The 72089-nt window shown below is 42.7% G+C and overlaps 1 protein-coding gene across 7 annotated transcripts; it reads left to right on the top strand.

Moving 5' to 3' along the window:
- The first annotated feature begins 28162 nt into the window (after positions 1-28162).
- On the top strand, positions 28163-56717 carry LOC308293397 (NACHT, LRR and PYD domains-containing protein 3-like). Of its 7 annotated transcripts, none has more exons than XM_080735888.1 (16): positions 28163-28272; positions 30902-31058; positions 31891-31995; positions 32754-32858; positions 33508-33612; positions 34578-34682; positions 35328-35429; positions 36396-36500; positions 37962-38062; positions 38444-40310; positions 41499-41675; positions 42746-42907; positions 45525-45701; positions 46230-46358; positions 48316-48365; positions 54378-56717. In XM_080735888.1, exons 2-16 carry the CDS (start codon positions 30919-30921, stop codon positions 54923-54925), a joined length of 3978 nt encoding a protein of 1325 aa, XP_080592014.1. In that variant the 5' UTR covers positions 28163-28272; positions 30902-30918; the 3' UTR covers positions 54926-56717. The 7 variants fall into 7 exon arrangements, with proteins under 7 accessions (XP_080592014.1, XP_080592010.1, XP_080592015.1 ...); XM_080735884.1 differs by having other exon boundaries at positions 35325-35429; XM_080735886.1 differs by lacking the exon at positions 28163-28272 and adding an exon at positions 28576-28644 and having other exon boundaries at positions 35325-35429.
- Positions 56718-72089: the final 15372 nt, after the last annotated feature.

Genomic DNA, 72089 nt, shown 5'->3' with positions numbered 1-72089 from the left:
TCAACATTCAATGCTAGTCAGTCCAACACAAGTATCGCACTGCCATGCCAACACAGCAATAGTACTCAATACTACCAACACAACCCAATAGTGCAGGGCCAAACAATAATGTCCATAGTCAGTGCAAATAAATCAAGATTTATTTTTTTTAAAGCAAGAAAGGGTGACACAGCAAGATGCCACAAGCAACCCTCCCTGGAAAAGTACTTAGAGAGGTCAGAGTCAGTACAACTATTGTTCCGGTTGAGTTAGGTAACAGTTATCCAAGGTTATTCTAGTTGGTCTTGGCAAGCGACTGTTGTGTGTCTCGTTTTGTTTATAGCTTGAGAGCAGCCGACACAAAGGACTTTCCTAGTCTCTCGCACCTCCGTCCTGGGTAGCGGAAACGATTGCTTCCTCTACTTACTCCAGTAACCGAAGATCTCAGGGTAGAGGGGGTGGGAGGAGTTATTCAACATGGAGACCAGCTTCGTGGCTGTACGCACCCTGGCTACTTCCTCCACCCCCTGCAAGGAGGACCCAACAACAGTCTGTTGAGGTTGAAGGTGTCGCAATGACACAGAGACAGTGCTACAAGTAAAGTAGGCTTTGGCCCAATACAATAAAAGCATTTTTTTAACCCCTTGAATCCCAGCATCCATGTTCCGGGGCTGTGGTTCTCAACCAGTGGTCTGGGTCTAGTGGTCCTTGAGGGGGTTCCAGGTGGTCCCCAGCTGAATGATGGAAACTTGGTTACCAAATGGACCCTTATAGAGCTTTAACTCTTGAAAGTGTAAAATGAAACCAAATGGGTCCATTTGGTCACATTTTACGCTCTCAAGAGTTAAACTAGAAAGACGCAATTAGAAATTGCAAACTGGTTGCCGTTGACTCCAATGGGGAGCCAATCAGAGAGGGGGAAAGGGTGACCCTGTTACCTTCAGTATTTGGGAGCATTTTCTCCCAATACTTCAATGGGAAAACCTTTAGAGGAAAAAGGTTAGGTCAGATGATGAGAGAGCTAGACAAGAACTACAGTCTGACCATATGTATGCCTTGATATTATGATCTCACTCTCTGATTGGCAACCACAGCCAATCAGATAGGGGGGAAAGGATGACATCACAATATCAAGGTATCGTGATGTCTGATTGGGTGAAGGGTTACATAAGATGATGTACTTCAATGGAAAAACCCTTAGAGAAACAGGTCAGATGATGAGTAAAAATTCCAAGACCAATAGTCTGGTTGCCCTGGGGGTCAACCACACCAATTATTGTCAAAACACATCTACCTTACTTAATTTACAAGAAGTCTACACAACTAGAGAATGTAGAAGAATTGTTATTTTGATCAACATTGTTATGTCTGCTATGGGACCAACATCAACACAGCATGGAATTATTGACAACATCTTATCCTAATGGACCTTGAAATGGTCATGAAAATGAAATAAAACAGTTGGATGATTTGCACTGAGTCAGGCCGACCTAACATGGTGTAACTTATCATGAGATGTTGTGTGCCAAGATGTAGGGCTACAAGAAGGTATGAAAACACACCCACAATCCTATTTCATCAGGCCTGTCTGCATATATGACTACTAGGGCTGGTGCTGTATGGATTTGTAGTTATTGCGGTAATAAGTCACTGTTTACTGACGGTATGGCGGTATCACGGCATCTCAATAATAGTCTTTTAAAAGACAAAGTAGCTACACACTGTAGCCAAAGTGTCTATATTTATATTTATCTAATACAATTTTGAAATTCAAGGTTAGCACCGCTCAATAATTTTTTATGACGTATTTTACGCGGCCTAAACGCGTTATGACGTATTGTACGCGGCCTAAACGCGTTCTAAATCAGAGTGAACCAATCGGGTGCCTATGTGACTATGACATCATGGACAGATCAACAGAATCGAAGTGTTTCATTGGTCTAGCGAACTCATGTCATCATCATTTGTGACATCATAGTTTTGGTAAAAAAGCGGTCTATAGGAGCGGTTAGCACCGCTCAAAAAGAAATGATATATGAGAAATAATCTGGGTATAATTGCGGTTAAGAACTCGACATGTGGTATACATTACATAACCGCGGTATGGCGGTATTTGCGGTTATTGCACCCAGCCCTAATGACTACATTGTTTTTTTTCTGCAAATGTGGATACGCTGGTGTGCCTTCAGACTACTTGACTTCACTGGGACACTTGTTACACTGGTGACATCAATCAGGGTTTTCTCCAGCGTGGACACGCTGGTGGCTCTTCAGGCTAGATGACTCACTGAAACTCTTGTCACAATGTTTACAGTGAAACGGTTTCTCTCCAGTGTGGGTACGCCGGTGTGCCTTCAGTCTAGACGACTGATTGAAACTCTTGTCACAATATTCACAGTGAAAGGGTTTTTCTCCAGTGTGAATACGCTGGTGTGTCTTCAGGCTAGATGAATGATTGAAGCTCTTGTCACAATTTTTACAGTGAAAAGGTTTTTCTCCTGTGTGGGTACGCCGGTGTGCCTTCAGGGTAGACGACTGATTGAAACTCTTGTCACAGTGTTCACAGTGAAAAGGTTTTTCCCCCGTGTGAACACGTTGGTGTGTATTAAGGTTAGTTGACATATTGAAACTCTTGTCACAATGTTTACAGTGAAAAGGTTTTTCTCCAGTGTGAACGCGCTCATGGTTCTTCAGGCTAGATGAATCACTGAAACTCTTGTCACAGTGTTCACAGTGAAATGATTTTTCTCCAGTGTGAACGCGCTGGTGTTTCTTCAAGATAGATGAATGGTTGAAACTCTTGTCACAATGTTCACAGTGGAAAGGTTTTTCTCCAGTGTGAACACGCCGGTGGATTTTCAGGTTAGATGACGTTCTGAAACCCTTGTTACAAAATTCACAGTGAAAAGGTTTTTCTCCAGTGTGAACACGCTGGTGTGACTTTAGGGAACCTGAATCACAGAAATACTTGTCACAATGTTCACAGTGAAAAGGTTTCTCTCCTGTGTGGGTACGCCGGTGTGCCTTCAGGGTAGACGACTGATTGAAACTCTTGTCACAATGTTCACAGTTAAATGGTTTTTCTCCAGTGTGAATACGCTGGTGGCTCTTAAGGTTAGACGAGTGATTGAAACTCTTGTCACAATGTTTGCAGTGAAAACGTTTTTCTTCAGTGTCTCCTGAGAGAGAGAGAGAGAGAGAGAGAGAGAGGGGAGGGGGGGGGGGGCTGGTTAAAACTGGTGAATATAAAATGAGGAGCAATTATGGTTCTGTTATAATATTTTTCATCAACCTCTTTGATTCCAACTCCCAGTTTCTTTCCCCACACATGTAAGTATTGTCCCTGTGTGTAACACTGACTGACCTCCACTGGTCTCCTCCCAATCGTCACTGTCTTCAGTGTCTTCAGAGTCAGATTCAAGCTTGACTTCAACCTCAGCATAGTGCGAAGAGATGTCTTCATCATCGTCTTCACTTTTCACTGCTGGTAATGTCGACGTTGACCCCTCAGGCTCCTCTGGTCTCTGAAGTAGCTCCTCCTGTTCCTCCTTAATGTGTGGAGGCTCTGGTTCCTCCTGGAGCAGACTGGAGCTCCTCTCCTGTTCAGGAGAATCCTCCTCTTTACACACAACCATGTGCAGGATGTCTAGGAGCAGAAAAACAACATGATAGATCCATTCTCTAAAACACAGAGAACCAAGAGAACACAGATAAAAAATAAATCATATACCGAGCCAGCCAGTCCGTCGAGCTGCACCCTTTCAGGCCTCCTCAGGGCGCTGAAGCAGAGGCACGTAGGGGCAGGTCTTTTTGTAACCCAGGTTGCGTTAGAATAAACAAACAACCAGAGTGCACACCAGTCCCCTCAGTTCCAATATCCGAACGCACCCTGGGTTACGAAAAGACCCGCCTCCAGCTGTTGGTCTACCTAGATCACGCTGAACTACCGAACGGCCGTTTCTGTTTCCGTTATTGTGACGCACGCGGAAACTGCCCTCTCGCCTCGAGATGCAGACGCCCCAGAGCTGAAGGAGACGTCTACCTTTCTATGTCTATGGATACACCCCAGAGCTGAAGGAGGGTTTACCTTTCTATGTCTATGCAGGAGAACATGTGATCACAAGATTTCCTCCACGTTTCTTTTTCTTTTTTTTTTTACCATTTTGAAAAAACAATTTTAAAGTTAGGGTAAGGGATTTCATTTCATTCAAATAATTATTAGAATTATTAGAATTAGGGAAACCTCTTACGACTAAACGGCTGAGAGCTGTACTAAGGGATAACCAGTCCACTCTGCCACTCCTTGTGGTCATAGCTACGGCTCTGACATCTGCACAACACCCTGCCTCCACCTTAGAGGTGGGGCAAGAGGAGGTGCATCTAGAGGATGAGGAAGAGGATGTCGAAGTTGATATTATGGGTTTCGACTCCGGTGACAAAGACCTCCCCTCCGGTCAGGAACAATTAGGGGCAGCGCAGGAGGAAGAGGAGTTTCCTTCCCCATTTCATGACCTTATTGCTCAGGCTGCCCAGGCATTACAGATGGAGCTTCCATCGATGCAAGCCAGAGGGGCCTCCCGGTTCGAAGATGAAGGGGAGGACCAGCCACGCTCCCTCACAGTACCACTCCTCTCTGATGTAGAGGACCTGGTGCTGGAACAACTTGCCAAACCAGATGGGGCCCTTTGCTGGTCAGGTGTTTCTAAGCCGTGTACGGAGGGTCGTGAGAGGATTGGTTGTGGCCTGCCACCTCCTTTGGATCTGGCCTCATCACCCCCGATCTCCCCCTCCACCACGTCGGTGCTGGGGAACCCAAGCTGCTCAACAAAAAACACGAGGGCCATGGATTCTATGCTCGGCAGGGTTCATGGAATCCTGTCAGTGCAAGGGCTGCTGGTGAATACAGGGGCTATCCTGGCCCTGTATCAGCAACATCTGATCAAGCAGCTGGCAGGTGAATTACAACAAGTCGCACAGGAGGTGTTGGGGACCTACAAAGAGGCAGGGGAGGCGTGGCTCTATGGCTGCTTGGGCTGCCCCAGTCACCCCAGCCAACTTATTCAGCTCCAGGTGACCTGAGGCTCCAGCTGGACACTCGCCAGGGTAGGGCCAGACAGGGCCGACACTCTCCTGGCAAAGAAGGTCATCAATGCCGCAGACCAATCAGCAGCCGGCCTTCTATACCCGTTAGTTCCTCATCCCCAAGAGGGATGGGGACTGAGACCAATACTAGACTCAAGAGGCTCAACTAATTTCTGAGGCCCCTGCGTTGCAGGATGTTAACAGTGCTGAGGGTCAGACAGGCCGTCTGCCAAGGCGACTGGTTCGCAACAATCGACCTGAAAGATGCTTATTTTCAGATTCCAATATGGGAGGGACACTGGCGCCCGCAGAGAGACCTGCGGACCATGGTGCTGGTGACACGCAGACTCAGAAAGGCCCTCCACTGGTGGGAGCAGCCAGATACACTGAAGAGGTGCAACACACTGAGTCCAGTACAGCGCCGCCAGGTAGTGTCTGCCGACGCCTCTCTGGAAGGCTGGGGAGCTGTCCACGAGGGTGAAGGCACCAGTGGCCGTTGGCAGGGCCTGTGGTTGATGCAGCACATAAACCTCCTTGAACTGCGGGCTATATTTCTGCCCCTTCTGCACTTCCAGTCAGTGCTGACAAACCGCCATGTCCTGGTGAGAATGGACAGCACAACAGCAGCGGCATATGTCAACAGGGAGGGGGGCTTGGGGTCCCCTCGCCTTTGCGCTCATGCACGGAAGATATGGGAGTGGGCACAACCCCGGTTCAAATCTCTAAGGGCAATGTATGTGCCGGGCCTGGAGAACGTTGCTGCGGACCAACTCGCCCGAGGGGGACCCGTCACAGGAGAATGGAGGCTACATCCTCAAGTGGGGCGCAAGATCTGGGACCGGTTCGACACCGTCGTGGCCAATCTTTTCGCCTCGAGATAGACAACCCATTGTCTTCTCTTCTTCTCCATGGGGAGGGACGATCCCCCACTGGGCACAGTTGCGATGGCACATCAGTGGCCGCAGGGTCTCCTTTGGGCCTTCCCACCCTATGTTCTCCTACACCCACTCCTTCAGAGAGTCCAGGTCGAGGAAGTGAGCCTCATCCTGGTGGCCCCCAATTGGCCCCAGATGACCTGGTTCTTTGCGATTGCACCCCATCTTCGAGGCCAACCATGGGAACACCCGGTCCTACCTTCTGTCTGAAGCCCATGGGACGCACTTCCATCCCTTTCCTTGGGGGCTCAGGCTCTCGGCTGGCCCCTGAGATGGCCGAGTTTCTAGGCATGGGATTTCCCCCATCTGTGGTTAGCACTTTGCAGGCTACTGCAACGAGGACAGCTTATGCTTACCGGTGGGGAATGTTCCGGTAATGGTGCGACGCAAGACAGTTGGATCCTCTCTCTTGTGGGGCTTGTGACATACTCCAGTTCCTCCAGGAGATGTTGGAAGAAGGATGTTGGAAGAAGTCTCCTACGACTCTGAGGGGAATGGTGGCAGCCATAAAGGCGGTACGCGCTGGGCCACGTAAAGTGACAGGAGACTGTTGCGACCTTATTAATCAGTTTCTTAAGGGTGCTCGTAGGGCTCAACCCTCACAAGGTGGGCCGTCGGCTCCCCCTTGTGCTGGGGTAGTACTGCGGCTGAACCCTGCATTCCACCCTAAAGTCTGGTCGGAGTACCGAGCCAGTCAGTCCGTCGAGCTGCACCCTTTCAGGCCTCCTCAGGGCGGTGAAAGGACCTACACCATGAATTTTCACTTTTTCTATTTTAAAACCTTAAAATTTTAAACCCAGCCCCTCATTTGTTTCTAATTTGCTTAGCCTCCACCTCCATCTGCAGCTGGCTTACAGTTCTGGGGCCGCCATTACTGCTCACTCAGTGCTCTCTCACTCTGCCTCCCTGTATAGTAGAGGTCTTCACGGGTCCAATTTGAACTACCCGAACCCAAAAGGACCCGGGGGAAATGGACCCGGACCCATATGGCCCCGTCTATCATTTGGAATTTGAGAACCGTTACCCGATCAGCCCCGAGACGTGATGGATCCGATCCGAACGGCCCCGCCTGTTATTAGAAAAATTGGATCCGATACCCGAGCAGAACGAGAGATCCGAGACCCGAACCTGTCGCCCCGAAATGAAAGAATGCCAACGTTATTATATTAAGAGTTGTATCAGACATATTTCTTACCTAACGTCGCCACGGTGCTGCTGTTGCTGTCAGCGGCGCTGTGCCTCTCGCCAAAAGATGATCTTTTCCCAGACCAGTAAGTCAATGCGGACAGTTTGTAAATACAAATAAATCCATGTTTTTATTCCTTCTTCTTTGGCTAGCCAATGCTAATGCTATCGTTTTCTGTCGCATGTGTTGTTCATTATATCTTTCTGCTTTGAGTGTCCATTTTGCTCTGCAGAGCATGACAACACGCAATGACAACTCCATTGTAAACCGTTAACCAAAACGTTACGTTAATGTCTTTGATAATAATAACAATCCAACTGATACAGTCAGTGTTGTTGTGACTGAGTGAGTTATACTTCTCAGTTCTCACAACCAATGCAACAGATTACATGCTGCATCTTTAGTGCCATCGTGTGGCGTTATCTATTTGGTGCAGTTGTTGCGTTCGCTTTCACTTCAATCTCGGCCTGTCTCGGCTCCACTCGGGTAACAGGAGATACCCGGGGAACCGGGGCAGACGGCCCCGGCCCGCCCCGCGGTAAAAGCTCGAAAACGGCCCCGTTACCCGGCTCGGGGCGGTTCGGATCGCGGGTAATTTCGGATCTCGGGCAGGTCCGAAGACCTCTACTGTATAGTAGACAGAGTCATTTCCTTCTTTTATTCTACTAGAAGTTTGCGGCCCTTCGGGCCGCAAAAGTCTAGAGTTCGGGAAAAAAAAGTTTTTTGAGAAAAAAAACATTTTTTGAGAAAAAAATTTTTTGAGAAAAAAAAGTTTTTTGAGAAAAAAAAGTTTTTTGAGAAAATAATAGTTTTTTGAGAAAATAATAGTTTTTTGAGAAAAAAAAATTTTGAGAAAAAAAAATTGAGAAAAAAATTTTTTTTGAGAATTTTTTTTTTTTTGAGAAAAAGCAAATTTTGAGAAAAAAAAATTGGGAAAAAAAAAGTTTTGAAAAAATAAATGGTGATGCGATGACGTGGTGTATACGGATGTTACTGCGATTGTGAGCTAACTATTAGCTATTTGTGTGTGTGTGTGTGTGTGTGTGTGTGTGTGTGTGTGTGTGAGGCTGGCCAGAGAGCAGTGAACACATTGCTGTCTCATATATTAGTGAACAGTGCCCCCCAGTGGCGACAGGGGGCGAATCAGGCTTGCTTCAAGCTGGGACATGAATCAGGCTTGCTTCAAGCATGTCCGTGCTTGAGAAGTGGGCGTGGCCTCTAAGCCACTTGTAAATATAAGATCACTTCTTTTATTCTATCAACATTTTTGCTATCAACATGTCCAAGGAGAAGTCTAACGTTCCTGGATTGCACTATAAATGTGACGTTATAGACTGCGAGGATCCAAGCTTCGTCCCTTCTAACAAGGAAACAAAAGGCTATTTTTAATGGCGATGGTCCTGTGGCTGTGAAGAAAACCCTACCGTCCGCGGCGAGCACCCACCCGGCCACCGCAGCGAGCTCCGGAGCTCGCCGCGGTGACCGGGTGGGTGCAGAGCTCCGCAGCCAGACGGAGGTGCACCGTCTCGGGCTGCGCGAGCAGGGCGAGCGCCCCGGAGCCCGCGGTCAAAAAGTTTGGGAACCACTGTTCTATACTAGGCTATGATGTCCTTGGTTCATTATCGCCAAAATAAACATTGTTCTACCGTGAGTGATACGTAGTATGCAGTGAAGAATATAGCCTACAATCAGCGATTCTGAACGTCGACTTTACTATGAAATGGATGCTTCCCTCTGTTTCCCAAACACTGGGTCGGGACCCATTTGTGAGTCGCGGAGACAGTTTTATGGTTTATGGGCTGTTATATTTCATACATTTTTATACATTATACATAAATACAATGCGGGTGGGGTTGATTGTCTAATGTAGATTAACTTTCTGTAATGTCTGGTCTAGCAACGGTCGCCCTGTGTCATTTGACAGTAGGCCTATATCATACAACATAGGCCTACAGTAGGCTATAATCAGAGCTGCAACATTATCCTATTTTTGTATAGTCGACTAATAGTCAACTATTGGCAATATTTGGCCAATCAGATTCGACTATATAAATATATAGTCAGGGACAGCCCTACATGCAGGTTATATGAGCACTTTTTCACATGTAAATAATCGATCATTTCAGAAGGAAAAGGCCTGTAGTAGGCTATGCACTGGAAAATGTGCATGACATTATTTCAATGAACTAAAAACACCGGGAAATGTTAAATAGCCCTGAAACACTTTGGTCGTATCTCATGACCATCATGGATTGACCTCAACCTGGTGTGGAGCAGTTGAGCCAACTTGTCACTTACGTCTACGCAAACCTTCAGATTTCAAAAGTGCTCAGCGAAGGCTCACGGATGTCACAATACGGTACGCTCAAGCAGAATTACCAGTATCTGTATTGTTTGATAAAAAGCATTTTAATTCCGATCGGCAGCCATGTTCTTACATTTTTCTCTGTACTGCACTCTGATACATTAAAATGTTTTTAGAAAATGGCGACCAATCGTATTAAAATGCTTTTACCATCCCAGCGTTATGGTGGTATTCCTATTCTTTCTATTATGATGCAAACTGTGTGTGAGCTGGCAAAATAACATTGACAGCTATGACTGCTGACGAAATCTTGCCATCGCAAGCTGCCAGTTAAGCTAGTATTGGACAAACGCTTTTGGGGAGGGCCTTAGTGAAGGGCAATTAGCCTAAGCTGGGCTCTGCTCTCTCTCTGCCAACCTGGGGAGAGCCCCGAACTGAGCTCATGCTTGCTTCAGTGCATGATGAGTGATCATGGCGCTTCTTATCACCTGACAGGGGGAGCTTCCCCGGTTGGACCTACAAAGCGCGTGGAAGGAACGTGTTTCCAACCAGTTCCTTTCCCCTCCATCAGGCTGGTCAGGGGAGTCATTATAGAGACCAGGATTACTGCATGTTTTTAGATATTTAAACAAAACAAAATGTGTCTTTCTTCAAAATAGTACAAAAAAAATAAAAAAAAATGAAGACAAATCTGGGATAAGGGGTAAGGCATGGATGAAAACAGGGCCCTGTATCTCCTTGCCTCTGTTCTCCTCTGACATGCTATTTTCAACAGCCCACGGTGAAAAGTACCGAAGCAACATAAAGCTTAGTTGGCACCAAATCAACGCCACGCTTTAGGATGATTTTGAAACTAAATACATGTTATTCAGCAAATATTTAATTTCAATCATGAAATTATGAAACAATATTAAAACATGAATTACATAATACTCAACAAGTTGTGAGCTTGTAGATGGACTACTTTCAGCACATGTTCCCCCTGCATAGCGATGCTAGGGTTCAAGTGGTTAAACTTACTGAAGAGTGGCTGATCTTCAGGTTCCTCCTGTTTAATAGAAACGGCCCTGGCTGAGTCTGGAGAGTTCATCTTCACCTGCAGTCTGGACTCCACACACTGCTCTGAAATTAAGCAATTCAACAAGGACTTTAATGACTTCACACCTAGTGGGGTCAAGAACATACAAATAATTTGAATAAGGTGAAAGTAGCCAATCTGCTTTTAATGTTTCTGCAAACATGGTTACTTCAGTTTCAGTTTAGTTATATTTCCAGTTCATAGGACAATACATACATGTGATGTTTATTAGTGCATGAGCATGACAATCATATTTGAGTAAAGAAAGAAGGGAAAGTCCAAGGCACATGTTGTCAAGTCCATTTAACCTGATAAGGTGTCCATGATACTGGAAAAGGGAGAAGCAAAATGCTTATCGAGCCCTACCCCTGGCTCAGTTCGTAAGAAAAAAAGAATCATAATAGTAAGTAATAAGTAATAATAACTAGCCCTTACCCGTTCAAAGATATGAGCTCCAAAATGATGTGCAGTGTGTGGGTTATGGGATGTGCACTGTGCACACAGTATATGAGGGATGGAAAGTAACTTTAACTGGTGCTTGCATGATGTAGGAGCATCAATGTAAGAAACCCGTTTCGTTTAATGGCTACAGAGATACTGTTCCCCCGCCCCCCCCCCCCCCCCCCGCCCCCCAGCCCGCCCGCCCACCCGCCTGCACACACACCCGCCTGCCTGCGCACACACACACAGACACACACACACACACAGAGCTGGTTAAACATTTTGCCTCAAGCTAGATGCAGAATAGACATGCCTCAAGCTAGATGCAGAATAGATAGTAGATACACCATAAAAATGCTAATATACAGCATACGATTTGTGAAAGTGACAAACGGGCTTCACTATTATGTCAGGTGTGTTCATATGCTAATGGTGATGCGATTTCAGATCAATTGCTCCAGCCACTGAGGAGAAACGCTGTTTCAGACAGACAGACACTCACTCACTCACTCAGACAGACATTCGCAAAATTATAGTATAGATAGTTAATAATAAATAATAAAAATAGATCAATGTCAATGTTTTCAGCACTTGGCAAAGTTACTTCTATGACCAACCCCACCAACAATTATATGTAAAGGGTGGGGCCTTTACTGTAGTGCCGTACATACTTTGATGTGTCATGCATTTTAGAAATGGTTTCATGTAAAACAGAGGAAGCATAGGATACGAATGATCGTGGGGTCAAAAACTGGGCTGTGATCCAAAATATATCACGAAAAGTGGGGATGAGAGATGGTATTTGATCACATAATGTATAATGTTTCACTTTAAAACTACCATAAAAACACAAAAACCCGGTTAACCAGGTTAATGCACAATACAAAAATGTACATAGCAGACATTCTTTTAATATGGTTTGTCCTGTCATTTCCACCCATGTGTCAAATAATGTGACACATGAGCAGAAAGAAAAAACTAAAGCCCCGATAAAAATGTATAGAAGGGTTTACCAAACTTTCCTCAGTTGATCCTAATGTCATTGTTCCTGTAGAATGCACTTCTGCAAAGTATATTGTTGTATAGTGCATAACTAATTAGATAATTAGCATATTTAGTCAAATGTAATCAAATATGCTAATTATCTCATCAGAAATGGATTCTACAGGGGAAAATACATAAGAATCAACTGAGAAAAGTTTGGTACACCCTTTAATCAGGTTTTTACAGCTTTCTCCCTGTCAATCATGTTGGGATAATGTGAGATAGTGTCTCACTTTACCCCGAAGCAATATTGTCTCACTTTACCCCACAGCCACATTTTGGGGAAAGGGATATCTTTTTCAATTCAGGGTAATCTTCAGCTAGCATTTTCACATGGATGGATTTATAAGTTGGTAGTTCATCAACGTGTATGATCTAAAATGTTCTCCCAGCATCAATTTGTTTTGACACAACAGCTGATTGTGTTGACAGCAAGAACATTTACTTTTACATGCATTTTTCTGAAAAAAGCACGCTTTCTACAGCACTCTCTCTCTCTTCATGGCAAGTGGGAAATTCAAGGGGCTTGAAAATATAATGGTCAGATGACCACAAATGTGTTCCATTGCCAAGATACAGGGGGTGTCTCAGTTTACCCGGTGTCTCAGTTTACCCCGCTTTCCCCTATCCTCTTTCTATCTGCAAAGTGTCTGTTTCATAAAAACCCAGCGTAGACATGTTATGACCTATGAGCTACTTTCTATCAAGAAATTCAGTTCAGGTGACTATGCTGGAGTTTGGAAGCGCTTGTGGGAAGTCACTCAGCGGTCCTGTGTACCAACTGGTACTAAATGTCACATAATGCAGGAGGCAGCGCCACGGGACATGGCGTTATAGAAGACGAGCGCTTCCGAACAACAACAATTTAAAAAAGAAATCTAGTGTTGCAATTTGCGGCTATAATGGATGTATTGTGCTGCAGTAATCTGATCCCTGCTCAGTCTATCATAGTAGCAGCACTTCATTCTAGCAGCCCGAGCCTATTTCACATCCACAGACATCATACACAAATCAACCATTTGTCCCGTTGGTTGTAAAAAAATAATAATAATAATAATAATAAAAATAAAATAATAAAAAACATACCTTTCCTCGCAAGGAGCCAGCCTGTGACGTCCCTCTTTCCACAGACTGTTGTGCAACGACTCTCTCTCCTCCACAAAGCTTTGTGAGTGAAAAGTTATTGTATTTATAACACAGTGAAAAAACGCAGTGTTCGTTCGCTCTCTGCTCTGTTTCTGTTTACGCTGTGTTTCAACCCGGACGAGAGAGAGGGACGGAAACGCTTCCCGTCCTCCCCTCTATCTTGTCCGGGTTGAAACACAGTGCACTGCCCCGGAGTTCCACGCAGAAGTAGACCTAGCAGAAATGCTGCTTTAGATCATAAACAAACTGGAAACATTATTTTAACCAAACAAAAACAAACTCCCAATGAATTATAATGTAGTAGACCTGCCATGAACATCACACATTATGTAAACTAATATACAATGAATTATAATGTAGTAGACCTGAATATTACACTTTATGTAAACTAATATACAATGAATTATAATGTAGTAGACCTGCCATGAATATCACACTTTATGTAAACTAATATACAATGAATTATAATGTAGTAGACCTGCCATGAATATCACACTTTATGTAAACTAATATACAATGAATTATAATGTAGTAGACCTGCCATGAATATTACACTTTATGTAAACTAATATACAATGAATTATAATGTAGTAGACCTGCCATGAATATTACACTTTATGTAAACTAAAATACAGTGAATTATAATGTAGTAGACCTGCCATGAATATCACACTGTATACACTAATAGCCTTGGATCAAGAAAGGCTATAATTGATTGATTGATTGATTGATTGATTGATTGATTGATTGATTGATTGATTGATTGATTGATTGATTGAAGAATGTAGAAGTTTGCAATAGGAAAAAGTAGTTCCATAACAGCACAAACCACTGGTACAAGGTAAACTAAAAGGAGATCCTGGTAAACTTTAAGGCTTATTTACACAGGAACCACTTTATGTATCTCATATAACATCTAGGGCTCTATTATGATCCAGGTCTTATGCTTTATGCCTTAACTTCTTTGCCTTTTTCTTTTTAAACAATTTTGAAAAACATTTTTAAATACTTCAAATGCTGATCTACATCTGCACGTTGTTAGCTTGCAGATCAGCTATTTGAAATAAATATGTATATATAGTAACAAAAAAAAAGAGAGAAAAAAAAGGCAAAGGCATAAGACCTGGATCATAATAGAGCCCCAAGTGTCTTAATGGATTACAGGTCCTTGAGGGTCCTCTCAACAAAATTAAATGGTTTTAATATTGTATTAATAATTTAATTTCAATGTATTAGTTCTCACACAGGACCCCACCTGAACGTACGTAGGCCTACTGTACAGGACCTGTAAGGTCAGTGACTGTCAATAATACCCTGTAAAAGTTCATTTTCTTCTGTAATTAATCACATATTCCTGGAAACCTAAAGAAAGGATGGCTCACACTTTTAGTAAACCTATGAAATGAGCTCAGTGCGGTGCTTCTCAAACTGGGGCCCAGGGACCCCCAGGGTTCCTCCAGTGGGTTCTAAATGGACCCGTACAGGTCCATGTGTTTCCATGTATTCATTCTCCAGAACCAACCGGCTCAGTTCAGTCAGTGTGTTGTTGTTTGCATGACTTTTATTATTGACATAGCCTACCGGTATTATCATTGTGGTCACTGAAGTGCAGTTACCCAACTTGACCAACAGGTGGCATCTTGGTGCAGTATAATGTGGCAACAAAAACAGATAGTTATTGTAGAAGAGGCATTATTATTTGTCATTAGTAGTAAATAAAACTGTGGTGTCATAGGTTTGTGTTTTCTTTTCTGTTTTGTATGTGTCTATGGAGTTAACATTACTCTATAAACCCCCAGGTGTTTGTTTGTTTGATTGATTGATTGATTATTTTATTAGACAAAAATGGAGCCTACAAGTATAGTCAATACAATTGAAATGTAGTAAAGTACAAGTACAGTTAAACATCCTGCCTAAAAGGAACATCTCAAATAAGACTTTTTACAGTCTTTTTTGTCTATGGAGTTAACATTACTCTAATAGACCCCCAGGTGTGGTTAACATTACTCTTATAGACCCCCAGGTGTGGTTATGTTTTGTATGTGTCTATGGAGTTAACATTACTCTAACAGACCCCCAGGTGTGGTTATAATATGCAAATATGTCTTCTCTGTGTGTTTTTGGTTTCTTCCTGAAAGCTGAAAGCCTCTGAGTCAAAAGGCCCAATCAGAATACACCTCTTCACTGAGAGAGAGACGGAGTAGGAGAGACAGACCAAAAAAGGTCACTGCACCAGAGAGCAGCGTGTGTGTGTGTGTGTGTGTGTGTGTGTGTGTGTGTGTGTGTGTGTGTGTGTGTGTGTGTGTGTGTGTGTGTGTGTGTGTGTGTGTGTGTTTGTGTACGTGTAAAGACCCTATTCTGGCCACACGTTCAGGAAACGTGTGGCATTGTGACCCATTATGAACTTGTAGATCGGCAATTTTTGGCAAAGAGATTTGGTGGAGAAGGGGAAAAAAACATTTTTTTCCCGTCTTTATTGATCATTTTCAGTGGAGACAGACAGGAAAGAGGGAGAGTGAGAGAGACGGAGAAAGACACACAGCAAGGTGAGTAATGCCTGGATCCCGAGGCTAACATGGTGTCATATCTTACCAGTCACACAATGTGGTTGAACATTGACCTGGTGTGTGTGTGTGTGTGTGTGTGTGTGTGTGTGTGTGTGTGTGTGTGTGTGTGTGTGTGTGTGTGTGTGTGTGTGTGTGTGTGTGTGTGCGTGCGTGCGTGCGTGAGAGAGAGAGAGAGAGAGAGAGAGAGAAGTAATAAGTAACTGTATTAGAGCCAGCCTGCGCCTTTGACATTGACCCTAGCTTTTAGAGGAAGCTTTTATGACCACGGTCATTAAATAGTATTTAATACCAACCACTTCTACATACATAGGCTTATCATCTCAGAGCTGCAGACTATTTGTTTTTATATTTAGCAGCCTTGGACATTATACCCACAGGCTGGTTGTTAAAGGGTTTCAACAACTTCGCCCCAAAAATGAGTCAAAAATAAGTATTGTGCTGTCTCTGCTCGGCAGCTGTTACTTAGTTACGCCTACTTATGATAACATGGTACTTACCATATGTATACCCAAAGAGTAGGCCTACTGACTGAGTGACATGCCTATTGTATCATGAAGACATATGCTATTATTTTGCAGTTGTGGAAAGTGCTCAAGTAGCCTACATTTACTTATACTGAACTTATAAGTAGGCCTACAGATTCTCTTACTCTTACTCAAGTAAATTTCTAGGAAGGCTGAAAAGTACTGAGAACTATTAGGTTGTCTGTTTTTTTTTTAAATACTCTTTCCCCCTATAATGCAATTGACAGAAGGGGGTATGGTGGTGCAGTTGGTTGTTGACTCACAGCGAACCTCGTGTCGCCAGGCTTTCTGGGGGAAAGCCTGGTATCCGTTTACTAAACAGGTTGGTTGATCCGGTCTAGACCGGATGACATCCTACGTCATTTTGTAGTCAAAACGGACTACACTTTGGCTAGCCTGGGCTGGCTTCCAATTTCGGGCTTTTGATCCGGTCGGGAGCGGATGACGTTCTACGTCATTCTGTATTCATAACGGACTACACTTTGGCAGGAAACACCAAACCAGAAACAGTTTAACCCCTACTTGCGCATGCGCTAACTACTTGCGCATGTGCAAACAGGGTTTAAACTGTTTCCGGTTTGGTGTTTCCTGCCAAAGTGTAGTCCGTTTTGAATACAAAATCACGTAAGATACCATCCGGTCTACACCGGATCAAACAACCTGTTTAGTAAACAAAGACCAGGCTTTCTCCCAGAAGAAAGCCTGGTGACGCAAGGTTACACTTTGGCAGGAACTACGAAACCGGAATAAGTTTTAACCTAAAACAAAACTACTTGCGCATGCGCTAACTACTTGCGCATGCGCTAACCGGGTTAAAACTGTTTCCGGTTTGGTGTTTCCTGCCAAAGTGTAGTCCTGACAAAATGACGCAGGACGCCATCCACTCCCGACCGGATCAAATGCCCGAAATTGGAAGCGATCCCAGGCTACCTCACAGCAGAAGGTCCTGGGTTTGATTCCCACTGGGGGTGAAGGAAGGAAGGAAGGAAGGAAGGAAGGAAGGAAGGAAGGAAGGAAGGAAGGAAGGAAGTGATTACTTCTGTAATTAAAAACAATATTATAAAAAAAAACATATATTCCTGGAAACCTATGAAATGAGCTCAGTGCGGTGCTTCTAAAACTGGGGTCAGTGTGTTGGTGTTTTCATGACTTTTATTATTGACATTATCATTGTGGACACTGAAGTGCAGTTACACAACGTGACCAACAGGTGGCATCTCAGTGCAGCATCATGTGGCAACAAAAACAGACAGTTATTGTAGAAGAGGCATATTTGTCATTAGTAGTAGGCCTACTGTGGTGCCATAGATTTGTGTTTTTTTCTGTTTTGCATGTGTCTATGGAGTTAACATTACTCTAACAGACCCCCAGGTGTGGTTATAATATGTTTTGTATGTGTCTATGGAGTTAACATTACTCTAACAGACCCCCAGGTGTGGTTATAATATGTTTTGTATGTGTATATGGAGTCATCATTACTCTAATAGACCCCCTGGTGTGGTTATAATGTTCTGTATGTGTCTATGGAGTTAACATTGCTCTAATAGACTCCCTGGTGTGGTTATAAAATGCAAATATGTCTTCTCTGTGCGTTTTTGGTTTCTTCCTGCAAGCTGAAAGCCTCTGAGTCAAAAGGCCCAATCAGAATACACCTCTTCACTGAGAGAGAGACGGAGTAGGAGAGACAGACCAAAAAAGGTCACTGCACCAGAGAGCAGCGTGTGTGTGTGTGTGTGTGTGTGTGTGTGTGTGTGTGTGTGTGTGTGTGTGTGTGTGTGTGTGTGTGTGTGTGTTTGTGTGTGTTGTGTGTGTGTGTGTGTGTGTGTGTGTGTGTGTGTGTGTGTGTGTGTGTGTGTGTGTGTGTGTGTGTGTGTGTTCTTCCTCTCTGTCTCAGTTTTGCCGCACAGGAAGTGAGAGCTGTTGCAAACAGGAAGTGGGCGACTATTTGACTATTTTGACTCCCTCTCCCCTGCATCTTATATCTTGCATTTAAGGGGAAAATGATGCATTATAAAGCACCTTATATCCATGGCACTTTACATAGATGGTACATTAAATGCATTCACCCACTCTCTCTCTCACACACACACACAAACACACACACACACACACACACACACACACACACACACACACACACACACACACACACACTCCCAAGGGAGTATACTAGGACCACTGTTGTTCTTAATATATATAAACAACATGTCATCTGCTTGTGACTGCAATCTGTTTCTGTTCGCGGATGACTCAGCTCTCCTAGTCTCAGGCAGAGACGTATTGCAGGTTGAAAAGGTCCTTAACTGTGAACTAAACATGATCTGCACCTGGCTCAATGACAACAGACTTTCAATTCACCTAGGTAAAACTGAATGTATCCTCTTTGGATCTAGTCAGAAACTCAGTAAAGTCGAGAACTTTACAATTAGGGTTAGAAAAAAACAAGAAACAAGAAAAAAACACATCTGCCACCTGGGTTGCATCCTGGAGGCAAACCTATCCAGTGAAAAAATTACTACCAAGGTAATCAATAAAGTCAACCAACACATTTGTTTCTTACATAGGGTTGCCCCGCTGATCAATATTAAATCTCAAAAGACCCTAGGAGGTGCTCTCAATGGGGCCCTCATTGATTACACAATGCTCGTTTGGTATCGCGATGCCACAGCTGCCTTAAAGTTAAAGCTCCAAACAGCCCAGAACAAATTACGGTCGTGCTTGGTTTTCCTCCTCGGGCCCACCTTACCGTTCATCACCACGAAACCGTGGGGTGGCTCAAAGTAGCGGACAGAGTACAGCATCTTGCAATGGACCTGGGGCCAGTTGCACCACCAGAACGTAAGTTCTGCCCTAAGTTAGGGAGTAAAGTCCTTACTAGAGGCATAGTAACTACTAGTTAGTTTGTAACTAAGTGAGTTACTAACAGGTGTTGCACCACGACTGCTTAAGGCATAACGTAACTAGTAATGCGTAGACTGTTCCTAAAGTAATGTATAGTCGCATAAAATGACGTCATAGCTCCCGAATCCAATGAAAACAAACTGTTTCTAGTAAAGCTTGTATCGTCTTTTGTCAACAGAGAGCTCTGTCTCTCCACTGGCATGTAGGCCTACACAAAGTCACTGTTATGCGTGCACAGTGCGAGCACATCCCTGCGCACTGCCCTGCAAACGGATTGTATCACAAATTATATTGGCCTCATACATTTTCCCCCGTTGTGAAGTAACGCAGGGCAACGCATATTTGGAGACACAGGGGAAGAGAGCGCACCGTTCAATTCGCCGTTGTGCTGTATGTGCAGTGGTTGAAAAGTACTCAAATGAATTAAAAAAGTATCAATCCTGCAATATAGAAATACTCTATTAATAGCAGACACATCGTGAGCTTGTAGATCGGCTATTTTCAAATGGCGAAATGTATTGGGCTTAATGTATGTTTTAAAACAGATGGGTCGTTTCATTGTTGAATTAATTAAATAGCCGATATAATGCCGTCTGCCACGTTAGTAGCGTAGTTGCTCTACTCCCAGTCTCCCATAGAGATAGGTTACTTAGTAAAGACTTAGTGCTGCCCAAGGGGTGGTGTAAATATTTAGTTGTTACTTAGAGATACATAAGAACAAATTTGTGTGGTGCAACACCTGACATTTTAGTAATGCGTAAGTCTTGACTTAGAAGCCATTTACGTTACAACTAGGCTACGTTATAACTTAGTAACAGCTGGTGCAACCCCGCCCTGGTGTACAAGATACACTACACCTCCAAGATACCCATGTGACAAACTACTTCTTAAAGGTCAAGGATGTTCACAATCACAACACCAGAGACAGCTCCACTAATCATGTTCAACCTAGATTTAACACTCTAATTTGTTCTCCAGCTATAACACCAATATGTGGAACGCCCTTCCGCAAGCCTTAAAGGAGTACAAAACCCTAGCATCCTTCAAAATTGGTATGAAAAGTCACCTTCAGGTGGATGCTACTCAAGACTTAAAATGTTTCCACCACCCACCCTTTTTTTCTCCCCTTTCTCTGCTTTTGTAATTGATATTAGTCTATGTAAAGTACTATGTTCTATCCGTCTGTCTTTCAATGTTGTATGAGATACATAAAGTGGTTCCTCTGTAATTAAGCCGTAAAGCTTACTAGGATCTCCTTTTAGTTGACCTTGTACCAGTGATTTGTGCTGTCATGAAACTGTACTTTTTTCTATTGCAAACTGCTAATAAATTCTTCAATCAATCAAAAACACATTCACACACCGATGGTGGAGAAAACCATGCAAGGCACCAACCTGCTCGGAGCATTTATGGGTTCAGTGTCTTGCTCAAGGACACTTCGACACTTCTGGAGGAGGGGCCTGTGGGCCTCCCCAAAAAGGCCACCATTTTAGGATAGTTACAGTATTAATTGGAGAGGGCCAATCTTCTAGCAGCACCGGCCCATAGAGCAGAGAGACATCTCATGATTGGCCCACTGGCTTGTCTATCAGCTGAATACTGGTCTAGTAGCCCAATCACAGGCTACTGTGGCTCAGGAGTCCCACCTAAACATTTAACAGCATACAAGCCCACAACGTGCTGCTGCCTCGATGTGTTGTGGCTTGTAGATCTTCTATGTTCGGTTCGCACCGGTTGTGGACGGTGCAGAAATGACTTAGAGTCATTGGAATATGTTCTGAATGCAGCATTCAATTTCATTGGTCCTCGTGCCTGCCCAATCAGTAAGAGTGTGGGGGCGAGGTGGGGGATTGGGAATTTTGAAATGTGCAGTGGCTCTCTGAGCTTCCCTTGTCTCTCCCTCCCTTCCCCCCTTTCCCTTGTCTTTCCCTCCCTCCCCCCCTTTCCCTTGTCTTTCCCTTGTCTTGCCTCCCCATCCCCTCACTCTCTCGCGGCTCTTTAGCCTTTGTAAAGTGTCTTGAGAAAACTTGTTGATTGATGATTTGACACTTTAATACAATTGAAATTGAAATTGAAATTCATTTGAAATAACATTGTGGAAACATTATAATCAATTAATATTGATGTATTTTAATTTTATTTTAGTTTTGGAGTCAGAAATAAAGTGATCATTCGTTCTAGTTTTGTTTGTTCATTAATTCATAACTGCTTGCTGACTCGCATTGCATTATGCAATTTATTTTAATCTAGGCCTATTCTGTCTGTAGCTAACTGCATGTTAAACTTAATTTGTTGTACTTGAGTAACTGAGTGGATCAAACTCAAAAACTCTGAGGCAGTGTTTTGCATGGATCTTTTTAAAGGAGCTATAGTCAACTTTTTCATTGTAGGGTCGACACTTTGTTTACATCCTAGTCTATAGACTAGGATGTAAACAAAGTGTCGGTCTGACAATGGCCAAATTGATTATTTTATCATTATTTTACGCTTTTTGTGGTCATTTTTGAATAGAAACACATATATGAAGCTTATTCTTTTATAAAATATTTTCGAAACATAATTTTTATTTTAGCATCCGTTTTTCAAGAAAAAGTTGACTATAGCTCCTTTAAGTAGTTCCAACTTTAACCTTCAATAAGAGTTTTTGAGTTTGACCAACTCAGTATATTAAGGCAGTGTTTTGCAAAACACTGCCTTAATATATTAAGTTCAGGAAGGGCTACATAGTGTGCTCTGTACCATATCAATCACTGGAGTAGTGTGGTAGCTCTGTACCATATCAACCACTGGAGTAGTGTGGTAGCTCTGTACCATATCAACCACTGGAGTAGTGTGGTAGCTCTGTACCATATCAACCACTGGAGTAGTGTGGTAGCTCTGTACCATATCAACCACTGGAGTAGTGTGGTAGCTCTGTACCATATCAACCACTGGAGTAGTGTGGTAGCTCTCTGTACCATATCAACCACTGGAGTAGTGTGGTAGCTCTCTGTACCATATCAACCACTGGAGTAGTGTGGTAGCTCTCTGTACCATATCAACCACTGGAGTAGTGTGGTAGCTCTCTGTACCATATCAACCACTGGAGTAGTGTGGTAGCTCTCTGTACCATATCAACCACTGGAGTAGTGTGGTAGCTCTGTACCATATCAACCACTGGAGTAGTGTGGTAGCTCTCTGTACCATATCAACCACTGGAGTAGTGTGGTAGCTCTGTACCATATCAACCACTGGGAGTAGTGTGGTAGCTCTGTACCATATCAACCACTGGAGTAGTGTGGTAGCTCTGTACCATATCAACCACTGGAGTAGTGTGGTAGCTCTGTACCATATCAACCACTGGAGTAGTGTGGTAGCTCTCTGTACCATATCAACCACTGGAGTAGTGTGGTAGCTCTCTGTACCATATCAACCACTGGAGTAGTGTGGTAGCTCTGTACCATATCAACCACTGGAGTAGTGTGGTAGCTCTGTACCATATCAACCACTGGGAGTAGTGTGGTAGCTCTCTGTACCATATCAACCACTGGAGTAGTGTGGTAGCTCTGTACCATATCAACCACTGGAGTAGTGTGGTAGCTCTGTACCATATCAACCACTGGGAGTAGTGTGGTAGCTCTGTACCATATCAACCACTGGGAGACAGTGGGAGTAGTGTGGTAGCTCTGTACCATACTAGTAAGACACCTCAGGGTGACTTGCAACCTCAGGGTGACATGCGTGCCAATTCTTGGCCATCCACAGCGTTTCTCTGATGATTCTAGTTGTTGTCATTCTGGGGGAAGTTTGTTCGTGTTTTTGTGACCCTAGGAGACACAGGGAGAACATGCAAACTCCACACAGAAAGGCCCTATCGCCAACCTCACCTAGGGTGTGGGCGCTGATGACACAGAAGGAGGAACACGCCACCCATATATGTCCTTAATATTGATAACATAATATCCTTAATAATGTCCTTAATATTGACAATATAGGAATCTCCATATATGGGCATAAAACGTACGTAAGTAATGCCAAGCAGGGCCTTGGTGAGTTAGGGCCTTGGTTTGATGCCTGTGGATCTCCATATATGGGCATAAGGGGGTACCCTAACATTCTCATTTTCGGCCTGGGATTTATGACATCAGAAATCTCCATGTATGGACATTGTAACGACCCGTAAAAGTCGGTCTAGGGACCAGGTCAGTACATATTATCACACTGAAACCAAGTTGCAAAAATATATAATTTATTACAATATTTTAGTTTAAGTGTGGTTTACAGAAAATATTCTCTTTTCATTATACAATATCCAAAATAGCAGTAGCAAAATAGTTGGCAGTATCTAGAATAAATATAATCATGCTACGAGGCTTTGATATGATAATAAAGAGGCGAGGAGTATGTAGTTGAATATAGGCTCGGTAGCTGTGAGCGGCCGACGGCAGAACGCCGTGACACAAACAATCAAAATAATTGGCTCAACAAAACACTGGCCCAAAACAACACAAACGTGACATAATAATAATAAGCTAAATATAAGGAAACGAAAAAGACCAAATCACCTTCCCGAAGGGTGTTAACCAAACTATAACTCCAGAACACAAAACAAAAGGCAATGTGGACAGCAGCAGCGGGGAGGCTACGCTAGCAGCAGGAACTCGATGCGGTGACGTGTAGGACGCACTTTTATGGCGACACCGCGGGGCGGGGACGTCTCTCGGCTCCACGGTCATCACATCACCGTCATCATCATCTCCCCGGTTTCTCCATCTGCTGTGGCGGAGTCTTTAATCCCTTAATAATCAATAATCCAAATACCCATAATCTATCTATAAATGCGACAAATCTCTGTCTGCGTGTATGTGCCCCGCGTATCTCGAGAACCGTTCGTCCCACCGGCTTCAGATTCGTCAACAAAAAATCTCGGTGAATGTGTATGTATGTATGTGAATCTCGAGAACCGTTCTTCCCACCGGCACGCGCGTTCTCCAGATATGGGCATAAAATGAATCCCCGAATGGGGAGCTGATGTCTGACATCAGAGTTTTCCGCAACCGGTACTGTGTGTGCAGAGATCTCCATATATCAAAACGGGTCCTATGACAACAGGTATATTGGGGTTTGCATTAAAGGGTGGGGACAAAGGCTAACAGATGGTCAAAACGGGTCCTATGACAACAGGTATATTGGGGTTTGCATTAAAGGGTGGGGCATTCATGGGGTCCGCTCCAAAAAAGAAAATAAAAGAGACAAAGACAAACATAAGACAAGCGACAAAGCGTGGGACTGGGAGGATGACTTGAATGATGCAGATTTAAGCAGGCTGTGTATTCTGCTTAAAGAAGAAACAAACAAAAAGCGACAGAGATCTCATATATGGGCATAAAATGGACGCAGATAAACAGATATCTCCATATACGGGCATAAAGGGACACAGACAGACAGATACAGAGATCTCCATATATGGGCATAAAATGGACGCAAATAGACAGATATCTCCATATATGGGCATATGGGCATAAAATGGACCCAGAACTATATCTGCAGTCATCTCCATATATGGACATAAAATGGACACAGGCAAACAGATGGTCAAAACGGGTCCTATGACAACAGGTATAATGGGGCATTCATTCCCTATTTACATCGTTCCCGAGTTGGCCAGGTCGCCGACTAGACGCTAGTAATAATAATAACCCAGGCCTTAGGGCCTGACAGACATAAAAGGTTTTTTCTTTTTCTGGGAATGACCATTTATGGACTTTTATACCCTGAGAAATCTCGTAGCTTGTCTGACTGTCAGTACAGGAAGTGATGTCACGTGACATCCTTTTTATGCCCATATATGAGTCATTCTGTACCACATCACTGTGACTCACTGACATCACACTGACATCAGTTCTTGTACAGCCAGACAGACAGACAAACAGACAGACAAGCTACGAGGTTTTTTATGCAACCTTCGGTCGCAGTGTGTGTGTGTGTGTGTGTGTGTGTGTGTGTGTGTGTGTGTGTGTGTGTGTGTGAGAGAGAGAGAGAGAGAGAGAGAGAGAGAGAGAGAGCGAGCGAGAGAGAGAGAGAGAGAGAGAGAGAGAGAGAGAGAGAGAGAGAGAGTCTACACAAGTCACAGCATGAATGTGACTAGAATGTGAAAGAATATCAGCGGTAGATGTAGCCCACTCTGAATGTAGTGTGTGTGTGTGTGTGTGTGAGAGAGAGAGAGAGAGAGAGAGAGAGAGAGAGATTTTGATTTTTAACCAGAACTTTATTTTAACAATCGTTCTACAACTTTACATCTTTAAAAGACAAATGAAGATGTAAATAAATAACATGCATTACAACATTTGCAAAGAAAAGATAAGTTGATCATCTATTACAGCACACAACAAATCATCACAGGTCCAAATCATGCTAAATTGATCAATGTCCTTCATTGCATTATTCTTGCCTTCACCATCCTTTTGAACAATAAAACTGCTTCAATGTCCACAGAGTTATCAACCTGCTAACATTGAGAGAGAGAGAGAGAGAGAGAGAGAGAGAGAGAGAGAGAGAGAGAGAGAGAGAGAGAGAGAGAGAGAGAGAGAGAGAGTCTACACAAGTCACAGCATGAATGTGACTAGAATGTGAAAGAATATCAGCGGTAGATGTAGCCCACTCTGAATGTAGTAGTTTGTATTGGTTTTATACAAGACAGAACAAGACAAGACAAGACAAGACAAGACAAGACAAGACAAGACAAGACACAGACACCAGACTAATTCATACAAAATATGAGTAATTAACCTATCATACAAGAGTTGGACGTAGAAACTGGAGATTTCTACGCACCCGTGTCACCTCAAGACCTCAGGAGGGACCCACCCAATACCTCCAGCCTCTTGTTGGTTTAAATAAACAATAATTTATGGAGTTGGAGGGAGGAGTTTAGCCTTGGTCATGAGGAGATGGGCAGTGACTTACTTGGCCACCACTGTCGACCCTGCCATCAGGAGGGTGTAGCTGTTCACGGGTCGAAACACCTGATGATCGATGGTTACCGCCTGAAGACATCAAATGTTCCTGGCCAAGGCTATATTCACCAAACGTGAATGAAAGAAAAGCATCTTTAGATGTAATCATAATTGGACACATAAGGCTTGTATAAAGTAGGGCCATCACACAGAGTAGAGATGACCTGTGATGGGATTCCAGAATCACAGATGCATTCCAATGTTGCTATACACAAACTCAAATGGACTGACAGTTAAAGTCATGTGTGTTCCAGTACTTCATACTGTTGTAGTTACTGTAACTGTTAATGTCATCTGTGTTAATGTACTTCATAATGTTGTAGTGATTGTAACTGTTAATGTCATCTGGGTGGGCAGGCCGGACTGACTGGCTGGCTGGCTGACTGGCTGGCTAGCTGGCTTGCTGGTTGGCTGGCTGACTGACTGACTGGCTGGCTGGCTGGCTGCTTGGCTGGCTGGCTGGCTGACTGGCTGACTGACTTACTTACTTCACATGAACGCGTTCCTAAGTCAGTAAGTCACTAAAGGGAGCGGTTTGGAATTGGGCCAGAGATAGCATAATGCTGCATGGGCAGCAAGGGCTGCCGCCCATGAATACATTATCCATTAATACATTTATTAAAGTTAAATGAATAAAAAAATAATGGTGTGGCATTGAACTCATGGATACATGCATTTTCCTTATGATTCTGTCTTCTGTGACTGTAGCTGATTACTGTTGATGAGTGATGTGATGTATGGACAGTCTGTTGATGATGATGTGATGTATAGACAGTGTGTTGATGATGATGTATGGACAGTGTGTTGATGATGATGTGATGTATGGACAACACTGTATGGACAGTCTGTTACCTAAACGTACCAAAACATTATGCACAATGTTCCATTTCAATTTTTATTATTATTATTTTATTTGTAAAGATTTGTTCAGGGTTTTTAATCCTTTATTGATAGGACAGTAGACTGACAGGAAATGGGGAGAGAGATGGGGAATGACACACAGCAAAGGATGACGGCATCACGGGTCAATTAGACATACTTTAGTAAAGTTAAAGTTCCTCATAATTGCACTTAAGTACAGTACTTGAGTAAATGTACTTAGGTGCTTTCCACCCCTGGAGTCAGTAATAGAAAACAGAAGTGTTTGCCAAACAAAGAACTGGTTCAGCTGGTAGAACATGATCCTGCATGTCCTCAAGTGACCCGGATTCATCCCACTTAGAACACCAGCAGGTCTGTCTCGGTTGAATTTCACCCTACCATGAAGAATGTGGCTTTGATCGTTACATTTTACCAGTCAAACACTCTCTCATCAAACTTTCCATGGTTATTGAAGTTGTCTGCAGTTTGGAGATCAGTTATGGAAAGTCAACTACTCATAAGTATTGCAGTTTGTTTTAAAGGCCTCACATTGACATTCATATAACACACTGTATGCATTTTGGAGGGATTATTGTGTATGGTTTCGGAGAAAACTGTGCACTGTGTATGAATTACATATTAAAGTAGGGCTCTTTAATGTTTTTTTTCAGTCCAAGGACCCCTTAGCTGAGAGAGAGATGAAGCAGGGACCCCTTAGCTGAGAGAGAGATGAAACAGGGACCCCTATAGCTGAGACTGAGAGAGATGAAGTGTAACAGAGTGTCTCACAGCCTGGTGGCCTCAAAAGTGTAGTATCTCCCTCAGTACATAGGGATATCCCTTTGGATTAATGGTTAAGATATTGGACTTTAATGCAGGAGACCCAGGTTCGAATTCTAGGTGTTACTGAAGCTGAGAGAGAGAGAGAGAGAGAGAGAGAGAGAGAGAGAGAGAGAGAGAGAGAGAGAGAGAGACACTGCAATGCAAATGAACCTTAGCCTAATGGCTGTGTCTGCATATCAGTGAGCAGGAGAGTTGGCAGGTATAGTCTTGTTTCACTGCCTTACCCGTGGAGGAGGCGGGGCAACAGCATGTAGCCTACAGTACAGTAGTCTATAAAAGAAACAGACAGGGAACCATTTTGATCCAGACACAATAACTGAACTTAACATCTGGACAACATAGTGGGATTACAAAACAAAACAGAAGGGCTAAAACTTAACGTAAAGTAAGTGTTGTTTTAATATCACTAATATAGCCTAATAGGCCTATACAACCATTTAGTTTTACACAGAACAAGAAGCAGTTTCAAAAACAGTTTCTAGTCTACCATGATTTCTACTACGAGTCTACCTCTCTCAGTCTATAATACCTCTCTGTGTAGTTTGCTTGTCTTTATTTGCTCTTTGGGGTTATGATTCTTTTCACCAACATAGACAGAACAGAACATAAGAGCAGAGCATTCCAGTACAGCAGTCTATAAAAGAAACAGTGTGTGAGGCAGGCAACCATTTTGATCCAGACACAATAACTGAACTTAACACCTGGACAACATAGTGGGATCACAAAACAAAACAGAAGGGCTAAAACCTAACGTAAAGTTAGGGTCGATTCACACTCTAATAGTGCACGAGCCTAACTAATTTCGGGTTCGGCACCAGCAGCTCTGTCTCGGTTGAATTTCACCCTACCGTGTGTGGCTTTGATCCTTACATTTTCCCAGTCAAACTTTCCATGGTTATTGAAGTTGTCTGCAGTTTGGAGATCTGCATTCTCAGTGATGGAAAGTTAACTAATCATAAGTATTGCAGTTTGTTTTAAAGGCCCCACATTGACATAGAGAGACACACAGAGAGAGAGAGAGAGAGAGAGAGAGAGAGAGAGAGAGAGAGAGAGAGAGAGAGAGGTGATTTGCATATGAAAAGCAAGGGACTATTATTAGGCTACAGCAATGAACATTGTGTAGGCTAATGTATGTGTTCAAAAAGGATAAAATCCCTTAAAGCAGGAGAAATGGTCAAATAAAAGGAGTCACCTGTAAAATGCAGAGTTGGCAGGTAGGCTATACCAGTCCAGGGGTGCCGCGAGATAATTTGATAATATTTGGAATTCATTTGGACACTTAAAAAATATTTAGTAGCCTATCATGTTAAACTTGAAGTAGACCTACAAAGTTATTTTCAGTCTTTTCTAATCAAAATGGCTATTATCAAAACGTTTTCCTCGCAAAACATAATCACTAAAATATGGCATAAATATTAGGTGGGAGGGAAAATTATGAACCTACAATGTATGGGGTGCCTCGGATGAAAATAAATGTATAGGGTGCCCTGAGCCAAAAGAGTTTGGGAAACCCTGGCTACAGTAGACTTGTTTCACTGCCTTCTCTGACTCTGTGGAGGAGGCGGGGCAACAGTAGGCTATAAAAGAAAGTGCGTAGAAACAGACAGGCAACCATTTTGATGCAGACACAATAACTGAACTTAACATCTGGGCAATCACACAACAAAACAGAGGGGGGAAACTTAACATAAAGTAAGTGTTGTTTTAATATCACTATAGCCTACAATCACATAGTTTTACACAGAACGAGAAGCAGTTTCTAAAAACTGTTTCTAGCCTAGCATGGTTTCTAGGCTACTAATACATAATAATACCTCATGTCATGTGTAGTTTGCTTGGCTGTAGATTATTTGCTCTTTGGGGTTATGATTGTCACCACCAACAAAGACAGAACAGAACATAAGAGGCAAGAGCAGAGCATTCCGAAAATAATTATCTATATTTTTTAATGCTATAATTAATGACACGTGGATTTGGTATAACGATGACATTATTTTACTTTATCACGGTTAGGGTAACCCCCTTTATATATACTGTATGGTAACCCCGCGTAAGATTTCCACTCGGAGAGCTTTCTAAACGGCTGACACATGGTTGGTTTCAATTGTGAGTTAACAGTGTGATCCGGTCTAGAGCCCTCCTACTGTATCCGGTCATTTGCACACACACACACACACACACACACACACACACACACACATGCATACACGCAGTGTTTCCGTTGCAGACCGGATCTACAACATGCAAAGAGACTTTATCCCCGCCTCTATGGTGGAACTACTTCACCAGTTTACTGTAAACCACGTGATTTATGAGGAGATGGCCATCTGTCGTTGTCAGTATAGGGTGTGGTTTACTTTGAGTATATTTAGTGTTTGTGAATGTAGTATTTTACTAAGAAAAGTTTTAGGCTACAATCAAATTAATCCGATCATGAAAATAATTAATACACCTATTTAATTAAAGGAACTGCTGAACCAGTCGACATCTCAAACTCAAAGCTGGAGTCCATAACTTTGTTTAGTGAATAAACATTATTTTAACCATGGTAGAGTATGTTAATTAATAGTATTATTTCTTATTATTATTATTAAACTATTCCAAAATCTATCTCAGACCAGTGGTGCACATGCACCCAACCACCGCACCGCTGTTAGTTCTGTTGTTGCAACAGCCGTGTCTCCTGCTCTTCTACTCTGTGGTCTAGTAGGACCCCTGCTGGTTGACAAGAGCTACTGCATGCATCTGCATCTACTGTAGTCTCAGCATTATGTTGGTGATATTGTTGCCTCATTGTGTGTGTGTGTGTGTGTGTGTGTGTGTGTGTGTGTGTGTGTGTGTGTGTGTGTGTGTGTGTGTGTGTGTGTGTGTGTGTGTGTGTGTGTGTGTGTGTGTGTGTGCGTGTGTGCGCGCGTGTGCGCGCGTGCATGTGCGTGCATCTACAGTAAAGGATGCTGATGGTTAATGCCTTCCATCTCTAGCATGTTGTGTTTTCTGATGTATTTTATTGACAGGTTTAATAAAGAGCAACATGGAGAGCAAGAAGGAGGAAGCTGACAAACATCACATCCACAGAGCAGAGTCTCCAACACCCAGCTGTGTGTCTGTGAAGAGTGACTGGTCAATGGGAGAACCTCCTTTCTTCAGTGAACCTGGACCTCCACACACACAGTATGTCAATCCTCCTATACAATATATAGCACTACTGGTAGGAAGCCCTAAGCGCCCTTTAGAAACAAGAGACTGTCACAATATGTCCATTGGGAATTCCCAGATCGACTTAATATTGATGACATCAGGGATCTCCATAAATGGGCATAAAAGGAACAAAAATTGGATACACAAGTGTGACTCGGGTCGCGACAACCACACTGGTTGACCGTCACGTCGCATACACAAACTTTAGAAGTTTCCAATCGTAGCCAATCAGGAGGGAATATGGGAAATGGGACAGATCCATGTTGATGACATGTCTTTAGAGATACTGTGTACCGCTTTGCGTGATTTTAGGGCAAAATCTGTAGGAGCAGTGTCTAATTTATTTTTTGTGCAAAAACCTGCCTCATGGTGGCGCTAGAAGAGGGGCATCTGAGAAATCAGGGGCAGAGGTTGTGATTTGCCAGCCAAGGAGTGTGTGTGCAAAGTTTGGAATGGATAGGAACAACGGTGGCTGAGATAAGAGTAGGGCCAAAAGTGTGACGTGACGTTATGTGACATGATGTAACATGACGTGACGTGACGTGACAGACAGACGGAGGGACAGACAGCCGGTGGAGGTTTTCATAGTAACTTGTGACTTGACGGTTGAAACAATACATTAATAACAGTGTGTCCTCCCTGTGTATCTCTATTATCAGTTACTATGTGTGCAGTTTGTGAATGAAGTTGTACAAATCACAATGTGGTGTTCAGTTGTGAAGCTGCACTGTAGACTGACTGCTTGTGTACATTACCTACTGTACCTATGGAACACACTATGTTATAAAAATGTGTATGATTCCAGAAGTCACAGAGCAGAGTCTCCAACACCCAGCTGTGTGTCTATGAAGAGTGACCGGTCTAAAGGACGTGCTCCTGATTTCAGTGAACCTGGACCTCCACACACACAGTATGTCAATCCTCCTGTACAATATATAACATTAAAAAGTGATCTGGATAACAGACCGCTCTGCTCTATAACAGACCACTGCCTAATCAATTTTTCAAAGGAGCTTTATTGGCATGAGAAAATATGCCAATCAAAGACACCTGCTGCAGTCCAGCTGCACTGCGTGAATCTTGTGCTGTATCCAACATGTCAGCCATGTAAACAAACACACAGCGACATTTAGAACTAAACGTTGTTCTCAAGAATGTTTTTAAAAATATTTTTAAGGGAGAAATAGACGACGCAGTATCAGAAAATGGATACTATCTAATCAACACTTCCATGTTTTCCAAGGCGACCGTGTCGCGCTGGGGGGATGCCCAGCGCAACACTTGTGGAATACTTTCAGCCGTCTGTAAACAAGGAAATCCTTTTTTTCATTTTTAGTTTTGAGTCAAATTATTATTTTTTTGTAGCCGGGTAACAAACGGGATAAATACTGTCTCCTTGGGGGTTGTCCATATGTATAACATCCCTTCGGACTGATAACTTATCAGTCCGGCGGGATGTTATATATGGACAACCCCCACGGAGCCATTATTTATCCCTTACATAACGACCTGTCAGACAGACGTACCTATGTGTGCAGTTTGTGAATGAAGTTGTACAAATCACAATGTGGTGTTCAGTGGTGAAGCTGCACTATACAGACTGACTGATTGTGTAGATATAAATTTACTTTTTCATTCATAAATGTATAAACATTTGTATGTTTCCAGAAGTCACAGAGCAGAGTCTCCAACACCCAGCTGTGTGTCTGTGAAGAGTGACTGGTCAATGGGACAACCTCTTAACTTCAGTGAACCTGGACCTCCACACACACAGTATGTCAATCCTCCTGTACAATATAACACTATAACATGACAAAGTGATCTGTTATTCCATGGGCCATACGAGATGTCGGTATCCAAAAGGTGGCAAAGGTTACCATGCATTTTAGAAAGGTTCTATATCTGTAGATTATATTTTGGTATGATAACCCTTTCTGTGTCACAGCTAAATTGGTGTTATCAGCCACTAGAGTTGGTGTTCCATTAACTTTACTATAGGCCCACAGGCAAAAAAAGGGGGAAAAAATATCAGCTTTAAGTAGCATATGAGGGGTCAAATTAGGTTTTTTTCATGATTCTGAATCCATTGCAAGCATTTGTTTTGCACGAAAAACATTCCTTGGGCTAAAACGGACCCCACAAAAGTGTGAAAAGTGATGACTCATAATTTTTCATCACTAAACCTGATTGTGTACATTACCTACTGTACCTATGGAACACACTATGTTACGCTTATATTGTATCTATCTATGTAAGCCCTTTTTATTACTGTTTCTATTGCTATTTTTGGTAGTTTTTCCTGTTGTTTCAACATTGAAGAGACAAAACTAAAAAATGTGTTACTCTCTCATACTACATACAGTACTAAAAGAATTGCTTTTTTATTCACATGATAAAAGTATAAAAATGTGTATGATTCCAGAAGTCACAGAGCAGAGTCTCCAACACCCAGCTGTGTGTCTATGAAGAGTAACCGGTCTAAAGGACGTGCTCCTGATTTCAGTGAACCTGGACCTCCACACACACAGTATGTCAATCCTCCTGTACAATATATAACATTAAAAAATGATCTCACGTGTAAAGTTAAACTAATACAAAGCAATACATTGTAATAGCGTATCCTCCCTGTTCAATATTTATCTATATTATCAGTTATTAACCCCCTCTGCTTTGTCTCTGGGTTATCATCCTGTCTGGACTTTTATTTCTCGTTATTACCCGGCTTGTTTGAATGCTTGATTCTGATTGGTCAATCGCTGAAATCAGAGGTCTGTTATTTCTGGATAACAGACCGCTCTGCTCTATAACAGACCACTGCCTAATCAATTTTTCAAAGGAGCTTTATTGGCATGAGAAAATATGCCAATCAAAGACACCTGCTGCAGTCCAGCTGCACTGCGTGAATCTTGTGCTGTATCCAACATGTCAGCCATGTAAACAAACACACAGCGACATTTAGAACTAAACGTTGCTCTCAAGAATGTTTTTAAAAATATTTTAAGGGAGAAATAGATGACGCAGTATCAGAAAATGGATACTATCTAATCAACACTTCCATGTTTTCCAAGGCGACCGTGTCGCGCTGGGGGGATGCCCAGCGCAACACTTGTGGAATACTTTCAGCCGTCTGTAAACAAGGAAATACTTTGTTTCGTTTTTAGTTTTGAGTCAAATTATTATTATTTTTTTGTAGCCGGGTAATAAGCGGGATAAATACTGTCTCCTTGGGGGTTGTCCGTATAAAATCCCTTCGGACTGATAACTTATCAGTCCGTCGGGATGTTATATATGGACAACCCCCACGGAGCCATTAGTTATCCCTTACATAACGACCTCTCAGACAGACGTACCTATGTGTGCAGTTTGTGAATGAAGTTGTACAAATCACAATGTGGTGTTCAGTGGTGAAGCTGCACTATACAGACTGACTGATTGTGTAGATATAAATTTACTTTTTCATTCATAAATGTATAAACGTTTGTATGTTTCCAGAAGTCACAGAGCAGAGTCTCCAACACCCAGCTGTGTGTCTATGAAGAGTGACTGGTCAATAGTACAACCTCTTAACTTCAGTGAACCTGGACCTCCACACACACAGTATGTCAATCCTCCTATATAAAACTATAACATGACAAAGTGATCTGTTATTCCATGGGCCATACGAGATGTCGGTATCCAAAAGGTGGCAAAGGTTACCATGCATTTTAGAAAGGTTCTATATCTGTAGATTATATTTTGGTATGATAACCCTTTCTGTGTCACAGCTAAATTGGTATTATCAGCCACTAGAGTTGGTGTTCTATTAACTTTACAGGCCCACAGGCAAAAAAGGGGGGAAAAAAATATCAGCTTTAAGTAGCATATGAGGGGTCAAATTAGGGTTTTTTCATGATTCTGAATCCATTGCAAGCATTTGTTTTGCACAAAAAACATTCCTTGGGCTAAAACGGACCCCACAAAAGTGTGAAAAGTGATGACTCGTAATTTTTCATCACTAAACCTGATTGTGTACATTACCTACTGTGCCTATGGAACACACTATGTTACTCTTATATTGTATCTATCTATGTAAGCCCTTTTTATTACTGTTTCTATTGCTATTTTTGGTAGTTTTTCCTGTTGTTTCAACATTGAAGAGCCAAAACTAAAACATGTGTTACTCTCTCATACTACATACAGTACAAAAATAATTGCTTTTTTATTCACATGATAAAAGTATAAAAATGTGTATGATTCCAGAAGTCACAGAGCAGAGTCTCCAACACCCAGCTGTGTGTCTATGAAGAGTGACCGGTCTAAAGGACGTGCTCCTGATTTCAGTGAACCTGGACCTCCACACACACAGTATGTCAATCCCCTGTACAATATATAACATTAAAAAGTGATCTCATGTGTAAAGTTAAACTAATACAAAGCAATACATTGTAATAGCGTATCCTCCCTGTTCAATATTTATCTATATTATCAGTTATTAACCCCCTCGGCTTTGTCTCTGGGTTATCATCCTGTCTGGACTTTTATTTCTCGTTATTACCCGGCTTGTTTGAATGCTTGATTCTGATTGGTCAATCGCTGAAATCAGAGGTCTGTTATTTCTGGATAACAGACCGCTCTGCTCTATAACAGACCACTGCCTAATCAATTTTTCAAAGGAGCTTTATTGGCATGAGAAAATATGCCAATCAAAGACACCTGCTGCAGTCCAGCTGCACTGCGTGAATCTTGTGCTGTATCCAACATGTCAGCCATGTAAACAAACACACAGCTACATTTACAACTAAACGTTGCTCTCAAGAATGTTTTTAAAAATATTTTTAAGGGAGAAATAGACGACGCAGTATCAGAAAATGGATACTATCTAATCAACACTTCCATGTTTTCCAAGGCGACCGTGTCGCGCTGGGGGGATGCCCAGCGCAACACTTGTGGAATACTTTCAGCCGTCTGTAAACAAGGAAATACGTTTCATTTTTAGTTTTGAGTCAAATTATTATTTTTTTGTAGCCGGGTAACAAACGGGATAAATACTGTCTCCTTGGGGGTTGTCCATATGTATAACATCCCTTCGGACTGATAACTTATCAGTCCGTCGGGATGTTATGGACAACCCCCACGGAGCCATTATTTATCCCTTACATAACGACCTGTCAGACAGACGTACCTATGTGTGCACTGTGCAGTTTGTGAATGAAGTTGTACAAATCACAATGTGGTGTTCAGTGGTGAAGCTGCACTATACAGACTGACTGATTGTGTAGATATAAATTTACTTTTTCATTCATAAATGTATAAACATTTGTATGATTCCAGAGGTCACAGAGCAGAGTCTCCAACACCCAGCTGTGTGTCTATGAAGAGTGACTGGTCAATGGGACAACCACTTAACTTCAGTGAACCTGGACCTCCACACACACAGTATGTCAATCCTCCTGTACAATATATAACACTATAACATGACAAAGTGATCTGTTAGTCCATAGGCCTTACGAGATGTCGGTATCCGAAAGGTGGCAAAGGTTGCCATGCATTTTTTTAAAGTTCTATATCTGTAGATTATATTTTGGTATGATAACCCTTTCTGTGTCACAGCTAAATTGGTGTTATCAGCCACTAGAGTTGGTGTTCCATTAACTTTACTATACAGGGGAAAAAAGGAAAAAAAATATATATATCTGCTTTTCTTTCTTTCTTTTTTTTTTCTTTTTTTTTTTTTTCATGATTCTGAATCCATTGCAAGCATTTGTTTTGCACGAAAAACATTCCTTGGGCTAAAACGGCACCCACAATAGTGTGAGAAGTGATGACTCATATTTTTTTTATCACAAAAGCATAGTCTTGTGGGGCCATTTTTAGCCCAAGAAATGTTTTTCGTGCAAAACAGATTGCGTTTGTTTCCTTTATTTATTCAGCGGAGCCCAATGAGAGCAAGCTCTCTTTTTCAAGGACACTCTGATTACAGCATAAAAACAATACAGCAATGAACAAAACAACAAACAATTGATTCAAAATATAACATCAGAGATACACATAAACAGTTTTTACATAAAGCAGGTACACTCACTATGTAGAGTGTCCTCAAGCAGCACTTTAAATGCCTCTAGTGAGACCAATCGAGATAGCTTGAGTGGGCCCTGAAGTTTTTCCCATGTGTGTGGAGCATAGGGAATAAAGGCAGTCTTTCCTATCCTACTGCATACGAGGACAGGTATATCTAATGTGTGCGTGTGTCAAGGCCAAGGAAGACAATTATGTTTATATTTTCATGGTGGCGCTATAGCAGCCCACTTCATCGGTCAAAGACTGAGACTGTTACAGTAGCCAACCCGGCCTGGTGGAGATATGCGCTCTATACTACTTATTCTGATGTCATTTTGGACAGTGTCATATGTCATTTAGATGGGTTCTGTTCCCAGTCTGGTTCTGTACAAACATTATGGACACAAGACACTATCAGCACACACACACACACACACACACACACACACACACACACACACACACACACACACACACACACACACACACACACACTCACGCATGCTCAAATTCACCACTTTTTTCATTCAGAAATTAAATGTCAATGTCAGTATGTCAATCCTCCTATATAACACTATAACATGACAAAGTGATCTGTCTGACTGTCATCATTATGGAAGCAAATTTGAACAGGGACCGTTTTGATGAAAACATGTTGCATGTTTACAATGTACAACTGGACCATGTGTTTGTAGTATGCGTGTTTGCATACTTATATTAAGTATATTTCAGGCATATTGATATTGATATGGAGTGGAATGATATTGATATGTATTGATATACAGTATATTGATAAGTCATTGTCTATAGTCATAATAAGTTGTCTATTCATCTCCACAGAGAGAGGAAGAGGAGTGGTCGTGTTGTGACAGAGCAGGCATCCAAGAGATCCAGAACCACACCTGGACTGAAGACACCCAGTCACACCACACCTGGACAAAGTAAGACTTGATATAATTACAAATTCATATTAATACATTGAATGCTTACATTTCAGAAGGCTCTGTGTGTCTCGTACATATCCCGTGCATGCAGAATTGAGGATTGGTCAAGCTTCACATGACAATTTGGCCCTCCAGACAAAATCATTCAGAATTCAGAATACATAAAAATAAAGCACATAGAAAGTATAGATCTAGAACACAGAATGAATAGATCTAGAACACAGATGGCATAGCTCTAGAACAGCTTCACTTCGAACCGAGGTTTGATTTTTTTTCTATGCAAATTGCATAGTTTCTGAAGGGCATTTAATTAATAATGTAAAGATGCAAAATGATATATTAACTTGAATGTTAATGTCTTCTTTTCTCTCATTTCAGATGTCAGTCCGCAGGGTGATTTGAAAGATTATAAGGTCAGTTTGGAGAGTCTTGATGAAGTGAAAGACCACATGACGGAAGAGTCTGGAACCTCCCTCACCAGCACCTACACAGAGCTCTACATCTCACAGGGAGAGAGTGAAGGGGTTAATAGGCAACATGAGGTGATACAGCTTGAGACAGCTTCCAACATGAAGACCTTCCATGACGAACCAATCAACTGCTGTGACATCTTTAAACCCCGCCCTGGCAGAGAGACACCCATCAGAAGAGTTCTGACCAAGGGCATCGCTGGCATTGGAAAAACATTCTCTGTGCGCAAGTTCATTCTGGACTGGGCAAGAGGTTTGGAAAATCAAGATATAGATCTCCTGATTCCCTTCTCATTCCGGGAGCTGAACTTGGTCAGAGATGAGCAGTACAGTCTTCTCTCACTGATCCATGATTTCCACCCAACATTAAAGAAGGTCACAGCAGAGCAGCTCGCTGCCTGGAAAGTTGGCTTCATCTTTGATGGTCTGGATGAAAGCAGGTTTCCATTGCACTTCCGAAAAAACATTGTTTCTGATGTCACAGTGACATCATCAGTGGATGCTCTGTTGACAAACCTCATCGAGGGGAATCTGCTCCCCTCAGCCCTCCTCTGGATAACCACCAGACCTGCAGCAGCCAATCAGATCCCTCCTGAATATGTTGACATGGTGACAGAAGTGCGAGGCTTCACAGAGCCCCAGAAGGAGACGTACTTTAGGAACAGATTCAGTGATGAGGAACAAACCAGCCCAGACCCCCAGAAGGAGGAGTCTTTAAAGAAAAGTGAAGAGAAGCTGTCCGACAGAATCCTCTCACACTTGAAGACATCAAGGACCCTCTACATCATGTGTCACATCCCACTCTTCTGTTGGATCATTGCTACCATTCTGCTGGACATGTTGATGACACACACAATAGGACAGCTGCCCAAGACCCTGACTGAGATGTGCTGCCACTTCCTGTTGGTTCAAACAAAGAGGAAGAATCAGAAGTATGCGACTCATGATGTGAACAAGAAAGAAAAAGAAAGGGGGACTCAACAGCAGCTCACAGAGACTGACAGGGATGTTCTTCTGAAGCTGGGAAGGCTGGCATTTGAACATCTGGATAAAGGAAGCATCATGTTCTACCAAGAAGACCTGGAAGAGTGTGGTCTTGATGCGAAAGACGCCTCGCTGTACTCAGGAGTGTGCACAAAGATCTTCAAAAGAGAGGGTGTGCTCTTCCAAAAAACTGTCTACAGCTTTGTTCATCTGACCATCCAGGAGTTTCTGGCTGCAGTCTACCTGTTCCACTGTTTCACAGAGAAGAACATGGAGGTACTGAAGACATTCCTGGGAGTTAACATGTACTTATACTTTTTACGTACTAGCAAATCCCTCTCCTGCTTCCTGAAAGCTGCTATGGAAAAATCCGTGGAGAGTAAAAATGGCCACCTGGACTTACTTGTCCGCTTCCTTCATGGCCTCTCTCTGGAGTCCAACTGCGGTCTGTTAGAAGGCCTACTATGTCAAATAACGAACAGTCCAGAGGAGATCCAGAAAGCCATCAAGAATCTGAAGGAATTACGAATCGACGCCTCTCCTGACAGATGTATCAACATCTTCCACTGTTTAATAGAGATGAACGACCACACAGTATATCAGGAGATCCAACAGTACCTGAAGTCAGGGAACAGAACAGAGAAACTGTCTGAAACCCAGTGTTCAGCTCTAGCCGTCATGCTGCAGACGTCAGAGGAGGTTCTGGAAGAGTTGGACCTGGACAAATACAACACATCAGAGGGGGGGCGAAGGAGACTGATCCCAGCTGTGAGGAACTGCAGAAAGGCTCGGTTAGTAGCCATGTGAATAGAAACATCCTTGAGTCAATATGCCATTAAAGTTAACACTATAAGTAAAATTAAGGTCGACATAAAAGATCCAATAATAGTCTGTCTCAAATAGTGACTGGTGGTATTTTGTGAATGTCCAAATGAAGGCCAGTCCACAATAAAGCAGGGTAAATATAAAACTAAGAATCTAAAAACCCTGTTGGTTACCCCCAACAGACCATTGGTTTGAACCCACTGACTCATGAGTAGTGGAACAAAAAATATACTGTAAAAGACAAGATCAGTATTATTATCAATGTGACTCATTCACTCAGCTCTTTAAATGTCTGCTGTATTCTTTAGTGTAGGTTTGCCTATAAATAAGAGCCACGTCTGATTCATGACAGGCTGTGTAAATAAACGCCTTGATTTGAGAGCATCTCAGCCAGGTGTATCAGATGATTAATTCCACCAAATCAAATGTGCCTTCATGTGTGACAAAGCTTGAATAGAGTGGCAATTGGGTCTCCTCCAGCACTGAAATAAACACTTCTTGGCAATATTTTATAAGATATGTTGTTTGGGTTTAAAGTGTGGTGCCTGCATGGCGAATGACTACAATTACCAATGCTGTACAGCTGAATGTCTATGGACAACTTATAAACAATGTATGTTTGTCCAAGCTCCAGATTTAATCATTTTATTGCAACTGCTACATTTCACCAGTTGAGCTTCTTTATGCTGTTAAAGGGGCATGAAACCCGTAAGCATTGTTTTAATGTTACACATACAGTTACAGAACTGTGTTATGCAATTTTTGGCGCTGCTGTTTTCCCCTTTCTGGGGTTGACCAAAAACCATCAGCACTTCATTGGATATTTGCTATCTCTTTACCTGTACCAATATTATGTGCAGACTATATTTAATAGTCCTTATCAATGAGGAGTGGTTTCATCATTCTTATAACTCAACTGTCCAGCTGGTGGGAGCATCACTTTCATTTCCTGGTTCCGTCTCTTGTCTCTTCACATAACCTCCATATTGTAGCTTATGAAATGTTATTGTTGTGTCGGTGCTCCGCCTCCAAGCGAGATCAAAGCCTGCAGCTGTGGCCCAGCTTTTACACAGTTTAGACAGTAAATATGCAATGTAGTTCAGTCTTCATTTCACACCTTTAACTGCTTGTTGAAATGTAATCTGCATTTACAGACTTGTTGGCTGTAACCTCAGAAAGACAGAGGTTGAAGTTGTGGCTTCAGCTCTCAGCTCTAATCCTTCCCATTTGAGAGAATTGGACCTCAGTAAAAACGACCTGCAGGACCCAGGACTAGTGGAGCTGCTCTGTGAAGGACTGAAGAGTCTGTACTGCAGACTGGAGATTCTACGGTAAGTTACATTTACCTGGTTTATTTTGATCACTTCTGTTTTATTATACTGTATTATGTGAATACTGTACCTATACTGTACCAATCAACTATCGTTTGATTAGCCTATAGGCATGAGGTTCCCAAACTGAGGGTCGGGACCCCCAAGGGGGCTCTAATCCAGATGATTAGCTTAATGTGCAACATTGTTTTCTCACTCAACAGTAAACAAACCAACATTTCTAAAGGTACAATTGTATTACTTTTAAGACCTTTTTAAAACCAAATTGGACAAATTGTCAAATATTACAGAAGGAAGAGGCAAACATTGTGATAATAGCCGATAAGCTCGCTGCGAGGCGTGGTGAGCTTGTAGTTTGGGTATTTTCACAATATGTAATATGTATCTGTGGAGTCAAACTAAAAACAACATGTTTGTCCAAGTTCCAGATTCAATCATTTTATTGCAACTGCCACAGTTCACTAGTTGAGCTAGTTGAGGGGCATAAAACCTTTAACCATTTTTTAATGTTAACGATATACAGTTACAGAATGATAATATAAGACACTTCTTGTATCTTTGCATATGTTTGCTGCAATGTTTGGAGCTGCTGTTTTCACTTTTCTGAGTTTGACAAAAAAAAAACTATTAGCAACTCATGGGATATTTGCTATCTTTCTACCTTTGGTCCAATATCACGTAGACAGACTATATTTAATATTCCCTCCACTTATGGATGAGGAGTGGTTTCATCATTCTTATAACTCAACTGTCCAGCTGGCAAGAGCATCACTTGCATTTCCTGGTTCTGTCTCTTGTCTCTTCACATAACCTCCATATTGTAGCTTATGAAATGTTATAATATTGGGGGAAATGCAAACTAACGTTGTGTCGGTGCTCCGCCTCGAAGCCAGATCAAAGCCTGCAGCTGTGGCCCAGCTTGAGGAGACAGGGATGAGAAATAGAGAGACTGAATGCTGGTCTCTAGCAGCTTGTTTGTAAAGCTTTTACACAGTTTAGGCATATGCAATGTAGTTCAGTGTTCATTTCACACCTTTAACAGCTGGTTGAAATGTAATCTGCATTTACAGACTTGTTGGCTGTAACCTCAGACAGACAGAGGTTGAAGTTGTGGCTTCAGCTCTCAGCTCTAATCCTTCCCATTTGAGAGAATTGGACCTCAGTGAAAACGACCTGCAGGACTCAGGACTGCTGCTCTTTCAGAGTCTGTACTGTAGACTGGAGATTCTACGGTAAGATACATTTTTGATCACTTCTGTTTTATTATACTGTATTATGTGAATATAATATGAATGTTGTGTGAGAATGTTTTAAGCTTGTTATCATGGTAACGCAAACCTATGTGCCTGAGTAGACATTAAAATGACGTGTTTGAAAGTGTAATATCCCTTTAAAGAAAATGTAAAGGTAGGTAGGTAGGTACTTTATTGATCCCCGAGGGGAAATTCAAGCGTTACAGCAGCTCATAAAAACGTCAATGAAAAACACATGATGATAATAAATATCTAAAATAAATGCATCTAAGCAAGTTAAAATGTTAACTGACAAACCAAACCAAAACATTACTAATAGAGATCTGAAATAACTCCCACATCCCCCATCCTAACTGGCTTGGTCAAGCCAACCAGATGAGGAGTTGTACAGTCTTATAGCTGTGGGCAGAAAAGATCTCCTATAGCGTTCGTTTTTGCAAGTCGGATGTAACAGTCTGTTGCTAAAGGAGCTTTTCTGCCCTTTCACAGTGTCATGTAGGGGTGAGAGGGGTTGTCCATGATGGCCAGGAGTTTAGTCCGGATCCTGTTATTGGCTACCTCCTCCACAGTATCCAAGGTGGTACCGAGGACAGAACCCGCTTTCTTGATAAGCCTATTCAGCCTCTTCCTGTCGCCCTCCTTGATACTGCCCCCCCAACATACCACCGCATAGAGCACTGCGCTGGCCACCACTGATTGATAGAACATGTTCAGCAGAGACACATTTAAAGGCTACTTCGTCATACAACAGGATTGCACAGCAAAAATAGCTGATCTACAAGATCACAACGTGTTGAGGACGCAATGCCTGTGAGCTTGTAGATCGGCTATTTTCGACGTGTGACCCATTGTAGCTACGCCAAAGTTATCAAACTTTACTGAGGTACACAACAGATCAACAGATAATACATATCCTGCATCTACCTACTGTACCAATCAACTATCGTTTGATAAGCCTATAGGCATGAGGTTCCCAAACTGAGGGTCGGGACCCCCAAGGAGGTTCTAATCCAGATGATCAGCTTAATGTTGTAACATTGTTTTCTCACTCAACAGTAAACAAACCAACATACAGTTTACACTTTAGGCATTTAGCATTTAGACACTTTTAATCCAAAGCGATTTACAATAAGCAGGTAATACACATCAATATAATAAGCAAGATAATATGTCAGTACATTAACAACAATATAGCAATATAACAAATGCATAGGAATATCAATCTAGTAAAAATAATCACAAAGGTAGACCACGCACCTAGTTAGTAAAATACGTCTAAAAAACCCTAAAAAATAAAAAAATGCAACTAGCTTCATGTATGGTCATTGAGTGTTACAGTAGTGCTATGGGTTTAGGTGGAGTCTGAAGAGGTGAGTCTTCAGTCCACGGCAGAAGCCAGGGATTGAGTCTGTTGTTCTAAGTGCGACAGGGAGTGTTTTCCACAGTTTGGGGGCCAGGAGGGCAAACTGTCTAGGACGAGTGGATTTTTGTCCTGGGGTTTTTAGCGAGGGTTCTGTCAGTATCCCTGTGTTGGCTGATCTAAGTGAACGGGTGGGGTTCTAGGGGTTGATCAGGTTTTGGATGTATGGAGGAGCCATACCTTTGCCTGCTTGGTCAGCAGTGTTTTGTATTCAGTGCGGGCCGCAACCGGGAGCCAGTGGAGGGAGTGGAGAAGGGGAGAGACATGTGAGAACTTTGGTTGGTTGAAGACCAGTCGTGCCGCTGCATTTTGGATCAGTTGGAGAGGTTTTAAGTGCACATGCCGGGAGGCCAGTGAGGAGAGAGTTACAATAGTCAAGTTTTGATATGACAGATGTATGGATGAGGAGCTGGGCTGACATACAGTATAACATACAGTATAAGTGTATACAGGGCACATTTCTAAAGGTACAATTGTATTACTTTTAAGACCTTTTTAATACCAAATTGGATACATTGTCAAATATTACAGAAGGAAGAGGCAAACATTGTGAAAATAGCCGATCTACAAGCTCAATGCAAGGCGTTGTGGGCTTGTATTTTGTCTATTTTCACAATATGTATCTGTGGAGTCAAACTAAAAACAACATGTTTGTCCAAGTTCCAGATTCAATCACTTTATTGCAACTGCCACAGTTCACTAGTTGAGCTTTTTTAATCTGTTAAAGGGGCATAAAACCTTTAACCATTTTTATCTTAACAATATACATTTATAAAAAGATAATATAAGACACTATATATGTGCATATGTTTGCTGAAATATTTAGAGCTGCTTTTTTCACTTTTCTGAGATCAAAGCCTGCAGCTGTGGCTCAGCTAGAGGAGACAGGAATGGGAATTAAAGAGACTGAATGCTGGTCTTTAGCAGCTTGTTTTTAAAGCTTTTACACAGTTTAGACAGTAAATGTGCAATGTAGTTCAGTTTTCATTTCACAACTTCAACAGCTGGTTGAAATCTTTGATATCAAAATTGCTATCTTGCTATCTGTTTTCTATTCCACACTCTAATCTACTGTCTGGAGAACCAGATAGGAGATATTTTATTTAACTCCCATGACAGTGAACTATGTATACTGTAATTTGTTTTGATAATCTCTTATTTAATCTGCATTTACAGACTTGTTGGCTGTAACCTCAGACAGACAGAGGTTAAAGTTGTGGCTTCAGCTCTCAGCTCTAATCCTTCCCATTTGAGAGAATTGGACCTCAGTGAAAACAACCTGCAGGACTCAGGACTAGTGGAGCTGCTCTGTGAAGGACTGAAGAGTCTGCACTGTAGGCTGGAGATTCTACAGTAAGATACATTTACCCAATTTATTTTGATTTATTATGTACTGTATTGTGTGAATATTATATGGATGCTGTGGTGAGAATGTATTAATATGCTTGATATCATGATAACCCAAGCTTATGTGCCTGAGTAGACGTTAAAATTACTGCAAACATATATGTTTGAAAGTGTAATATCCCTTTAACGCAAATTTATAGGCTACTTTGTCATACCACGGGATTGCACATCCAAAATAGCTGATACATTACAAGCTCACAACGCGTCGAGGACGCAACGATTGTGAGCTTGTAGATCGGCTATTTTTGACGTGTGACCCCAAGGGGGTCCCCATATTATTTTGTGGGGTCCCCAGATGATTAATTAATTCATTTAATGACTTTTGGAATTGTAAAATATTACGGAAGAGGAAAACATTGTGAAAATAGCCTATCTACAAGCTCACTGCAAAGTTCCAAGTGCTTGTCAGGTTTGGGGTTCCCTGTTCAAATATGATTATCAAGCAATCAATCTGGTGGTTCATTCTTCATTCAGACTGGCTCACTGCAACTTGTCAGAGAGATGCTGTGAACTTCTGGTCTCAGCTGTAAGCTCTCATCCCTCCCTAAGAGAGCTGGACCTGAGCTCCAGCATGGTGAATGTTCCAGTCCTGGAGAACTGCAAGTGAGTAGACTTGAGCTGTGTCCATGTTAGTGCACTGAATGTGCACTGTTTCCCTCATGTGTATTTAGTATAGGGCTGTCAGTAGTTCACCTACAAAATGTTTTTTTTTTTCTTTTTTCTTTTGCTATTGATTACTCACGCCATGGAGACAGCAATATTTTTTTTGCCACATTCCTAAGACAAAACATGTATGACAATAAATGTACCCCCATTGATTCTGGATGGGGAACCAAATACATTCGGGTCCCCATCCGGAATCAATGGAAGTAAATTTACTATAATCAAATTGTCTTAGAAATGCGACACAACACAAAAATATATTATTGAACTCAAGTCTCCATGGCATGAGTAATCAATTTTGGGGGTGAACTACTCCTTTAAGACGATAATAACGAGTCAACGCACATTCCTTTTAACTGCACTTGTTTGGGACGTGCGATTAATGTTTGAACCGTGGTCCACTCCAGGCGCTGAGGTAAACGTGTTGTAGTTTGATTAAACATAACATGAGGTAAACGTGTTGTAGTTTGATTAAACATAACATGAGGTAAACGTGTTGTTGTAGTTTGATTAAACATAACATGCCACCGAAAAAAAGATCATAGCTTATTATCTCCCAAGTAAAGCCTGTCCATAGTGTCTCCGACCACCAAACTTTTCGTCGGAAAGTTCCTACTTTCCGACGTGCAGCCAAAACGCGTCCGTTGTTGCTACCTGCTCTGCAGCATACCATGCCAACTTATGTAGAAAAATAAAAACGCCTTTATAATGGATAGACCTGTGACTGCTGGTCTTTGAGTTGTTATTGTAAACATAACCATAACCGTAAACCTAACACTAAAACAATGGATAACAAAGCTTGACACTACATTTCCAATAGGTTTAAACATGGTTTAAAACCAGCCTAAACCTGCATCAAGCTTATTCGACACCCATTGATTAAATACCCATTGATTAAATAGCTGACAGACAGGAGGGGGGCCATAAAGGCAGGGGTCACACCTGACCCCCAGGTCCCAGGTGAAAAAACACTAAATGGCCCACAGAGACAGGGGTCAAACCAGAGCCCTGAACAAAATAAGATTTCACCAGCAACTAAGGCAGTTAAAAACAAACTAAATTCAAAACATAATTGTATGCGGTCAGAGGGAAACAAATCCCTGGGACAAAAGTAGAGATAAAAGGAGAGTGGAGTTCTCTAGAGCAGGGGTTTTCAAAGTGGGGTGCCGTGACGGGGCACCCTGGGGTGCCGTGACGATAATTTGATAGTATTTGGACTATGGATATTTTATTTGGACACTTGAAAAAATATTTAGTATCATTTTAAACTTGAAGTACAAAGTTATTTTCAGTCAGTTCTAACAAAAATATTTTAGGGGTCTCAACGTTTTCCTCACAACATAATCACTACAATATTGTCGCTGTCGGGCAGAAACCTCGCATCTCCCAAGTTTCAGATGTGTACGTCTTTTGGTAAAGCAAAGCCCTGCTTCATCAAACAAGACTGTCAAACAAAACTAGTGAAAACAGCCGATCTACAAGCACACAACGCCTCGCATTGGCGTTGCTTGTAGATCTGCTGTTTTCACTAGTTTAGTATATTTTATAGATGCTAAATACAAAATGAACGGTTTTGGACATACAAGGTTTCCACCCGACAACGACGATATGCTATAAATATAAGGTGCTGGGAGTGAAAATTATAATGTAGGGGTGCCTCGGATTACAAAAATATTTATGGGGTGCCCTGAGACAAAAAAGTTTGGGAACCCCTGCTCTAAAGGTTAAGGTGGAGTCTGAGGAGGAGATGAGATCCAAACTGGGCAGCAGTGAGTACTGTATGTCTGGATGGGCTGCAGGACCAAGTTAATGATAGGAGAAACACTGTAGTGTCAGCAAGTGGAGACGTTGTGTTAGACACTGAGACATTGATGCATTGTTGTTCTACTTCCTACAGAGTGAAACATGGAGGAGAAGTTTGGCTTAATCCTCAACTCATTACCAGATGTGAGTATCTGTCTGTCTGTCTGTCTGTCTGTCTGTCTGTCTGTCTGTCTGTCTGTCTGTCTGTCTGTCTGTCTGTCTGTGTCAATATCACACATTAACATTTTATACACAGTTGTATGCTTCGTTGGCTCCTCCCCAGATGCTGTTCTGAAAACTCTTCAGGAGAGCTTCCAGGGAATTCAGGTTTCTCTGCTCTTGGCCTGGTCCTTAACACCAGCAAGACTACATTTAAACACACCACCAAATAACAGGCCAATAAAACATGTTTTCTAATAAGAATGCTCACATTTGACTGAGTTGACATGTTGATGCTGGAATCCAGGATGGCAGAGATTCCATTATATGGACCAGAGGGCTTGTAGATTGGCTATATTTCCAAAAACAACCGATCTAAAGCTCACCATGCATTGTGAGCTTTTATATCATCTATATTTGAAAATTAGACAAAAGTCGCAGATCTACAAGCTTAAAATGTGTAACATCCTGATGGGTTCTGAATTTGTAAAGTATGTTTGAAATGTACAAAAACAGATAATTTACAAGTAGGGTTGCCACACGTCCCATAAAATATGGATTCGTCCCTTATTTGAGAATTAAATGTTCATATGAAATCAATACGGAATGTGGTTTTGTCTGTATTTTCCCAAATGCCCCATAAAGGACTGTCACACAAACCTCGAAAATGTTCTGGTGGGGGAGGGGGTCCCCAGATGATTAACTTAATGTGGAACATTGTTTTCTAAACAGTAAACAAACCAACATACAGTATACGTGTATACAGTTAAAATTATTGATTGATTATTTTGGGGGGTCCCCAGTTTAATAATTATTATGTTTGGGGGTCCCAAGTGTGTATTTTCCACATTGATGTCATTTCACATAAACTTCATGTAAACATATTTTCTCACAGAATGTCACTTCTCAACCTGGAGGCTTTAAGACATCTTACTGTGTTGTCATCAGACACAGACCTGGTTGTGAGCTTGTAGATCTTACTGTGTTGTCATCAGACACAGACCTGGTTGTGAGCTTGTAGATCTTACTGTGTTGTCATCAGACACAGACCTGGTTGTGAGCTTGTAGATCTTACTGTGTTGTCATCAGACACAGACCTGGTTGTGAGCTTGTAGATCAGTTATTTTCACTATTTTAAATGTTTAGTTTCAACCCGACAGCGACGGTGCATTTTAATTATTTTGAGTGAAAACAAACAAACGGGTTGTGAGCTTGTTGATCTGCAATATAAAAAAGATCGACTGATCGTGTGTGTGTGTGTGTGTGTGTGTGTGTGTGTGTGTGTGTGTGTGTGTGTGTGTGTGTGTGTGTGTGTGTGTGTGTGTGTGTGTGTGTGTGTGTGTGTGTGTGTGTGTGTGTGTGTGTGTGTGTGTGTGTGTGTGTGTGTGTGTGTGTGTGTGTGTGTGTGTGTGTGTGTGTGCGCGTGCGTGCGTGTTTAACTCCACATTAAAACAAAGCCATCGTAACTGCAGGGAAGAAACTAGTGTTGATATTGACAGCAGATTTAATTTAATTTCAGTCATAGTGGTTTGAATAAAACTCCATTTAGTATTAGTCATATTTTAGTCATCTGAAATGTTTTAGTTTTGGTCTAGTTTTAGTCGACTAAATATCAAATGATTTATTTGACTAAATATTCATTGATTTAGTCGACTAAAATGTATTTTGATGGACCTTGATGATATCATAATGGATGATTTTACGCTTGGCTGCATGCTGGAAATAGCAGATCTACAAGCTCACAACGTACCACAGCGTGACGCGTTGTGAGCTTGTAGATCTGCCATTTTCATTTTTATATATATTTATTTATTTGGGTACAACAGGTTACATGTACATGCATTGATTTAGGGTTTCAATATATAATTTAGTCCCTGTGTCCCCATTTTCTTCTCTTTTTTTTCCAACAAACACCATCTACACATAAGACAGAGCCGGACACAACATAAAACAAATGCAACAAGATATACAAGCAATAAAAACAAATCCTAAAATAAATGACGCAAAACAAAACAAAAAGAGGTCACAGAAAAAAAGAAAGAAAGGGGTCACATCAGCTACAACAGTCCACAGACATGTCTAGTTTTCCCTCTATTGGTGTGGCAGTGAATCACTGCCACAGCCAACATAGGTTGTCAGACATGTCACTACAGTCACTATCTGTCGGGAGAGGGGCAACGTATCAGATGTAAGTGATCAAGTAGTGGTTTCCATATTTTGGTAAAGATGTTCTCATTGCCTTTAGATCTATAGCACTCATTCTTTCCATAGGTAAAATATTATATATAGATCTGCCATTTTCAGCAACATTTATTTTATTTCTACTGCATCTCTTCTCCACTAGTCCCTCCCTAACATTTTAGTCTAGTTTTTATTTGTTGACTAAATTGTCAATATATTTAGTTTTAGTTTTTAGCGAGTCGACGAACATTTAGTCATAGTTTGTTATTAATCCACGCAATTCCATACAGGATGGCGTTACGCTGTACATTTCAATAGGTTTTAGAAGTCTAAATAACAATAGACATCTTTAAGCGTATATTTGCAACGACTCGCTCTGAAATCTAACTACATCCATCTCTCAGTCCCTCCTAATTTCAACATCAGAAACCTCTGCCTATGACCCAATGCATTGGTCCTCCTCTGTAACCTGAGATTAACTGTAGCTCGCTGCTGGATCTGACTCTTGGTTGTATTATCAGAGTAGTTATTTTGAATCTAGGATAATTAGATCCAAGGAGGTGTTTTTGAATATTAACTACACCTTCGAATCAATATCCCAACAAGTTAGGCCACACTTAGATTATAGGTTCAACACACCCTATTTAAGCAGATCTCTATGGTTATACATTTCATAATGATGCTTATAAAAATCAGATTTTGAATGATATATTTTGCAGGTAAATTTATTAAAGAAATAAAAGCTTTTACAGAAATAGAAAAAGGCAAAAGCATTCAAAGTACATTTCAATGTTCCCAATTTAGTCTAAATCATCGTTTCCATTTTTACACTATAATGATAATAATCATCATAGTAAGAAAGCAGAATAAATTCTTATTACCCTTTCAAAGGTTAGAGATGCACCAACCGGTTGATCATTTCCATTCCATCCTTTCTTTTACAGAATTAAAATTGTTAATCCTGGGGGCTCTCTCTCTGTCAGATTGGTGCAAGAGGTCTTTTGGCGTGCAACCTCTCGCTGGGGTAGAGAGCCCAATGTTCCTTCTGAAGGGGACAGTATACTGTATATACACCTCTGCCAGACTTTGTCTGGATTCACTTCCCCATAAGTGTGCTCCAAGTCGCTTCTGCATTTGTTGTTTTCCATTTCAACCAAATTTCCCCCATGTGTGTCTCTACATAACAGGATGCAGGTGTGTGGTAATCCGTCACATTTAGCCTCATTTAGCCTTCAACAACCCACAAATAATATTTTGCATCCAGCATTTAAGCAGTACAAAGATGCTTATCTTCGGCTTGATCTAAAATTAAGGGAAAACAGGGTTGTAACGCTGATCTAAAAGCCTTTTAGACAAGTTTTAGTCAACAAAATCAACACTAAAAGAAAGGTTACTAATATGCGTGTGAGAGTGTGTGAGAGAGTGCGTGCGTGCATGTGTGAAAAATAGCAGATTAACAAGCTCGCGGTGCCGTGCTGCAAGCTTGAAGATCTGCTATTTTTGAAAAATCGTGAACATTTGTGCAGGTCTTTGAATATGTTTGACCCGATTCCATTACAAACCGTTCTTCTAGATTAGTGGTCCTCGAACCTTTTCATGTCACGGACCCCCAAAATTACATGGATTTGGTCGCGGACCCCCATCTCAAAATGTGTTGTTGCAGGGACCCCCGGAAGCAAAGTTGGCTTTGAAAAATACACCATTCAAAGATTTGCACAAATGTTCATGCTTTTAAAAAAATAGCAGATCTACAAGCTCACAGCACGTTATTTGGTCACTGGGTGCCAGAGTAGTGGGCGGCGACCTCCACCTGTCCGGGGACCCCACAGGGGTCCTTGGGGGCTTACCAGGGGGTCCCCACTAAACTAGTTCACACAACATTTTATGTATTAATGCATATTGCTCTCTGTTGGCTATTCAAAAATACAGATCTACAAGCTCAGAGGGTGTCATTTGGTGCCAGAGTAGTTGGCGGGGATCCCCCCCTGGTCCGCGGACCCCCAGGGGTCACAGATTGTGCACCAGGGGGTCCCCAGTAAACTGGTCACTGGGTGCCAGACTAGAGGGCGGTGACCTCCACCCGTCCGGGGACCCCACAGGGGTCCTTGGGGGCTTACCAGGGGGTCCCCAGTAAACTAGTTCACACCACATTGTATGCACTTTAACCATATCGCTCTCTATTGACTATTCAAAAATACAGATCTACAAGCCCATAGGGCATCATTAATTGGTCATTAATGATTGGTCATCATCATTTGGTCATTTGGTGCCAGATTAGTTGGCGGGGATCCCCCGCCAACATCCCCAGTAAACTACTTTGTGCCACATTTTATACTTTGAGCATTTTCTTCTCTATTGGCTATTCTGAAAATAGCAGATCTACAAGTTCATAGCACGTCATTTGGTCACTGGGTGCCAGAATAGTGGGCGGAAACTTCCACCCGTCCGGGGACCCCATAGGGGTCCTTGGGGGCTTACCCGGGGGGTCCCCAGTAAACTAGTTCACGCCACATTTTATGTACTTTATCCATATTGCTCTGTATTGGCTATTCAAAAATACAGATCTACAAGCTCATAGGGTAATATTTGGTCATTTGGTGCTAGAGTAGTTTGCGGGGATACCCCCCTGGTCCGCGTGCACCAGGGGGTCCCCAGTAAACTAGTTCGCGCCACATTTTATACTTTAAGCATTTTCTCTGTTGGCTATTCAAAAATACAGATCTACAAGCCCATAGGGCATCATTAATTGGTCATTAATGATTGGTCATCATCATTTGGTCATTTGGTGCCAGAGTAGTTGGCGGGGATCCCCCCCTGGTCCGCGGACCCCCAGGGGTCACGGATTGTGCACCAGAGGGTCCCCAGTAAACTACTTTGTGCCACATTTTATACTTTGAGCATTTTGTTCTCTATTGGCTATTCTAAAAATAGCAGATCTACAAGCTCATAGGTTGTCATTTGGTCGTTTGGTGCCAGACTAGTGGGCGGCGACTTCCACCTGTCCGGGGACCCCACAGGGGTCCTTGGGGGCTTACCAGGGGGTCCCCAGTAAACCTTTTCACGCCACATTTTATGCACTTTATCCATATTGCTCTGTATTGGCTATTTAAAAATAGCAGATCTACAAGCACATCATTTGGACACTGGGTGTCACACTAGTGTGAGGACCCCCATCCGTCCGCTTCACCCACAGGGGTCAAAATAGCAGACGTACAACCTCAGGGCATGCTGCGAGTTTGTAGATCTGCTTTTTTTGAAAAATCCTGAAAAGGTGTGAATATTTTCACCCCATTCTATAAATATCTTCCAAATCAGTGCTTCTCAAACTTTTTCATGTCAAGGACCCCCAAAATGACACGTTTGGCCGCGGGCGCGGACCCCCATCTCAAAATATCTTGTTCCAGTCACAAATGTTCGCTTTTAAAAAAAAATATTCAAAGGAAAAAATACATAAAAATAAGAAATAGCAGACCTACAAGCTCGCAGCGCGGCACTCGGTGCCGCGCTGTGAGCTTGTAGATCTGCTATTTTTCAATAGTTAAAGCATAAAATAATTAATAAAGTGGTTCCATGTCTTATTTCAAGTGTGTGTGTGTGTGTGTGTGTGTGTGTGTGTGTGTGTGTGTGTGTGTGTGTGTGTGTGTGTGTGTGTGTGTGTGTGTGTGTGTGTGTGTGTGTGTGTGTGTGTGTGTGTGTGTGTGTGTGTGTGTGTGTGTGTGTGTGTGTGTGTGTGTGTGTGTGTGTGTGTGCGTGTTGTTGTTGTGTGTCAGTCAGTGAATGATATATTTAATGTTTACTGTGTTGTTTTCTCATCAGATTTCCAGCGTCTCACTCTGGACACAAACACAGCATACAGAAAGCTCTCTCTGTCTGAGAACAACAGGAAGGTGACACGTGGTGAGGGACAGGATCAATCATATCCTGAACATCCTGACAGGTTTGATGGATGGTCTCAGGTTCTGTGTACAGAGGGTCTGACTGGACGCTGTTACTGGGAGGTAGAGTGCAGTGGAGCGGTTCAGATAGCAGTGACTTATAGAGGAATCAGCAGGAAAGAAAGTGGTGATGACTGTAGGCTTGGATACAATAACATGTCCTGGAGTCTGGACTGTAATGGTCACAGTGGTAACAGTTACAGTGTCAGACACAATAGTAAGCAGACTGTCCTCCCTGTCAGGGCCTCTAGGGGCTCCAACAGAGTAGCAGTGTTTGTGGACTGTCTTGCTGGTACTCTGTCCTTCTACACAGTGTCCTCTGACTCACTGGCACATCTGTACACCTTCCAAAATACATTCACTGAACCTCTCTATGCTGGGTTCTATGTGTGCGGTGACTCCTCAGTGTGTCTGTGTGAGCAGAGATAGAGTCTCTATGTGAGGGTGACATCAGGTTGCCATGGTTACTCAACATGTTTGAGTGAGTGCAGGTTGTCATGGTTACCACTTCATGGACTTCATATTTGGGTGACATCGTGGTGACATCACAGTGACATCATCATGATGATGTAATCAGCAGCACAGTGACATCACTGTGCTCCTGTAGTTTCAGTGTTTCTCTGACGTTGTCATGACAACACCCCCATGTGTTTGACCTTTGACCCCGGACCCCCATGAGAAAAGATTTGTGTAGTTAAAAATGTTACAAATTATATAAAAGAAACACAAACATTTTCCCTAAAATAGCAGATCTACAAGTTCACAGCGCGGCACTGAGTGCTGACTGCCGAGTCCCCAAGCTTGTAGATCTGCTATTTTTGAAAAATCGTGAACACTACTTTTTTTACCAGATTCTGCTAAATCAGTGGTTCTCAAACCTTTTTCATGTCAAGGACCCCCAAAATTACATGTAATTGGTCGTTAACCCCCCCCCCCCCATCTCAAAATGTGTTGTTCCAGGGACCCCCAGAAGCAAAGTTTGCTTTTAAAAATATACATTCAATGGTTTAAAAAAAATAGCTGATCTACAAGCTCAAAAAAGGTTAAACTTTCTTTTAAATATACAAATGTTGTTTGGGGGTCCCTGGTACAAATATGTTCAGATGGGGGTCCCTGGTACAAATATGTTCAGATGGGGGTCCCTGGTACAAATTTGTTCAAATGGGGGTCCCTGGTCAAATCCATATTAATGTCAAACTCTATGGTATAAAATGAGTCATAACCACAGGGAGCTTTAGATCTTAGATTAGATCAGATAGAAGTGCACAAACCTCCACTCCACACATTTATAAATATGTATCATAAATACTGTCCATCAATGATGATGATGTAAATATCAGTGTTATACAGTCTCTTATGTAGATACAAACTCATATTTTATGTATTTTTTATATTTGTATACAATAGACAGAAATAAACTGTATATTTGATCATGTAATTGTCACAGTATCAATATTGTTTCTTGTATATAAACCTTTATACTGAACCACTTGAACCCCATATACTTTATTGACTGGGGTTCCCCAGGGTTCTGTAATTGGTCCCCTGCTTTTCCACCACCTTTACACCAGATCTCTTGGGTGAAAATAGCAGATCTACAAGCCATCTAATAGCTAAGATCTACATCACAAAGTGACACATTGTAAGCAGTGTTCATTTTGATAGCAAATTATTGTGTCATATTTTAATCATACTGTTCTTCTTATTATTATTTGTTTTTGTCTAGTTTTAGTTGACTAAATGTCATAGCATTTTAGTTGACCAGATCAACCGTTTATTTAGTCGACTAAAATGAAAATGTAAATTCTTGGAGGGCTGTGATGGCATCTTAATGCCTGATTTATACTTACTGTAGCTCTGTGCCAAAAAAAAATGTTGATCTACAAGCTCACAGCATGTCTGTGACGCGTTGTGAACTTGTAGATCGACTATTTTCAGAGAGAGCAACACCCGAGTGCAACCAAACATAAAATGACTTGTCTTTTAGTTCTACTGGATCTCTTCTCCACTTGTCCCTCCCTGACATTTTAGTCTAGTTTTTATTTGTTGATGAAATGTTCAATATATTTTGTCAGAATTGTTTTAATCACTCTGTATTCAAACATTCTACTGAATGTGTTGTTAATTAACTCAAATCAATCATTGTTTATTCATTGATTCATTATCAGATCATTATTTCCTCACTCATTCCATTATTTTGCTTTCATTGAATATTAATGTGATGCTGTTCTCATTGTTCACATGTTATTGTATGATCATGTGTAGAAGTAATAATTGTTTAATAAATTGATCGTTGACAGTCTGTCGTTGTTCCTGCGTATTGATATGCATAGTGTTGTCATGACAACATGGCCACAGCTCATTGATCATGTATAATAACTAGGTTGGAAACAAAGGTCTCGTGTTCATGATTCACTGCCATCCTGGATGGCTTGGTTCGTGGCTTAACATAATTGTTATAAATATTTTTGTAAAAGTCTATGGGGAAAATGAATGGGAGATTTTAAGTGGCACCAGTAAACCACTTCCGCTGTGATGCTCTATATGTACATGGTACGTAACGTACCGATAGTAGGCTACTGTATCTACCATCTGTACTGAGAAGAACACAGTAGCCTGGGTCACAGCAGGTCACAGGCCATTCGATACAAAGCTTACTACCAACTGTAAAGTGGTCAAACTGTTAACTTATTCACTAGGCAAATTAGACCCAAAAAATGATAACGTTTTGACCTAAAGGCCTTTGCAGAGAGGGTCTGATTTCCCACACGGGGGAAAAAATGACAATATTGTCAGAATTTGTCACAAATTGGGACCCGGTGTGCATGGTGTCATAGAGAACCCTTGTGTTCATTAATGAGTACCTGAGACGAAAAAGTCCATATTTTTGTGTAAACCACAAACTAGAAGTTTTTAATCTGTTACATTCTTAATGCACTCCCATCTCATTTTGTTGAATTAGATTTTTTTTTTTACTAAAGCCCAAAGTCGGACTCAATAAAATACATGATAGTCTTGATCCAAGGTTAGTAAAGTAAATAAAGTAATTTTTCAATGGTTTATCCACCGAGCATTTTTGGCGCTATTTAAGGATGTCTAAAATACGTCTAATGGCCAGGCTAGGGGTCATCCCCCTGTTTGCACAACATACAAAATGAGTGGACATAGATACTCCTGATGTAACTGTGAGAGGGAACACATGGAACCATAGCAACTCTGCTCATTCCCATCCCTCTATAAATCCCACCCAAGGGGTGTGGTGTCGTACCTCTGACCTCACCAGGCCCTATATGGAGTGAAGGGGTGTGGTGTTGTACCTCTGACCTCACCAGGCCCTATATGGACTATGGAGTGAAGGGGTGTGGTGTCACCAGACCCCTGACCTCACCAGGTCCAATATGGAGTGTGCATACAGACAGTATGTCCTTGTATGGACCGTTCTGTTGGTGACATCAGCTGTGGTGACGTCACTCTCAGTCTGCGTGCTTTCTATGACGTCAGTCTCGGGTGACCTGATGTAGGTGGAGCCAAGCCTGCTCCTTGTATGGAGATCTTGGACTTGGCCCCTTGTTCCATGGTCAGATAGATGCTCTCTAACAAGCACCATGTGTCATCATCAAACCCCAGTAGTTATCTTCATATAGTGATGTTTTTTGTTCTCATGTATAATTATCGTATATCCAACTCCATGTGAGAGTTTGGTATAGCCTAATCACATACAGTGGTTGAAAAATAACTCACATGTTTTACCTAAGTAAAAGTATCAATACTGCAATATAGAAATACTCTGTTAGGGTGCCCTCACATCAAAATACCTATGAGAGTGGAATCCGCGTTCCGCCAATGCATTTCAATGAGAAGGGAGCGTTTTTTGCAGAAATCCTCTGCTGGCATGAAACCGCTTCACTCTCATTGAAATGCATTGGTGGAACGCGGATTCCACTCTCATAGGTACTTTGGTGTGAGGGCAGCCTTACAACAGTAAAAGTCTGGAATTCAAAATGTACATGAGTAAAAGTATGAAAGCATTGGCATCAAAATGTAATTAAAGTACCGAAAGTAAAAGTAAAAAATGTTTGAAATAGCAGAGCTACAAGCTCACAACGTGTCGCATTGTAGATCGGCTATTTTCAAATAGCCTAGGTATGAAATAGGGCTAAAGATCTTAAAGTGTATATTGCAATATTATAATTAACATCTCACTAAAGTTTCAAAATAAATTGTTGTGGAGTAAAAGTACAGTATTTGGATCTGAGGTGTAATGGAGTAGAGGTAAAAGTATTTGAAATTGGAAATACTCAAGTAAAGTACACATACCTCAAAATTGTACTTTAGTACAGTACTTACGTACATGTACTTAGTTACTTTACACTGCTCATATACTCGATAGAGTATACTGGAGTATACCTGACAGAGGCCTTTAGGCTGAAACATATCTTTACCACTCTGTTAATAAATTATTTGGGGGGCATTAAGGCGGTCTTATAGTAAACAACAGCGTCTCTGAGGAGACAGTTAAATAACCACTCCAAGCTTACGCTACACTTTTCAATTCTTTTTTTTATTTTTATTGTTTTATTTATTTTATTGAGAGTAAACTTTGTCAGACTTTCATTTACAGCATTGAGCACACATCAAACACTGCCTCCTTTTTCTTATGGACTGATTGGGAATGTATCAAGTATAATCTGAGAAAGTGCAATTAACATTTCTGAACTTTTAATGGTCATTGGTGTATGGATTGTTGCAGTATATATACTGTATACACTGTATATAAAAAAGAAAGGTTTGAGTACAAAATGACAGCAGAGCCCCGAACGGGTGCACATTATTGTGTATCATTATGTTATGCTTTAACTATTGAAAAATAGCAGATATACAAGCTCACAGCACGGCACCGATTGCCGCGCTGCGAGCTTGCAGATCTGCTATTTTTGAAAAATCGTGAAAATTTGAATTAAGTGTCTTTTGAATCCTTCTAAGGTTTTTTGAAAAAAAATGTTTCTATGTCAGCAATCTGGCCAGCCATCGTCAAAGAAAAGGTCCTTTTCACTTAACTGGAGCTCAGTTAGTCTGTTCTTGAGAGACTATTATGTCAGTGGCTCTCAAACCTTTTCATGTGAAGGACCCCTGTAAAAAAAAAAAAAATCATATCTCAAAATATGCAGTTCCAAGGACCACCCAGAAGCAAAATTTGAGTTACAAACGTTCGCTCTAAAAATACATATATTCAAAGATTTGCAAACATTTTCACGACTTTTTCAAAAATAGCAGATCTACGCAGTGAGCTTGTATATCTGCTATCTTTCACTGGTTAAAGCAGTCAATAATTCTAGGCCTAAATGGGTTAAAGCAATAACAGACACACTCAGAGTCCTCTACAACTTCTCAGACAGTATCCAACAGCGCTCAAACAAATGAACATGGGTGTGCAAAAAACAAAGACACCACTCAGACATCAGTGATTCAGTTGTGCCACCACAGATTACACCAACCAAATGATTCCACGTGATAAATAAAATCCAACACTCCAGCACTAGAGATGCATTCTCTTTTCTTTTGGCATTGTCTTGCTGACCGGGTGTAAAAATAATAAGAAATAAAATTAAAAGTTCTTCTCAGACATCAGGAACAGCACCTTGCAGTTTGGTTTGGTGGAAATCACTGCATCTGCTCTCTTGGCGTTTGTTCCAACTACCTGAAATATTATTAATAAATAAGCCACACCCAGAACAAGATTACAATCTCACGGTGTATGGTACATGTACAGCTGTTTGTGGTTGACCACCTGTATTATTAGTATATGTATATGAGCTGTTTGAACTTGTCATATTTAAAAGAAAAGGTATTTTGGCGGGTCTTGATGGCGTCGCAATGGCTGATTTTACACTTGGCCGATACAAGATCTGTTATTTTCAGAGAGCTACATCCGAGCGCAACCAAACATGAAATGACTTGTCTTTTATTTCTACTGGATCTCCTCTCCACTTGTCCCTCCCTGACATCTTAGTCTGTTTTTTATTCTTCAACGAAATCGTCAATTATGTTTAGTCTTGAGTCTCCATAGCCTAGTTTTTATTTCGTTTTCGTTAGTGGAAAAAGGTAGTCGACAAACATCTTTCGTCATGGTTTTACCAAATCAACACCAGAACAAAGTGTGTCCCTCATCAGTTCAATAAGGTGACGCAATAAGAACTTTTAGTCTCCAAATAAGGAACAGTTCTCTGTTTCAAGGTATCGTCGGCAAACCTGGCACTCTCTCACACTGTTCCTCTTCCATGCTTTGAACATGGTTGTGTTTAACAGGGATAAGACTGTGGAACAGTAGCCTCGCGTAGCCTGGCTTACTCATCTGCGAAGACAAAAGCCTGGTTAAGACCATAGGCTGATACGGCATAGAACGGTGCTACTTCCGCCGGGAGAATTTCACCGGATGTTGACGTATGACGCAGCACTTCCGCCACTTCCGGTGTCTACAGGTTCATGCCATTCACATCGCATATTGTGGCCAGGGTGGTGGAATAGTTACTGCGTGTTTAACAGGGACAGCATAGGACAGTGTGTAGAACAGTTGCTGAATGATTAACAGGGACATGAGACATGACGTGTGGTGATGTGTCAGTGGAAAAGTTACTGAATCCATTTCACTTTCTCTGACTCGTGCAAATTCAACCCAAATGAAGTGAGGAAAAAAAAGTGAACCGTTTCGATCACATATCAAACTATAATATTCTGCTGCCGATTTGACCTAACTACAGAGGAGGCTCCAACACAAGGAGATGGCAACAGTCAGTCACACCCAAGTGGGCGAGTTGTGTCCAGCTAATGATCATTCATCGTTAATTGGACCTCCATAAAACTTGGTACAAAAACATGTAACACAATCAATAATAAATATACTCAGCAATGATTGAAACAATAATAATAAAAAAAGGCACACAGACCTAAAAATGTGTGATATCATCATCATCAACCATCACTGAAAACCCAACTCATCGCCATCCATCGTTCAATGAACAACACACTCTATCAGTAGTGGAATAGATATGATTAAAATAAAATATAAAATATAATAAAGAAAGTCCATTTAAATAAGTGTTAGTGTGGAAACATAATTGGCACAACAAAAGCCAGCCTGAATCAAGTCATTATTATCTAGAGCAGGGGTCAGCAACCTTTTTGAAATGAAATGCCATGTTTTTATTTTCTATCTAGATCATACATGGGCAACTAGCGGCCCGGGGGCCACATGCGGCCCCCAACTTCACTTAATGCGGCCTGCAGGAATACTGATATATTATCGGTTTCAGCTGTTATAATTCCAAACCAAACGTGCTAACATGACCAGCTTTAATGATTTTAGTCTACTGTATATTAGTATCTTGATGACTAGTAGCCTACTACTAGACTTTTTTTCTATGTCCAATGCATTTGTATTTTAGTTCATAAAGTAAGAAGTAACATAAGTACCTGTACATGCATTTGAAATGAAATGTAAAAAAATACTGTTCAGGATTTTAGTGTGTGTGAAAATATAGTGGCCCTCTCCATCATCAAAGTTGCCCACCCCTGTTCTAGATAGTCAGTGTGCCATGTCAACATAAAATGTAATGACACCCCATCAAACATTCTGACATATTTTGATTGTCAGGACATTGTTATAACGATCACTAGACTCAAGAGGAAGAACCCACCTACGTATATCCCAGACTCCTCCCCCAGCCAAAGTTCAGCATTTTAATGAATGTAGAATTATGTGCAATGCAATTATGTGGATGTAATTGTAGGTGACTTAATTTAATTGACCACGTTTGAATCAACATTCATTTCAAAAATATAGATCCTCTCTCTCTCACACTTCTGCCAGTGTGCCAGTGATCACCCTCCCCTGTGCTAAGGTTGCCAACCCCTGGTCTAGAGAGCTCATTCAATGGTAAACATTGACCCGTCATTATGGTCCAAATCACTGTTTAAGAATGAAATGAATACTAAGGATTTTAATGTGTGTAACCATGTGACCTTTGACCTTCTACTCACCGAGTGCCGCGCTGCGAGCTTGTAGATCTGCTATTTTTGAAAAATCTTGATTTTTATTTTGCAAATCTTTGAATATATCTCAAATATTTGCTTCTGGGGGGTCCCTGGATCAACATATTTTGAGATGGGGGTCCGCGGCCAAATACATGTAATTTTGGGGGTCCTTGACATGAAAAAGTTTGAGAAGCACTGATTTGGAAGAAGGATTTAGAAGACATTTATAGAAAGAGAGGTCAAAATATTCAAAGACTTGCACAAATGTTCACGATTTTTTTCACAAAGAATAGCAGATCTACAAGCTCGCAGCAGGGGTTGTGCTCTACTTGTCTCTTTGTGGCAGCTTGGGATGTGGGTGGGATGTGGGTGAGATGGGATGCTGTGTCTAAAGGCAGCTCTCCACCAAACAGACTGCTGAAGATCACTACAGACTGACTGGCAGTCCAATGAAGTCGGGAGATCAGTCGGTCGGAAAGTGCGGAAAAAAAATAATTTGCTGAAGCACCTAAGAGCCGACACCGACAAGACGGCTACTGTTATAGCTTGATGTCTTTTTCAACAACAAGCCCACTGCTATCCGACGGCTCTTAAGCCGGCCGAACTTGTTCGGTCGGCATTCGACGCTTCCCTACGACTTGCGAACCCGACGCGGCAGTGCACCCACCACCCGTTCAACGGCAGAATTTTGGCAACCGACACTTTCTGCCGCATACCTCCGCCGGTGCGGTGCAGAGCTATCTTTAGACACTCCTATACACTGGACGTAACGCTCCTTTCACACTTCACAGCTTCCCCCAACTGTATTGTAAGGGGATATCTTAAAAAGTCCTGGAATAAATTCCTTACCAAAAACTTTCTTCACCAATGTGTTTGTAAAGGTCTCTAGTAACACATCTCACAAAGACTGAAATTCTGTTTCCCTAGGAGAATCCTTGACTGCTGCTGAAAGTTGGGGTCCCATTAAATTAACTATACAGGATAAAACACACCAAAATAAAAATGCTTTAAGTAGCATGTGAGGGGTCAAACAAGAGCTTTTTCATGATTCTGAATCCATTTTCGTGCATTTGTTTTGCACGAAAAACATTCCTCTGCCAAAAAAACCTGACAAAACTATGGTTTAGTGATGAAACTAGTGAAACTAGGGATTTGAGGGAGCCGCCTTTAACCCAAGGAATGTTTTTTTAGATGTGTTACTAGACACCTTTACAAACACATTGGTGAAGAAAGTTTTTGGTAAGGAATTTATTCCAGGATATGACACTATTTCTGAAGATATCCCCTTACTATGTAGGCCGGCTCACCGCGCGTCAAACACCCATGACACACAGGGAGCCGCCGTGATTGTAACACAAACACCCTCAACCTCCAGGGCCTGGGCATATTTTGGCCACTTCAGAAGCCTTTTATTACCGCGTCACCACGACCGCGTCGGCGTGGTGGAGAAGCGTCCGGGTCAGTTTGTGGACCACGCCCCCCTGGTGGTCAAAAGGTGGCAAAGAGGCGCGTTCCGGAAATCTGGGACGCGATCGGCACCAACGTGTTGCCACGTCAGTGGTCGAATACTCAAAACCACAGGAGGCCAGTGAATAAATATTAAAAAAACACTAAGTACAAATCAATCAATATCAAATGAAAGGTGATAAATATAAGGTGTGATAGCAGTAGTGTTCTAACGATGCACTCTCAGTTTTGACAATTCTTATGTTTTTGTTTTTTAATTCTTGTCAAAGCACTTATTTTTTTTCTTCTTTTCAATACGCCGCTCATGACATCATCTTTAATGGACGAAGCGCCTCGCGGTCGCGAGGCGACCCTTTACGTACACTATGATACAAATAACCACAGTTTACTCATTCTCTCTCTCTCTCCCACCTCCCAGTCTTTCCACGAATATTTCCTTCTCCTTCGTTCCGCTCCGCTCCATCCCCGCTCTCTCTCTCTCTCTCTCTCTCTCTCTCTCTCTCTCTCTCTCTCTCTCTCTCCATCCCGTAGACTTGGCCAGTAGTTCTCAACCTTTTCAGGCCGCGAGCCCCAAAAGAAACATATTTTAACTGGGGACCCCCCCACTCTACGAGCACTAAGAGTTGAGGCACAACATTTTGTATAACACAGCAGATCTACATGCTCATGTAGATCTGCTATTTTCACAATTTCTTCCTCTAATATTTGACAATTTGGCCAATGTTTAATTTGTCTTTTTAGAGGTATTAAAAAGTCCTTAAATTGTCACTTTAGAAATGGGCAGATTCCTTCTATACACCTAAACTTTATGTTGGTTTGTTTACTGTTGAGAGAGAAAACAATGTTGCACATTAAGTTAATCATCTGGGGACCCCCCTGGGGGTCCCGACCCACAGGTTGAGAACCACTGGATTTTGGGCGATCACACCAAATGTACTTGCTCCACCCACTCCTCCTGCTCCAGCCACTCCTCCTCCTCTGGTGATTGGTCCTCGTCCGGCTGAGGGTGGTGCTGCTGGTGGTGGTGTGTGAGGTGTGTCTCGTCGCCCCGCTCGTCCCGTGCATCGTCCCTTGCGGCGTCCCGTGCGTCGGTGTCGTCTCCCTGGCCGTGTGCGAGCGAGGAGGAGAGCGCGGAGGTGGCGTGAGTCCAGTCGGCTGCATCCAGCGCCAGCTCCACCGCGCCGCCCGCCTCCGCGCAGCACTCCTCCACCTCCCCCTCCTCGCGAACCTCGTGCCCGGGCGCCAGCGAAGGCTCCGGGGCGGGCTGGGCGGGTTCAGCGGGCATCGTTCCAGAGTCGCCTTCCGGGGCCGCGGCGGAGGAGTCACAGCCCTGGCCCCCCTGGTCCCAGCACTCGTCGGGGGACTCCCGGTGGTGGTTGCTCTGGGGGATGAGGGCCAGGCTCTGGGGGCTGTTCTGGTGGGACGAGGGGGGGATGAGGGCCAGGCTCTGGGGGCTGTTCTGGTGGGACGAGGGGGGGATGAGGGCCAGGCTCTGGGGGCTGTTCTGGTGGGACGAGGGGGGGGTGAGGGCCAGGCTCTGGGGGCTGTTCTGGTGGGACGAGGGGGGGATGAGGGCCAGGCTCTGGGGGCTGTTCTGGTGGGACGAGGGGGGGATGAGGGCCAGGCTCTGGGGGCTGTTCTGGGCCGTGATGTTCTGGCTGAACCAGGCCATGATGTTGTCCAGCAGCTGTGCCGAGGCCTCGGGGTCCAGAGGCTCCAGGCTCTGGGGGTCGCTGGGCGTGAAGGCGCCGCCCGGCGGGATGACCGGAGACAGCGGCACCTCGTCCTCCTCCTCCTCCTCGTCCCCCTCCAGCTCCCGCTCCCGGGACGGGAGGCACAGCTGGGTGGGAGGGGGGCGAGGGGTGAGGTGGAGCGGGGAGACTCCGGTGGCGCGAGGAGGAGCTGGAGGAGGCGTGTGTCGCGGGGCGTACGAGCCAGAGCCGCCGGCTCCCTCTTCTTCCAGCTTGGCGGCGGCGCCAGAGCAGCCGTCGGGTTCGCAGGCGGTCGCCGCCGGGCGGCCCACGGATTCTCGCGGAATCTCAAGCCTGGGATTTGGGTGGATTTCGGGGGCGATTGCGAGCGTGTAGGCGTCGCCGCCGACGTCGGCACGTTCCGCTTTGACAGAGTGAGCGTCGGCGCGGCAGTGGCCGTGACTCCGCTCGGGGCCGTCGTAGCCGGGGTCCGAGCTCCGGCCCGCGGCGGCCCGGTGGACGGGATCCGGGCCGTAGCCCGGCTCCGCGTCGCAGGGAACGCCGTGGTCGTAGGCGCGGTGCGGGCCACAGTCCTCCGCGTCTCGCTGCCCGCCGAAGGCACGCGAGTCCAGGTGGTACGGCGCACCGATGTTGGCGTCCAAGTGGTAAGGTGGGGTGATGTTGACATCGAGGTGGTACGGCGCGGGCAAGTTGGCGTCGAGCTGGTACGGGGTGGTGATGTCGCCCAGCCTCATCAGGCTGTCGCCCAGCTTCAGCAGCTCGGCGGTGAGGCAGGGGGGAGGCGGGGGAGGCAGGGGGAGGCGGTGGCAGGGGACGGGGGGAGGAGGGGGAGGCACGGGGGGCTGCGGGGAGGAGTCTGTCCTGGCCGGGGGGCGGGGGCCTCCAGGAAGGAGGAGGAGGAGGGGCGCCTGGCCCCCGACGCGGCGGGGGAGCGCGAGGAGGGGTCGCCCAGGTCCGCCGCTCTCTCTGTCTCCGGCCTTCCGTCCGTGGCTCTGTCTCTATAGATAGATAGAATACTTTATTGACAGATATAAAATACGTTGCAACAATGTCGTCAATTCCTGAAATCGCCTAAGTGGACGAAGCTTGATTCCATTGTGGCCCACTTTGGACATAAAACAAATACACAATATGCAATGCAAACAACCAATGAACATAAAGAGAGATTTGATCCTTAATATACATAAACGTATACTATACTATACCCCTACTATACTGTATATTATATACTAATATACATATTGGACGAGAGTACCCAAGTAGAAAGATCAGTGCAAATGATGCTCTCCGGGGTAAGGATATAACTAAGACCAGTTAGTATTAAGGTATTAACCTTGTTCTCAAATCTTGCAAGGGAATTTAGACATTTCAGGGCTGGAGGGAAGAGGGCATTCCACAGAAAAGTGGCTGCGTGATAAAATGCCTGTTCGGGGAGCCCTCCCGAACCGGAATAAACTCGGCTCCTTATTTCAGAGTGAATCAATGGGCCCTAGTACTGTAGGTCATACAGCATAAGCTTCCCCTGGTTGCGTACCTGTCTGCGTCCGCCTGGCGGTCCCGGCGGGACTCCTGCAGAGACAGCTGGATGGCCAGCAGGATGTTGGGGTCGTCCTCGTCCAGGGAGGACAGCGCCGCTCGCCGCCGGCCCTCGCTCCTCTCAGGGCCGTCTGCAATCACACAGAGACAACACAATGATAGAACCTTCTGCAGTCACACAGAGACAACACAATGATAGAACCTTCTGCAATCACACAGAGACAACACAATGATAGAACCTTCTGCAATCACACAGAGACAACACAATGATAGAACCTTCTGCAATCACACAGCAATAACACAACACAATGAGGCTCAGCCTTAACTGTGTTAACCGCGTTAACCCATTATTTTCTGCTTTAGCTATTGAAAAATGGCAGATATACAAGCTTGCAGCGTGGCACTTGTGTATATCGGCATTTTTTCTTTTTTTTTTAGATTGTGAACATTTGTGCAAGTCTTTGAATAAATTTGACCCGATTCTATAAATGTCTTCTACGTCCTTCTAAATCAGCGGTTCTCAAACTTTTTCATGTCAAAGAACCCAACATTACATGCATGTATTTGGCCACAGACCCCCATCTCAAATTATCTTGTTCCAGGGAGCCCCCAGAAGCAAATATTTGAGGCCAGTAGTAGTAGTGACATACATTATGATGACATCATCATCACAACAACCGGGGGGCGCTCTCCATTCCAACATATCGCCACTCCGACATTGACTTATTATTGTCGGAGTGGCAACACTTCCATAGAGGTTAAGGTTAGGATTAGGGTAAGAGATAGGGTTAGTGTCGGAATGGAGACATGTCGGAATGGAGAGATGCACTCATCACAACCACGTCATTTCCCTCTTAAGTTGATGGTCCAATTAATAAAATATAATTTAGCAACTTTAACGACGACAAAGTGTTTTTTTATGTGTGGGACACATCTGGAGAACAGCTGACATACAAGCTCACGTCGCGTCGCAGATGCAACTGTTGTGAGCTTGTAGATCACACTCGGCTGGGACTTTGGAAACTTGTGGATATATAATAGTGCAGACACGAGAAGAGTGGGCACTAAGCTAAGGACGAGTGGGCAGTCTGGGCACCTCAATGTAAAACTGAATATTTTGTCCAAAATGTTAAAACAATAAAATATTTGGAAAATGATCTTAAGTATAGAACGTACTTTTATCCCTTGTGCCCAAAAGTATTGGATTCTGGTTTTGTAGCAATTATAGAAATATGATTAATTATTTTAACATTTTGGGGAAAATAGCCAATTTTACATCAAGGTGCCCACTCTTCTGTCCCCCATCCATCCATCTCTCTGAGACAATTAGGTTACAGTACACATTGATTCTGATTATTTACAACAGCTTCAAAATAAACATACCAGAGCCATGTGCTCTATCTCTGCCTAGCTCCAACACACACACACACACACACACACACACACACACACACACACACACACACACACACACACACACACACACACACACACACACACACACACACACACACACACACACACAGCACGAGCTCAGCCCCCGCTGTCCATTCTCTCGACTCGTACAAACACAGTCAGCAGCGAGTGTCTCTCCTCTCCTCTACTCGTCGGCAGACTCAGAGAGGATCATTAACGTCTATTCAGGGCCGCCACAAGACCTTTTGGTGCCTGACTCGCAACTGGCTGTTGTGTGGCTGTTTGATTCTTACTTGCAATGTATCAGATCAGATCAGTCTATGACCGTTTGATCTCCACTGGGTGAGTGTCTGTCTGTGAGTGAGTGCAGACTCAGAGTGCGTCGCAACTGTGCTGCGGCCCCGCTCCCAGATCAATGGATCGGCTTGGCTCTTCTTTTTTCTTTTCTCTCTCATTTTTTGGTGCCTTTTGGCAACGTGATGCCTGACACTCACTGCGTCATGCGCGTCATAGTAGCGGCGGCGCTGCGTCTATTGAAATAATGTACTTCAGAAAGAGTTCACTAACGCAGCAGCGCTCACCAGCGCTCCGTTCCCGTTTGTGTCTCTAGACTAGAAGCTAATGCTGTTAGCCACACCAACAGCTAATGGCTGCAGCTCAGCCACTCAGAGGGAATGAGTGGATGTTTTACTGTCAGATGTTATTATTTATTTATTGGGTCTGGTGCCAGCAAAAAGCAGCTTACCTTTGCGACGTTATAGAAAAAGAACTATTCATTTTATTTGTATTTTTTTCTTATTACATATTATGTACTTTGGCCATACTGGCAGCAGAGGGCAGCCTCATGCAAGAATTAATGTGAATTGGCCGCGCTCGGCTGCCATCCATTCAGACCACTGAATCGCTTCAGAGCAATAGATGCAGAGAAAATAACAAGGAAGTGATTTGTTACTCCATTGATGCTAACGTGTAGTGGATTTTTGAGAGCAGCGGTACGGGAGATGTTTTTACTGTACACAGCGGCGCGACCCCTCATCAGCTTACGGACATCAATTAGTCCCCCCAGGAATCCGCGATTCCGCGATCACGGAAATTTTCGCGGAAATCGAAGCCCTCCGCGGAGATCAGAGCCTCCCGCGGATATCATAGCAGTCCGCAGAATAGGACAAGACGAGGTGCAGAATATTACATTTTACATGTAGTTTTCTAGCCCGGCCGCTAGATGGACAAGACTCACAGCCTAGCCGGTCCTCATGCCGGATACGGAAACGGAAATGGCTTTGTTTGCCGTGGCATGTATTTATGTGCTGTGTCTCGTGTGTGGTGACGATACCAGAGCGGATGGTGCTGATTTTTAATGGACTAGGAACTAGGCACATCATCTGACATATTGGCTCACAAGCCTCACATGGTGAGAAAGACGCACTCACGCACATGGAGTAATGGAGCGATTTCTCCGACCTCCGGCTACGAGGCCGGGTCCAAGAACTCAGAGTGATCAGGGATATATTATGCTGAAAGAGCTAAATCATACACAGAATTACAGGAGGAGAATAAAGTTCTTGATTACCGCCGCAACTCAACGATCAAAGACCACTTGGCTGCTTTCATCAGAAGAAAAAACAAGCAACGCCCGCAGACACCGTCTTAAAAAGACAAAAAGCCATCACAACCACAATCGCCAGCAAAACCGTGGCTGCAGAGGAACGAGAGAAGGTATGCTATCGTTTTAGTAATGTATTCTTGACTTGTGCTCCAGTGGTTTTCAACCGGTGGTCCTTGAGAGTTGGTAACCAAATGAACGCTATATTTAACTCTGAGAGGGTAAAATGAAACCCATAAGCGTCCATTTGGTTTAATTACGGGTCCATTTGTTTTCATTTTACGCTCTTGAGTTAAATTGTTGTTAAACATCTGCATTCATTAATTTACAATAGCCTAAGACTACACAATTAGAGAATGTATAAGAGTTGTTTTATCAACGTGTTGCCTGTTTATCTCTTCTATCTATGGCACCAACATCAAATCAATACAGCATAGAATTGTGAACAAAATGTTATCCAAACAATAACAAAATATTCTATGTTTTGGGTCTGAGTGAGAGTCTAAATGTCATTAAATAACGAATAAATATTGGACCTTGATATGAAAAAAGTATGAATTAGTCAAGGTAGATAAATAAAATCATTTTAGTTTAGCTCCATTGTATAATCATTTAATTGTACTATTTGAAAAAAGTATCTATCAAAATGTGTACAATCAATGTATCTGACAGTCCCTCGATGAGAAGTTTCTTGCAAAACAGAGCAGTGAATGGGGGAGGGCGCCATCCCTGGCCATACACAACTGCAAGAGAGGTAAGAGAGGTTCCCTTTCTTGATGTACAGTACCTTGCTCTTTACTGTACTCTGTTCTTGTTTTTATTTATTTTTTTCTCTGTAACTTTGTAAATAACCTTACACTGCTGCAACTGAATTTCCCCCTTGGGATAATAAAGGTATCTCTCTCTCTCTCTCTCTCTCTCTCTCTCTCTCTCTCTCTCTCTCTGATTCAGAAGGATGCTGCATGCTCAACATAATGGTGTCTCCGCTCATCAAGGATGAATCTGGTGAAATCTGCAGCTACCTGGTTGACACTGTTTTCTTAGACAAATGCAATCATTCAACAGTGGCAAATGCGGCAGTCAATGCTGTAAACAGGGTATCTGCACATTTCCCAAGTTCAAATTCAATACTTTTTAAGGCTTTTTAATACCTCTAAAAAGACAAATTCAATACCATTACCGCGGCAAAATAATCGTCAAATGTAAGGCCACATTCATAAATCAGAGACAAAGCAGTGTTTGTCAGTGGCAAAGCAGTGTGTCAGTAAAAAGCTACCATATACAGTAGGAATACTCAAATGCACATGCAAACCTGGACAACCAATATTCTTATTCCGGTCTCTTCAACAATTATGTGGGCAAATATTGACCTTCACTGTAACTTTGACCTTTCAAATTCAAAAGAAAATCATCTCTCCCAATTCATTTTAGTACAATCCCATTACTCACAGCAATACTGCACAGGACCTGTCCAATTTGACCCAAACCGGCCTGTAGTCCAAAATGAGTTTGACACCCCAATGTCACTCAGTATCACTTAAAACAATGTTAACAATTAACAATCTATATGCTGTACATCATTTCTGCCAGAGAGGGGGGGAAAGAAGAGAGCATAGAGAGAGGGGTCGAGCAGCGAGGATAGAGAGAGGGGGAGAGGCCTGTCACAATTATTACATGGACATGATTTTCAAGATGTGTCGTAGCTCAACTGCCTTATCAATTTCACCATCTATGGCTAAGATCTCCTCTCTCTTGTCCTTTGCCCGTCTCCTCGTTGAGTTAGACTTTGTTATCAGTGTTGCCATTTTGGTCCCTGCACTGTTATCTG

This window comes from Nannobrachium achirus (genome assembly GCF_963921795.1).
Source record: "Nannobrachium achirus genome assembly, chromosome: 10".
NCBI lineage: Eukaryota > Metazoa > Chordata > Actinopteri > Myctophiformes > Myctophidae > Nannobrachium > Nannobrachium achirus.
Note: the sequence above shows the minus strand (reverse complement) of the source record. Positions and strands in the feature narration are given on the sequence as shown.

Bases quoted from the DNA above. Each gene is read 5' to 3' on its own strand.
- LOC308293397 (XM_080735884.1), top strand. From the start codon at position 30,919: ATGGAGAGCAAGAAGGAGGAAGCTGACAAACATCACATCCACAGAGCA. The intron at 40,311-41,498 runs GTTAGTAGCCAT...CTGCATTTACAG, and splicing joins AGGAACTGCAGAAAGGCTCG to ACTTGTTGGCTGTAACCTCA. The intron at 45,702-46,229 runs GTAAGATACATT...TTCTTCATTCAG, and splicing joins TGTAGGCTGGAGATTCTACA to ACTGGCTCACTGCAACTTGT.